The following is a 72,089-nucleotide window of genomic DNA, read 5'->3' as shown; positions in this document are numbered from 1 at the left end:
CCACAATCTTAAATCTAATGTTCCCCGTCAAATATTTAAATATCCTTTTTACTGCTATATAATATGCTTCTCTAGGATTAGCTTGGAATCTTGCCACAATTCTAATTGTATTTGCTATATATGCCCTTGTGTGAGTCAGATATTACAAACCTCCAATCATAGATCTATATTTTTTCTACTTAATAGTAGGTGTCTCATCCTTTGTAGATAGCTTGTGTCTAGTTACCATAGGTGTTCCAATAGGTTTACATGTCTCTAAACCAAACCTTTTCAATAAATCCTTCAAGTACTTAGTCTAAGAAATTAAGATTCCTTCTTTATTTTGTACAATCTGTAATCCTAAAAAATATTTGATTTCTATTATCATACTTATTTCAAATTCTTTCTTCATCTCTTCTGCAAAATTCTCACTTTCTTCATCATTTCCTCCAAATATGACATCATCAACAAATATTACCAAAATCATCAAACCACCATCAATTTATTTCCAATAAAGATTACCATCTATCGTACCTTTTCTATATTTGAGCTTTGTCAAATTCTTGTCCAACCTTGCATACCAGGTTCTTGGTGCTTGCTTCAAGCCATACAATGCTTTCTTTGATTGTATACTTTGTCCTTGTCATCTATCAAAGGACATCCTTTAGGCTGTTCAATGTATACCTCTTCTTCAAGCTCTACATTCAAAAATGTTGACTTTGTTAGAGTTTTTTCAACTATTAAGTAACAAGATACTCAATACCCAAATAATGAAAGAACAAAAACTCTAAGGATCATCTACTTGCTATGAAAAATTGAATATCTTTCATATATAGACCCAACTGCAATAAGATCAAGATAGTTTTCCTACTCTTTAGGCTCTATAGGGCCAAGGTAGCTATACCTGAGGGATGATTCAAATGAATGCTACCAAATAAGAATCTTTAAGTTTCATTCTAATTATCATCTCCTATCTCTAACATATACATAGTTTGTTCATTCTATGACACCTTAAGATAATGCACATCCCTTATAAGAAGATTTGGTCACAATTCTTCTTAGATTTGAAAATATTTCTATCGATAGTAGCTGACTAAGGCTTAGAGATGAAATGCAAACAATTGCTAACCAGCATTGAGATCTTTCAAGCAATGAAGTAAAAATTGATTTTGAGTTTGAGTTTGATGCTTGTCTATGATTTCTTCGCATATAGATTGAAATTAATAGATCAGTGCCTTATCCATTGGTATTCAGAATCCAATCAATTGCTAGATCTGACTGATTTCTTTACAATCAACATTATCAAGAATTCTTATTGAAAATCTTACTTGTAGACATCCTTCCTATTACCATGGAGACCCTATAAATACCACTAAATCATTTATTTATTTCATTGAACTAATAGAAATGGTGAATTGATATATAATTTGATTCCATTGCATTCAACTAGACAAGCTTTGCTTATACAACTTCAAAATAACTAGTTAAAGGAAATGGAGAGAAGATTTGGCCAGAAAAGATGTGATGATAGTTTATATTTGTATTAATTTCATTATGAAAATAATTGTATACAATTGAACTAGGCTCATAATGACTCAAGATAAAAAAATCTAAATCCTATCAAATTGATGTATTCTCATAAATCTGCAGAGCAAATATATCACAAAGTATTCATCAAAAGACTAGATTAGACAAACTTAAAAATAGACTTAATAGAAACTAAAGGTGATACAACTATGTGAACCCCTTCTCTAGCCCTAGAATGTCACTTATATAGTGTGAGATGCAACAAAATTTAGGCATAGAGAACTAACAATTGTCCTTTTGACAATAGATATTTACATTTTGAAGTTGCCACAAAAAGAAAAAATTGTGTGTAACAAGAATAAAAAACTATACACAATAATAGTCTTTAGGTACATCACTTTTCTATTACACCTAAAAGACTATGAATTTCACAATTTATTTCTTTGGTTATTCTAACTCCTTGGAATATGTGGCTATCAAGCTTTCTAATGATGTGTCTTGTTCTAGTACCTATAAGTTAACCTTAACTTGAAGGTTTTCAATGTCTTCATCATGTACTATCGAGGTGATAGTTATTTTTGGTTTTATTTCTACCACATCATCCATTAATCCCACAACACTTTGTACATGAGATGGTTGCCCTTCTTTGTCCTTTTTTCTCCTCTAATCTTTTGAAGGTGCATCAATGATCGATATTTCATTTTGATCCATCTCATCATCATCATTCTCAAGTTCTTCCCATTGCTGATCAAAAGTAATATTTGCCATCCACTTGTCAAAATGTGAATCATTTGGCTAGTTAAGTTTTAGAATATCATTTTTCTTCTTGATAGAATATTCAGCCTCTTTATCAATATTAACAAAATCTTGTTTTAAACAATCAAAGAATAATTGTAGCTTCACCATTTCTTCTATTGTGGTTGGCCACCATGCTTGCTCTCTTTCATTGATAACTTTATTCATTATTATACAAAATAAATCATCGAACTCTTTGGCCCATTCATCTTTATTTTTTAGTTTATTCTTCTTATCCAAATCAAATGGGAATAAATCAAATTTCTTACTTTTGTACTTATCCATATAGCTAATAATTTTTCTTTGTAGCTACATTCTATTATCATCAAATTCTATGAGATCATGAGCAAGATCATAAGTTATTTCAATGTGATCATGTGAAGCTCTTATGACAAAGTAACATAGCAATGTAACCTTTTTTCTTCTCTTGCTCCACTTATTGATAGTGGCTTCAAAGTCTCATCATTTTCTTTTATCTCCTTCCATATGTTTATTAGCCTTGCTAGGTGATCATAGAACAATGGGCATTCAATTTTGTCAACCAAATGCATGAGTGACTTTCTCAGTTTATCTTCATATTGCACATTCAACTCTATATGTAATGCTCATAGTTTACTTTTATGTTCCTCAAAATCTTTAGCAACATAGTACTGTGGCCTTTGTGGTGTATCAAGAATTTCAATAAGGGGAGTGGATTTAAAAGGCTTCACTGGTGGGTGATGGTATGTGAACCTTGGCATAGTAGACTGTCACAATACCTTATTTTCAAGTTTAATTCTTTTTTGAACTTCTTTATTGTAAGCCTCCAAAACCTTCTCATATTTAGCCTATAATTCTAGCCTTTCCTTCTCATCTCGTTCTATAGAAGCCAAAGCTAAGTGAGATGCTCCAACATTCAAATGTTCATCCTCCACACCAGTAGTCTATACTACTCTCTTTACAATGATATTGCCCATTAGCCTAGTCATCTAGCTATGATGAGATAGCCTTGGATCCTTTCCTTAATGACCAAATAACTAAGGCAACCTAGTCTTCATTAAAGGAGGAACCTTTTATTTCTTTCTTATTTTGGTCCTGTATGTTTAATTTATTTGAAACATAATTAAAAACTAGAGCATCTGCTATATCCCAATTGGGTAGCAATAGAATATTAGATGCTTTTACCATCTATCTCCGCTCCTCAGGGGTTAAATTTTGGAATTCTTGCACCATTTCTTCTTTTACTTGATTCTGCATTACTGCCTCCTCCAGTTCTTTATGCTTTGTTCTTAACTCATTACATTTTTCTGTATATTTTCCCCTTTTTTCTCTCCATGCAAATTGGTAGAAGGCTCTTGTTCTAACAAAACTATCATCGGACAAAAATTCATGACCAGCTTGTTCAATTACATGATCTAATTCCTTTCCTTGGTAATTTTCCACTATCAAATCAAGGCATGGCATTGGAGGCTCTTGAAGGTTTCCCTATCTAACTCTACCTAGGTGATAAAAACTCCTCATTGGGAACCCATCTATTCAACTTTCTCTCCAATGATTAGCTCCTCTCCAATCTACAAAGGGGGTTGGGTAGGTGAATATTCCTCAATATGAGGACCGTTTTCATTCATTATTCTTTGCCTCTTAGGAGAGGGCTCATCAAGTCTTTCCTCTAAGACAACAATAGTGGATTCTATTATTTGTTTACCTTTATCCATAGTGGTCTTCTTATTTTGGATTATACTATAGCTAGACCTTTTCTAGACAATAAATTGTTCGACTCCAACATTGGAAGTGAATGCCAATCTGCTCATAACCTCCTTGGCTTTATCGGAAAAGGCATTAATGAAGAATTATTTCTTCTCATTCATTGTTTCCATTATCTTAGGAAAATTTCTCATGAGTTTATTTAGTTTATCTGCCTACATTATTACATTACCAAGAGGCTCATAATCTTTGTTGAAACAATGAATGAATTTAAAAACTATTGAAAAAATCCTCAACTTTTCTTTCTTAGTCTCTTGCTCCTACAAAGAGAACTCATTCCTTATTATGTCCTCAACGTAATAAGGCTCATGCTTTATAGAACCAAACTTAACCCTAATTCTAAAAACCAAATCATAGAAATCCTCAGTGTCACAAAAATGGGCATGACACATAGCCATCTTATACTGGTCTAGAAACTTGTATAAAAACAACAAACCACCTTTGGTAATTATAAAATGGTGGGCTATAGTACGAGTTGGGAAAATTGAGCCTCTACCTCTTTTATCTAAATAAGTTTCCTCCAATCCTCCCAGTTGCCACAACATCTCAGCTATCCCTATCTTTAGAGGCACTTGGTAACGTAATACATGAGGAGTCCCTTTTAAACCATAAAACCTAAACATAGTTGAAACAAATTATGGTATAATATCTCCCTAGTTATGTGATACTTACAAAATAGAAGGATTATCCATGGGCCTGATAAAATTTACTAGCACCTTAGGAACTCTAGGATTGTCACTTAATGAGAGGCACCTTAACCTAACAAAGCTAGAATCCCTACATCCCAGGTCATATCCGCACTCCATAATTGAACTAGCAGAACTTCTCCCTCCTATTCTCTATTCAAATCCATTTCTTTCCCAAAATATGTCACACCTTTGAACAAGAACATATGCATTAGTAATGAGTAGTAACCAAAAGCTTTTTCTACCTTTCCCTTGGCAATTCTAACAAGGCCTATATGGATTTGTTCTGCTAAATATGAGGTGCAATAAAAAATGATATCAATACCAAAATAAGAAACTTGAGCTAGAATATACATAATACTTATAGGCATGACATTCTACTCATCCTCACCGAGAACCCTATCCATTTTCCTATATATCTCCATAGCCCAAGAAGTGAAATGCTCCTTTTTAAAAGGTTCCCTAGTAGATGTTGTGATTACTAGTAAGTTCCCAATTGAGCCTATGTGTGTCCTTAAAGAACTCTATCTGACCTTATCCTTCTTGGATAAATATTCCTTTTGCAAACCTTGTAAATCAATAGGTATATGATAATCTCAAAATGGTTCTAGAATAGAAAATTCTCTAATTACCTTAGGGCTTACTATGATGAGACATTCACCATCCAACCTCCTTACTACTATGATTGTTGGATCATAATTTTTAACAATAGCCTCTAATAGGTCATAATCCATTAAAACACTAGGGACCACTAGTTTTCCCAAGTCAAAGTTCCAGATGTTCCCATAAGGGGAAAATAATTTCCTTTCTAAGAACCATTTTTTGTAAAGAATAAGCCCTATTTTAGAAGTTTTAGCATCCCTAACCTAGTTTCCCTTATCATACAATCCATCAACAATTTTGAGTCTAGGGTTTAGGGAAACTAATTTTTTTATTTAACAGTCTCATTTGTGGACAAAGGTAATAATTCAAGATCATCATGAATATTTCTAGCTAAATAGTTTTCTTCACTAAAGAAAACCTTCTTTAGAGGCATGGTGAATAGAATTGAAAAAAACTAGAATACTTTGATATATAGGGTGAAAACAGGAACTTACTTGTTTCTCTACTACCTTTTCTCTGCAATTCTACAATATTCTATGAACAAATGGAGATTCTTACACATTCTGATCACACCCAGTGCAAGTTCTTAATAGCTTAGAATTCTTTGGAAGTGTAAAAAAGTTTTCACGTATGAAGGAAATGGCAAGACTTATGCAATACAATATGTTCCTAGTTTGCACGAGGATCCTTCAATCTTCATAAATGAAGTGTAAGGACAATAGGGCGGTGCCACCTTCTGATTTTGAAAATATGCCATTGATCTCAAAAAAATTCATGACTCAGGAATAAAAATAGGAATGACTCATTTTCCAATCACCAAGCTAGAAGTTAGTCCAAAAAGCTTTCTTTGTGTAAGCCTTTCTTTTATTATTGGCAACTTGGACTAGACCTGCTAGCACTTGTGGACATGTATCACCTTCTTGCTATGTCAACATGTGTAAGTAGTAAACAATTTCCATATGTGACATAATGACCACCATCGATCAATTATAATCTAACAATGTGCATTTGATCACTATTTTAATGTGACTATGAAGGGCCCCTCCTTCTCTTCCTTTGCTCACTATGTCGCTATCATTAAAAAACTTGCAACTCTTCATAACGACTTAGCACATACCATTCATGCAAATTTGATCTGATGGTATGGAATCTTACTTCAACTATGGTGGGCCCATGCATTCCTTCCCTTGGTTGCCATGTCACATAGAGTAAACATAGCGCAACTGTTGATGGCAACTTGTGTGATAGTCATTGATGAAACTTTGATATGATGATCCGAAATCGTCATCTACCCTTTATTGAGTGTTTTTCCATGTCATATATGATTTTCCATTACTTTGACATGCTAGGAAGTCATAGAAAATATTTTTATTCCTTTCATAACATAAAGAAATTGAGTCCTACTATGTATTGACTTTTTCAGCAAGGCACTATGTTGCTACTAGCATAAAAGATTGGTTTTTTGGTTATGACATAGTGACCACTACATTCTTTAAAAAATCCAAAACATAAAACAAAAATGTTCTAAATTGTTTCCAATGTGTCACCATGATTGTGTAGCTTATTGCTAACTAGGGAACTTTTGGGAACTATGTTTCAATATAAATTGTTGTTGTGTTCCACTTTTCCCAACAACAAGCTATGTCATTATTGATAAGATTCCTCCATTTTCTGATCACAATATAGCAACATCCTTAAGGCTTCAAGAAACTCCAATGCTAAGAAATATCCAATATCTCCATTGTTATGACTACAATCAATGCTTCTGACAAAGCATTATAAGCATACAACCTCATTAAAGAACAAAAAAACTTTCTGGCACCCATGCACTTGTTAACCTCACACTTTTATTTTTAGGCAAGGTCTTATGTTGCTACTAGTAGAATTCCTTGATTTATTGGTTGTGACATGGTGACATCTCAGATTCTTTTTCAAAATTGGTGACAGAAAACAACTAGCCCCTTTCTTTGATACTGACATTTTTTACGTTAGTTTGTCCATTAAGAACTTTAAAAAATGAAAAATTAGCGCTCATTTTTCTATTTCCATTATTGTCTTTAGATTTTGTGATGGTCGCCATGTCACTTATGGTAAAAAACTTACAACTTTACTATGCGACATGACAACCACAATAGATCTTGTTGGTCTAGTTTTTCACATAAAAATTTTCCTTTGTCTAGGTTTAAATTTTTCAGTTTGTATCTATTAATGGTGAATAGGGTTTATGGGCTTTGGTCATCCAGATTTTTTAGCATTGAAAATATTTGTTAAAACCCTATGTCTCATTCCTTTTAAAAAATTTCAGGCGTGAACTCTTTTAAAAAAAGAACTTGGGCAAATATTCTGGTTTCATTTTTATTTTATTTTATTTTTTTGTGCCCTCGGGTAGCCTTTTCTCTCATGTTCCTCACCGTCCGATTTGGAAAGATCTACAGTTATCGCTATCTTTCTATAAATAGATGTGTACTTTTTATGCATAGCGAAGTAGCAGGCATTAAAAAGTTTAAAAGAATAGGACCATAAAATAAAGGTATGATGATCGGGGATTTGTGTTACAATGAAATTTTTAGTCACATACACCTTGTTAGTACCGTCAAGTAGGAAAAGGGACCCAGTAAAAAGTAATCAGAAAGTGGCACCAAAATAAAGTTTTTTTCGATGCCTCGCTACCTCGCTATCAAAAAAACTAAGCATCTCACCATTAGCGAAGTAGAGAGTAGTCGGTAAATCAAAGACACGGTGGCCTTCAAGTTTCTTGGTGACCCTAATTTTTCTAACTGCCATGGTGAGTAATAACTACCATTGTCAGAAGTAGTTAATAAGGGTGATGGTGATTTGATTGGTTTTTATTCTTTTGACGTCAAGTTTTGTTAAAGTCACCAGAGCTCGCTACCTTGCTATCAAAATATTTTGGCATCTCACTGTTAGCAACATAGCAAGGTGCCATGAAATGAACACATGGTGGGACCTCAAGCAACATGGAAAGGTGACTAGGATGAAAGAAATGTTTTGTTTGTTGCCAACAGTGCAAAATTCCTTCCATCATTAGTGTCCCAGACCCATGCCCCATTCATAAAGCATATAAGGGATTCCAATCGTCAGATCAAGCTCGAATTAACAATCCTCATTATCTCACTATGGGAAGTTGCGAGTTTTTTACTCTATGCGACATAGCAAGTATGGGAACCACCACTCTTTAGGGTACTTTGTGTAGTTACTTTACCTTTGATTTGATTTCAAATCGTTGACCATCACTATTTTGCCATGAAGAGTTGCTTGAAGGATATGTATAGCAAGGTAGTGACCTATTGTCATGTGTCCTCAATCACTGATGGATCTAGATGGAAATTGCATCAAGGAAGGAGCCATGTATGTGGTCATTTCTCATTGGATTTACAAGCCAACTTGTCAAGTGGAATGCCAAGTTGTCTTTTTCTACATCCCTTGATCGTAGGATTTTTAAACATCGACGACACAAATTTGAACACAGAAGGTGGTGCCACTCTGTGTATTAATTACACATGAAAGCTTTCTATGTGAGGAAAAATAGAGTATAATATAGAAGATTTTCTCATTTCCATCTTACATGAACAAAGATTTCAAACCTTTTCTAAGTAGAAGAAATTACTAAGAAGATCATGTTAAAATTATTAAGATTGTGAAACAATTTTTTCACGAAATTTTTTCAAAAATAGAGAGAGAACTAGAGCAAAATTCAAGTATTTTTACTGCAATCCTTGTAAGTGTTTTTAGTTCTAGAACTTATAATTGAAGATGCCTCCAAAGAAGGAATTTTCAGGTCAGGAAAATTATTTGGATAGAAACGTACATGATGATTTTCTTGAGTTGCTTCCTGAGTCTACTATTGAGATAGTACAAGTTAAGAAGTTGACCTCATTAAACCCTAGGTTGAGGATAGTAGATGGATTGTTTGATAAGGGCAATTTGGTCTAGGATACTCATACCTCATTGACTAGTTTAAATTTTTTCAAGAAATGGTTTGTCGAAAGGAAACTGTTTTCCCTAGATGCCAATATATGGAATTTTGACCTAGGAAAGCTAGCGGTCCCCAGTGTTTTATGGATTATGATCTCCTTGAGGCCATAGCAAAGAACTATGATAGCCACTAGGATGGTGAGAAGAATAGATGGTGAAATTCTAAACACCATTAGTCCATAAGAGATTAGAGAATTTTATTGTTTGGGACTTCTCACTAGGTATCATGTGCCCATTAATTTGAAAGATTTAGAAAAAGAATATATGTCTAAGGAGGATATAGTTAGACAAGGTGCACTAAAGGCCCACATTGGTAGAATTGGAACCCTACCAGCAATAACATCATCCTCTAAAGAACCTTTCAAGAAAACATGTTTCAATTCTAGGGCAATAGAGATATACAAGACCCTATGTGAAGTTTTTGGAGAGGGTGAAGAAGATTTTATCCTTGTGAGTTTCATGTCTATGATTACTCAAATATCCTCTTTTGGTGTGGAAATAATTTTTTATTTTGCTTCTTATTTGGCTAGTGAGATTCATAGTGGATTGGTTGGGATCACTAAGGGAAAAGTGGAGAAGGCTTGGGGCCATTACTCTTTGTTGATGCATATGTTTCTATTTAAGGGGGTTACATACTTTGGTAAAGAAATGGTTTTAAATAGAGAACAAGAAGGGGAAGCATTGCCAGTTCAATTATGGAGTGCAGATATGATTGGGGAAGTAGAAAATGCTAGTTTTGTTAGATTTGGTATGTACTTCACCTCCAAATTGAGGTGCCTCATATTAAGGGATAATCCCAGGATCCCTAAGGCACTAATGCACCTTATTAGGCCTATAGATAAACCCTACAATTTGAAAGTTTCACATAATTGGGGAGACATCATGCCATATTCAGTTTCAACTGTTATCAAAATTTATGGATTAAAAGGAACACCCCATGTACTACCTTACCAGGTGCCCCTCAAGGTAGGAGCAGTTGAATTCTTATGGAAGTTGGGAGGAGTAGAAGAAGCTCTTTTGCACAAAAGGGGGACAAGATCAATTTTTCCCACTTGCACAGTAGCCCACCAATTTGTGATAACCAAGGAAGGGTGGGTTTCCCTTTACAAATTTTTGGGTCAATATAAGATGGTTGTATACCAGCATCATTTTTGTGATGCATAGGGTTTCTTTAATTTAGCTATTAGGCATAGGATCAAGCTTCATCCTGTTGAACATGAATTTTATTTCCCTAAAGATGTAATAAGGAATGAGTACTCTCAACAGGAGCAAGAGACAAAGAAAGAAAAATGGAGAGTCTATTCAAAAGTTTTAAATTTTATTAATTGTTTTGATGAAGATTACGGCCCTCTAAGTAATTGTGTAACTACTATAGATAAAATTAATAAGATTATGAATACGTTCCTTGAAATAATGGAGGTAATGAATGAAAAGAAGAAATATTTCATTAATTCTTTTCTAGATAAGGCCAAGGAAATAATGAGGAGATTGGGCTATACTCCCAATATAGGGGCAAGTCCATTAATGGTTCAAAGGAAGCTAGGATATACTATCATTCAGGATCAAAGGCACATTGTGGATAAAGGAAAATAGATAGTTGAGTGTACTAGTGCTATTTTTGAAGAGAGGCCTCCTGAACCTTCTCCTAAGAGGAGAAAGATAATAAGGGAAGAGGAACCTCATGATGAGAGTTACTCACCTTCCCAAACCCCTATGAGACTTGAGGAGGAGCAACTCACTGATGAGAAAATTGAATAAATTGGATCACAAGGGGGACTTTTTGTTACCCAAGTAGAGATTGATGAAGGGAACCCTTAGGAGACCCCTGTGCCAAGTTTTGAGTTGACTATAGGAGATTTTAGGGGAAGGGAATTGGATCCTATTTTGGAACAAGCTAGTCAACAATTTTTGTCTGATGATAGTTTTGTAAAATCTATGGCTTTCCACCAATTTTCTTGGAGGGCAAACATGAACAATTTTGAGGAAAGATGTAAGAATGTGAAAATAGAGCATCCAGAAATGGATGAAGCCTCCATTCAGAATCAAATAAAGGAACAAATGATTCAAGAGTTCCAAAATATAACCCCTGAAGAAGTGAGAGAGATGGTAAAGGCTGAAAATATTTTATTATTTCCCAATTGGGACATTTTTGATGCCTTGATTTTCAATTTTGTGTCAAATAATTTGGGACTGCAAGATCCAAATAAAAAAGAGTTCTTGGAAACTGATTTTATTAATGACCAAGCTGCTCTTGTCATGTGGTCATTGAGAAGATGATCTAGGGTTGTTCCATCATAGCCTAATGATTCAGGACTAAAAGGGAATATCATCGTGAGGAGAGTTGTTGATACCTCACATGTGCAGGTATTCCACATGAATGTAGATTACTCTCAATTTTCCTTGGCTACTACAAAGAGGGAGGAAAAAGAAATGATTGAGTTGTAGAGCAAGTATGAGGTTGTGATGGATGCATACAATAAGGAGGTAAAAAAGAGAATTGAGATTGAGAATAAACTAATGGAGAGGTCCACTAGGCCAAGAATAACATACCCTTACCCCCTAATTGAACCTTTTAAATCTACCCCCCTCATAGAAGTACCAAATACACCCTAAAGCCTAGAGTATTACACTGCTAAGGACTTTGAAGAAGAAAAGAACAAACTATGGGCCTTACATATGGAGTTGAATATAAAATATGAAGATAAATTAAGAAAGGCTCTCACATATTTGGGGGACAGAATCGAATGGCCACTAGTTTATAATTAGTTGGCTAGGGTGATTAGTATCTGGGATGAAATGAAAGCAAGTGATGAGGTTTTGAAGCCTATTGTGAAAAAGTGGATAAGAAGGAGGAAGAAGATGAAATTTTTATGTTATTCTATTATAAAAACCTCCTGTGATCAAATTGAGAAAAATTTTGATATTATTTCTAATCTTACTGACTTCGACAATATGAGATTTCATTTGCAAAGAATAATAGTTTCCTACTTAGATAAGTACAAGAGCCAAAATTTTAGTTTGTTTCCTTGTGCCCTAGATAAGAAGGATAATTTGAAAAGTAAAGATGAATGGGCTAAGGAGTTGGATGATTTATTTTTTTTAAGAATGAATGAAGTTATCAATCAAACAAGGCATGCATGGTGAGCCACAATAACTGAAGAAATAGTGAAAGCCTAAATATTCTTTGATTCTTTGAAACAAAATTTTTTTACTATTAATAATGAGGCTAAGTACGTGCTCAAGAGGCAGAGTGATATTTTCCAATTTAATTGGCCAGATGATACACTATTTGAGAAGTGGATGGTAGAAATAGCTCCTAAGGAATAGTTTGATGAAATAGAAACTAATAGTGATGAGGTATAGGGGGATGAGATCCAAATCAATGACACCATCACTACACAAGTCCAACATGAAGAAGAAGACAAGAATGATCAATCACTTTCAGTTGCAGGCCTGGGCCCATAGGACACTGACGCAACCAAAAAAGAGGGAAAAGTAGAAGTTACTCCCAACATACAAGATAAATATGGTGAAAACCCACAGGTGGAGACTAACTTGCAATCATCAAAACAAAGTTCATCATTAGCTAGCTTGGCAGTTGCATACATGGAGGAATCAAAATAGTAGTCAAATCAACAACAATATAAGATGTGAAAGAAGTGGACCTACCAAAAGGAATGTTTTGAGCTAGACATCTTTTTTTACCCATATTTTTGTCATTTTGTTATAGGTGTATGTAATTATCTCTTGTAAAGAAAACCTATCAATTTTTGTTAGCCTGAAGCTTGTTGCATCTCACATTATATAAGTGAGATTCCAGGGCTAGAGGATGGTCCGATTTCTAATGTTGTTAGTGTTATTTAGTTTTTTTTTGGTCCAAGTAATTTGAACAAGCTTTATGATATATTTTCTCTATTAGTTTATGGGAAGAAATTAATATAGAAAGATCTTTGTGTTTCTTCCTATGGTCATTCTGAGTTTGCTACAAAATGTATACAATTTTCAAAGAAAATGAATACAAATTATGAGCTATCCCCATATTAGTTCTTTTTTAATTTTGTCTCCTTCGGGTTATTTAGTTATCTTGATGTTGTATGGGTAAAAAATGTCTGCAATTGAATGCAGTCCTTCAAGTTGTATATCTATTCACCACTGTTATTAGTTCAATGAATTGAGTAAATGCTTTGATGAATTGGATAAGGTTGTTGTAGTAATGAGAAGGATATTTTGAATGATGGATTCTAGTAAGAAAAATTGATAATATTTTTTGTAATGCAACAAATTAGATCTATACATTTGTAGTAGACTCTAAACCATATTGGATTAGGCACTGGTCAAATTGATTTAGCTGAAAGAGAAATAGATTATAAATGGGTATAAAAATGCAAAATTTCAATCAATTTTACTTTTATTTCTTGAAGATTTTCAAATTTGGTCAATACTTGTTTGCATGAAATATTCTAGCCATAGGTAGCCACTATTGCAAAGAATACTTGTAGATCTATAGAAGATTTTATGACCAAATCTATTATAGGGGATGTATTCTATTTAAAAAGTCACAATTAGCTGAGGATGAAAAATAGAATGAAACTAAGATAGTTTGCATAAAACAACAGTCAGATTGAGTCATCCCTTAGGTATACCCACGTTATTTTTGCAGAGCCTAAAGAGAAGAAAACCATTCCTAGTTTTGTTAATGTTGGATCCAAATGGTGTGCATGTGTAACTGAAAATAGGAAATGGCTAATCCTTAGGTTGCATAAGTATTATCATTTTGTCATTGAGGTTCTCTATTGCTTAGTAGTTTTAAAATTCCAATAGATCTAGAAGAAATCTGACATTAGGAAAAAAAGTTTAGGAAGAGAAGACAGAAAGGAAAGAATTTTAAAACAATCTCCCAAAAGAATATTCTACTTTGAAATTGATTCACCTACCAAGCTCCTTTTTTAAAAGGTAACATATGACTTAATAACTTTGCTTGAGGCATAATAATTTTTAACATGGTTTCACCTAGGTTTCTCTTTATAAAGCTTATACAAACCAAACCCTAACCTATAGGAAAACAAACTTATCTAATTTTTTACCTGCAAAGAATCAGACCACCAGACTTGAAATCCATCTAATATACTTTGAATTTATTTTGTGCTACATAAGCTAAAAATAATCTTACCACCTCTATTCTAGCCAATAGAGCATAGATCTCATCATAGTCTATTCCTTCTTTCTATGAGTAACCTTTACATACCAATCTTTCTTCGTTCCTTACAACTTCTCCTTGCTCATTCATCTTGTTCCTAAATATCCATTTAGTTCCTATCACAATCTTGTCTACTAGTTTAGGGACCAATTCCCATGTGTCATTCTTTAATATATAATCCAATTCCTCTTTCATAGTTTATTTTCAATAATCATCTTTATGTGCTTCATCTACATTCTTTGGTTCAACTTTAGATATCAAACATAGTTCTTCATTGATTCTACTTCTTGTCATCACACCTTTATCCTTGCTTCCGATGATATGCTCAAATGGCTAATTCAATATCATATTATTTCTTGAAGTAGGAGTTGTTATCTCAACTCTTGGTTCTATTGAAGGTTCCAAGCTTTGTTCTTGTCTTGGCTCTCCTTTGGCCTACAAATTATTATTAGTCTCAAGAAATACTTCATCATTCCTTGGCTTAGTAATAACATCATCATCAAATTGTAATCAACTATTCTCTCTTGTATTCTAAATTTCTCATTAGTTCTCACATTTGCACTCTCCATAATGGTCCTAATTCTTGGATTATAGCATCTATAAGCCTTACTTTTCAATAAATAACCAAGAAACATACCTTCATCACTCCTAGTATCAAACTTCCAAATATCATCATCTCTTTTGATATAACATTTACTACCAAAATTTTTTAAATATTTAATTATAAGTTAGTGACCAAACCATAGTTCATAAGGGGTCTTATTTGTTCTAACTTACACTCTATTCATAGTGTAGACTGTTATAGACATTTTTAGCTAATATAGCTCTTACAACTTTTTCTACTGATATGTTTTTTCTCTCTGTAATGCTATTTTTTCAAGGGTTCTCGATAACTATCTTTTGATTCCATTTTGTTTATAAACCATGTTAAACTCATTTGAAGTAAATTTTCCTTCTCTATTTGATCTTAAACATTCAATCTTCATACTAGATTCATTCTCAACTCTATTCTTGAATATATTAAACTTATTAAATGCCCCAGATTTCTCTTTAACAAATGCAACCCACATCATTCTAGAAAATTGTCAACTAGAATTATAAAATACCTATAACCATAGAATCATTTTGTCTTTGTAGGACTATTGAGGTTTGTGTGTAAAATCTCCAATTTTTCTATAGTAGTAAATTTGTTGTAGGGAAAAGATGTTTTTTTATGCTTTTCCAACACACACTTCTTGCAAATTGTGTTAGTAGGTTTTAAAATCTTAGGCAAATCTCTAACTACAAACATACTACTAGTCTTTACAATGCTATCAAAGTTTATATGGAAAAATATCTTATGCCATAACCAACTATCATCTACCTTTTCAACCAAACACATCATTTTAGTGGGATTCAATTAAAATACATTACCTCTAGATCTAGTTGATGTTCCAATTACCTTTCCATCTTTGTCTCTGATTATGGATGTCTTATATGTGGACTACAACTGATAACTATTGTCTACTAGTTGTCCAACACTCAAAAGATTTTTCTTTAAACCATCAACATAATATACATCCTTGGTGTTAGTTTTACCATCAAGAGTTATAGATCCAATACTTTTGACATGGCATGTTGCATTGTTTCCAACTCTGAAAATGCCTCCATCTTGGCTTTTGAATTCAGAAAAGTTGTTCATATTACCAATCATTTGATTTGAAGAACCACTATCAATTATCCAATTAGATTTCTTTTCAACTTGTGACACCAAATTCGATTTCTCTAGACTTTCTTCTTTAATTTCCACAAATCCTATCTAAATATTACTATAACTTACTGCTTGTTCATCAAAATCATTTTCTTCATTTGTATACAAATATTCTCTATCTCTTCTAGGTTTCTAATTTTCTTTATACTTCTCTCTTTTAGGACGCAAATGCATAATGACCATATTCATTGTAAGTCCAATATTTAAATATTTTCTTACCATATTTTTCTCTTCTTACTAGAAAGCCTACTCCTTCAATCTTTCTATCCTCATCAAATCTGCTTCTACAAGCAAAATCTACTCTAGCACTCTTGCACCTTTATAAACTAGGTCAAATATTCAAGGCACTAAAAGCCATTTCAATTCTAGTCAATTCTTTAGACTATCTAAGTTCATTCTCAACTGCTTCAAGTCTTCCAAGCAATGTCTCCTTTGTGAAATCTTTAGTATAGAATATCAACAACTGTATCATTTGAACTACTAACTTAAATGTTGGTTTTAAAGTCTTCAATATCTTTCATATAACCTCATCTTCTTCTTTTCGTTGAGATCTAATACCTATGGTAATTTATAATAGTTTTCCTACATATGTTCTTATAGATTCATCTTCCATCATCTTAGCATCTTGAAATGCACAAATCCAACTTTGTAACATCAACTTCTTAGAATGTGCATCACCTTATAAACTAGTTTCCAAAGCTTTCAAAATAAAAAGTGAAGTAGCAAGTGATTTTACATAATTGTATTCAATTTTAGGAAGTGTAGTCAATAGTACTTCTCTAGCTCTCATTTTGAAAATAAAAAGATCTCTTTCATCCTCGGTACAATTCTCCAAATCTTTTTCAATAGTGATTTTCTTCACTAATTTTGTCAATATCCAATACCCCATACCCATAAACAATAGATGTGTCCTCATTTTTTCTTTCCAGTTGTCATAATCTGTTCCATCAAAACTTAGACTATCTTTCTTGAACATGCTTGCCATGGATCTCCCAAAGTTGTTAAACTTTGTCTTCAAGGACCTAATGCTCTGATACCAATTGAAACAATATTCCAGCAAAATAACTACTGTAGTGTGGGGGGGTAAATTAGTTATCAACCAATTAAAACATATATATTCTTTAACCAATGTAAACAAAAATCATAATAAGATGCATATAGATAATTACACTAGATATGTTGACTAGGAAAACTCTTGATCAAAGGGAAAACCTCATAGGGAATAATGCCCACAAGATAATGTACTAATATAAATATTCCTTTTTACAGGATGTACCCTATTATGAGTTTGTTACAATATTTAGTACAATGAGTCCCTATTAGGAGATTTTAAGTCCCTGTTAGGGGATCCCAACCCTATTAGGAGTTGTGGTACAATGTATGAAAGAAGAGCCCACTACCCAAACATGCAATTTCAACTAGATGAAGAGCTCACTACTCAAACATGAAATTTATTGTTATGTTTTCCTTTCTTTAGTTCTATAAACCAAACCAATTACTATCAGACCTTGTAGACAAGGTCACAAATATCAGCAATGAAGTTTCCTTCATTTTCGCGCAACTCTGCTCAACTTTGCATTCTACTCTCTCTCTCTGCTACTTACAAGTACTTCTCTTTGATCCTTATTCTTTCATAATAAAGGAAAATTTACTTCCTTCATATCGAGTCCATAAAAAATTCCTTGAGTCGGTTGTTAGATCTTCTCAATTAATTATTATAGGACCACTTTAAGAACATGTTACACTTAGTGATAACATTAATCTTCTACCTTGCAACTTGAATAAATTTTCATAAACACAATATCATTACTAGCAATCTTGACCTTTTCATTGCCAACATGTCTTCTACATATCGTCAACATTGATTCTAAGAATAACAACTCTACTAATAGATATAACAAGTTTACTAGAACATGCCTCTATAAACTCTATCTTAGGATAGACATCACCAAAACTTACATAACTTCTTCCTGACTTAACATTTCTTCTTTTGACATTAACTACCATACTCAACTAGATCTTTTCATACCAACTTAGTGTCAATACTCAACTAGCCATTCATACCAACTTGATCTTTTCGTTGTTCTTTTGTTAGATACCATAGAAAACTAATATGTTGACATCAATGACAAACTTAGTCATGAATATAACATATCATCATAATAATATCTCTGCAATACTCCCTTATAGGAATATCATCATCATTTATTCTTCCAACCAATATTCCAACAATCTCCTCAATCTTCCAAAAATTTTCTTTCTTTTTTATGCATTTTTTGTAGTTGTATTGTAGCACATATTAAGGGGGGGTGTTAGAGTGAAGTGTTAATTTAATTTAATATATTAAATGACTTTTACTCCCTTCTTATGATTTCCCTTTATGCACTTAAATTTATATTTAATAATAAAATAGTAATTATTTAATGTTATTTACCTCTTAGGGTTTCTCTTTTAGATTTTATGATCTCTGTCTATAAGGATTGATCAATTGTTAAAAAAATTCATTCTTTTGGTTGATAATACACATTCACATTGTCAGAGAAAAACCCTGGTTAATTTATTTTCTATATTTATTCCTTGAGATAGGATTTTTTGGTATGAATGATGATGATACTACATTGGGGGAGTATTTTGAGCATTAGAGAGTACTAATATGTTAGATTCATGAATGTATTTGTCATTAATGTCAACATAGTATGGTTTCTATAAAGACTGGCTAAGTAGCAGACATAGATCTTGATGGTATAGATAATGGTTTGATTATCTAGTGGTGTGCAGTTATGGAAATATTTGATATAGTTCCCTAATGATGTGGTTAAGTGTGAATTGTCTAATTCAAAGATGTGTGAAAGATGTACCTAATATATATAGAGTAGTTTAGAGAGAGAGTATTGGGAAAGTAGTTCTTGATGTTTGTTTGCTAGATTAGATTTGAGATGTAGTAAGAAGATGCATAGTTAGGCCATGATCGAAGACACTTAGTTGATGACATCAACAAGCTTGCAAGCCCTAGTATTGCATGTGTGAATTTTTGTACGAAATTTAAGTTGACAGTGCTATTATAATTATAATTAGCTAATTATCTCATTATAATTAATTGAGAAAGCTTCAAGGATGACTCAATAAATTATTATGAAGATATGGTATAAAGAAAAGATGTTTTCCTTGTTTGTATATGTGGTGATCATTGTAAGAAGTGCAAAGTGACAAAGGAAGCAAAATGCTTATTGAATATGTGTAAGAGATCTAAGGGATTATTAGAACTAAAATCTATGATCTGGTTACAAGATCATAAGGAGCAGAAGTCTAGTTGATAGGATAGATAAAGAGGAAGGAATAGTATAGTATAATTCTATTATTCTAAAAGGAATAATATAGAGATCATTTGGATAGTGGGTTCATTGGTCTTACCCTTGAAGTGATTTGGGCAGTGGGTCTACGTGTCTTCCACAATTCATAATAGGGTTGGAATCTCCTAACATAGATTCAAAGTCTCCTAATAGGGATTCATATGTATTGAATCTATTCATAGACTTCTAATAGGGTAAATTTTCTAACAAGGAATATTTATATTGGGTAAGTGCACCAAGTTGTGGTGCCAAAAGGGGAGTATAAGTGGATACCTTTTTTCTAAAATCAACAATTTCTAAACTTCAACAAGAATTTGAAGATAGTTATGCTCAAAATTTTAAGATATGATGAAAACAAAAGTAGTAGTCCTTTTAATCTATTTTCTAATATACTATTCTTTTTTTCAAAATGGTTTAGTTTTAGGTCCTCAAGAATGGGGGCCAGAGAAAGTGGTACTATTTATTCCAAAAAAATATAACACAGTACAAAGTGTGGCCCCCCTAAAATTTCTTTTTTTTAAAAATTCTTTAATCACTCTGGTCAAAATTTACTTAACACTATGTAGTTTATCCCAGATTTTTTGGGTAATTTTATATTGTATTTTTTTTTAATGAATTTTTTAACTAGACACATCCCAAACATGTTAAATATCTATGTGCTCCCCCTAGAAATGATTGAAAACTAATCTAAAATCTAAAATTCTTCTTTTCAAAGTGTGTATAATGGAATATAATTTCTAAAAATCTAAGTTGTTGCAAAATTTGATGAATGAGCCAAAATCTATAGCCCAATTAGTACATGTTAGCTTTTGACAAAAAATGGACATACATTCAAAAGAAATTACAGATGGAAGGCTTGAAATAGTTCAAATAAAAAATAAATTATATGGTTATATAGCTAACACATAGACCTACAATTTCATGTAACCTAATCTTATAGATGCTCAACCATGAGGAATCTTGAAGGAGAGAAAACAAGAAAAATCAATCATTTTTTGTATGTTTTTAGCAAAACTTATCTGAGACTAGTTTATAGACTCCAAAACTTTGGGTTGGATCCCCAAGGAAAAACCAAGCTTTAGGCTTGGTAGAATGCAAAGTTTTGAATAACACATATGCCCTATAGCGTGCACGCACTATTTAAAGTGTTTTAAATTTGGGTTTTAATATTGTGTGAACACACACTATTGAGACCTAAATAGTGCATAGAGAGGGAAGGTGAGATGCAAAGCAAGAGTGAGAGGGAGGGGGGATGGTTGTGTGTGTGAGAGAGAGAGAGGGGAGAGGAGAGAGATAGAGTAGGGGATGGGAGATAGAGGAAGTGAGAGAGAGAGAGTAGGGGTGGTAGAGAGAGTATGGGATGGGAGAGAGAGGAAGTGTGAGAGAGTAGGGGTGGCAAAGAGGGAGTACAATATGGGAGAGATATTGACAGTAGGGGATGAGAGAGAGAGAGAGAGAGAGGAAGTGTGAGAGAGAGAGAGTAGGGGTGGTAGAGAGAGTATGGGATGGGAGAAATAGATTGAGATTTAGGGATGACATATATATATATATATATATATATATAGAGAGAGAGAGAGAGAGAGAGGGAGAGAGAGAGAGAGAGAGAGAGAGAGAGAGAGAGAGAGATTAGGTAGTGGGAGAGGGAGTGAGAGAGGGAGAGAGAGTAGGGCATGGGAGAGAGTGTGAGAGAGTAGGGGTGGCAGAGAGAGAAAGTAGGGGATGGGAGAGGGGAGAGAGACTAGGGGATAGAGGAGAGAGACTAGAGAGGGAGAGAGAGAGAGAGACAATAGGTGGTGGGAGAGGCAGTGGGAGAGGGAGAGTGAGTGAGAGATAGAGTAGGGGATGATAGAGGACAGAGAGGTGGGGTGGGTGTGTGTGAAAGAGATAGTAGGGGATGGGATAGGGGAGAGAGAGATAGAGAGAGAGTAGGGGATGCAAGAGAGTAGGTAGTGGGAGGGGGAGAGGGAGAGGGAGAGAGGGAGATGGGAGTGTGTGTAAGAGAGAGAGCAGGAGATGGGAGAGAGAGTGAGAGTTTGAGAGAGAGTAGGGGTGGCAGAGAGAGAGTAGGGGATGTGAGAGAGAGTGAATGGAGCGAATGGGAGAGAGAGAGATAGAGAGAGAGAGAGAGAGAGGGAGGATGGGAGTGTGTGTGAGAGATCTAGAAAGTAGCGGATGGGAGAGGAGAGAGAGAGGTGGAAGGGAGTGTGTGGGTGTGTGAAAGAGAGAGAGTAGGGGATGGGAGAGGGGAGAGAGAGATAGAGAGAGTAAGGGATGGGAGAGAGTGAGAGTACGTGGTGGGAGAGGGAGAGAGAGGGGAGAATGGGAATGAGTGTGAGAGAGAGAGTAGGGGATGGGAGAGAGTGTGAGAGTGTGAGAGAGAGTAGGGGGTGGTAGAGAGATAGGAGATGGGAGAGGAGAGAGGGGGGATGAGAGTGTGTGTCTATGAAAGAGAGAGAGTAGGGGATGGGAGAGGAGAGAGAGAGGGGGGATGAGACTGTGTGTTTGTGAAAGAGAGAGAGTAAGCGATGGGAGAGGGGAGAGAGAGAGTAGCGAATGGGAGAAAGAGAGAGTAGGTGGTGGGAGAGGGAGAGAGAGGGGGGATAGTAGTGTGTGTAAGAGAGAGAGTAGGGGATGGGAGAGAGAGTGTGAGAGAGTGAGAGAGAGTAGGGGGTGGCAGAGAGAGAATAGGATGGGAGAGAGAGAGAGAGAGAGAGTAGGGGATGGGAGAGAGAGAGTAGAGAGGGAGAGAGTGAGAGATAATAGGTGGTGGGAGAGGGAGAGGGAGGGGTGATGGGAGTGTGTGTGAGAGATCTAGAGAGTAGGGGATGAGAAAGGAGAGAGAGAGAGGGGGGGAATGGGAGTGTATGCCAGTGAAAGAGAGAGATTAGGGGATGGGAGAAGGTAGAGAGAGTAGAGAATATGGGGGAGAGAGTAGGAAATGGGAGAGGGACTGGAAGAGGGAGAGAGAAGTGGAATGAGAATGTGTGTAAGATAGAGAGAGTAGGGGATGGGAGAGAGTGTGAGAGCATGAGAGAGTAGGGGGTAATAGAAAGAGAGTACAAGATAGGGGGGAGAGAGAGTAGAGGATGGGAGACAGTGTGATAGAGAGTAGGGGATGGGAGAGAGAGAGTAGAGAGGGGGAGAGAGTGAGTGAGAGAGATAGTAGGTGGTGAGAGAGGGACTGGGAGAGGGAGAGAGGGGGATGGGAGTATGTGTGAAACATGTAGAGAGTAGGGGATGGGAAAGGAGATAGAGAGTGAGCAAGAGTAGGGGACATGACAAAGAGTGAGAGAGAGTAGGAGGTGGGAGAGAGAGTGTGTGAGAGTAGGGGATGGGAGAGAGAGAGCAGGTGGTGGGAGAGGGAGAGAGAGGGGGGATGGGAGTAAGAGAGAGATTAGGGGATGTGAGAGGAGAGAGGGTGAGAGAGAGTGGGGGATGAGAGAGAGTAGATGGTGGGAGAGTGATATTGAGAGAGAGAGTAGGGGATGGGAGAGGGTAGAGAGAGTAGGGAGAGAGAGAGTTGGGAATGGGAGAGGGGAGAGAGAGAGAAGCCCAAGAGAGATAAGGAGGAATAGGAGTGTGTAAGACAGAGAGAGTAGGGGATGGGAGAGGATAGAGGGTGAGAGAGAGTAAGAAGTGGGAGAGAGAGAGAGAGAGAGAGAGAGAGAGAGTAGGGGATGCAAGAGGAGAGAGAGTGAGAGAGAGAGCAAGAGAGGAGAAGGGGGTGGGAGAGGATAGAGAGTGAGAGAGTAAGGGATGGGAGAGAGAGAGAGAGAGAGAGAGAGTAGGTGATGGGAGAGGGAGTAGGAGAGGGAGAGTGAGAGAGAGCATAGGGGATGGTAGAGGAGAGAGAGACTGAGAGAGTAGGGGATGGGAGAGGAGAGAGAGAAAAAGAGAGAGTAAGGGATGGGAGAGGAGAGAAAGAGTAGGGAGAGAGAGAGTAGGGTATGGGGGATGGTGGGATAAGGAAAGATGTATTTTCACATAGTCCACATGCACTATAGTGTGTACATGCTTTATACGTGCGCACTACATGAAATCACCAAAAAATGGTCACAAAGAAAGTTCAGGTCCCTTTTGATCCATGTTCAGCTTTTTGTCTATTGTGCATTCTATTGTTCTGACATAAAAGATGGGTTTCAAGGTGTCAAAAGTTAGCAAACACTATTTGAAGAATTTTTGAATCTAGAAAACACCAAATTCAATCATTGGATATGCTATTTGAAGACTTTTTGAATATTCTTTCTATAGAAAAGGTTAGTACAGTCCTTTTTAAATATTGTTTGTTGATATATAGAGACAAATTTGATTATAATTTGACATGATGTTTAATATATAGTGGATTAATTTAAATTTGTATGTTTGAATGAATTGTTATTTGGAAATGGTTAGAAAGTTGGCAAGTTGTTTGATATATATTTTGTATTAATTTAAATAATTATAAAATTATATATTTGAATGATTTGTAATTTACAAGTTGTAAGTAATTTAGATTGTTGAATAATTTGACATGTAGAAATCATCATCATGTCAAAGACAAAACCAAAAACTCGAACAAATGAAGAGAGGGAGATAGATTTGGCAATTAAATGAGGTAAAATGAAACTACTATGTGAACAAAGAAAATTGCAATGCAATAATGAAGAATTGACTTTCGAAGAGGAACAAGAACCATCGATAGAAAGAAACAAAGAGAAAGAATTGGAAAGACAAAGAGAATGAACGAGATTGTTATACTCAAGACAATAATTGAATTGTGAAGCTACACCATCTTCCAATGTTGGAGTCATATCATCCTTTCATGTTGAAGAGACACTAATTTGTAGATCCAATAATGTACACACTCCATCATGTCATGTTGAAGGCACAACATCAACATATCAAGTAGGTGATATTCCATCTTTTGCATCTTATTGCCAAGGCACATCATCTTTGATTCAAGGTACAAAAAAAACTCAACCTTATGTTGATGTTCAAAATGTTGATGGAATGGAAGAGATTATAACACTTTCTAGAATTCATTTTAGAAGACCAAAATATTTGATTGATAGTGATACTAACATTTTGAAATAAATGTCTAATAAGATTAACAAGCATACTTGTCAAAGAAAAGTTAATCGTATGTGGAGATTATTCTTTGAAGAATTAAATATTACAAGTCAATCCCAATGATTTGTTGAAATGATGAAGAATTTGAAATTTAGGCCTATCATGAATATTCTTGGGCTAATAACAATGCATGATTCAAATGAAAAAAGCATTGTAAAGAATCTAACGAGTGCTTATGACAAAGTGGGTTCTAAATCACACACCAAAGATAGTAATATCACAAGATGAGTACTTATATCAACAATAGTAAGCATCCAAATGAAGAAATCTTGACTCATGAGAAAGACAAGCAAAACATTGAAAATTGGTAGAGTTACTCTAAGGAAAGCCATGCTAATGTGTGAGAGATTGGAAGATCCAACAAAAAATAAGTTATGGACATTTAGCAGTAGACTACCACGAAAGGATAAAGAAATTGGTGAAGCTTTCAAATTACTAATGGAAGATTTTTGGAAAAATAACACGTGTTTCTCTTAATCAAAGAGATATTGTAAGGAGATTTGGTAGCCAAAATTTCATAGAGGCTGGTCATGGAAAGGGATAACATGATGGTGCAGGTGCATGCATCAAAAGAGCCTTAGCTCATGAAGAACTAAAGTACAAAAATTGGAACAATATTGACAGATGCAAAATCCATCATCCAGTGGTGTAACACTACAATGGGTCCATGTTAGGAAGGTGAGTCTAGGGTTCATAGATTTTTTTTGGTTGATAGACAATACTAACACTGCACCATATGAGGATATTTGCACACTAACAAGATCCAGTGAGTTGGACTCTTTTAGAAGCTTTGATGTAGGCTCATTGAGTATCTGCACATGAAAAATGGCATGCTATTGTCCATCATATGTAGAGGAAAATTGGGATGACTGTGAGTCAACTAAATGGGTAGACAAATGGGATAAATGGGTTTTGGACCCAGTTGACACATATTGTCCCCCACAAGCACTCGAAATGGTAGAGATGGATTCATGTATTGACTTTCAGCACTTGTTTGATCTGGTGCAACTTGGTTGTATATATATATATATATATATATATATATATATCTTTGTAATTTCAATATGTAACTTTATAACTTTTGCCTAAGTATTTTCTAAATTAATGATCACATTTTGTACATTTATCACTATAGGCCACATTTTTGTTGTTATTGCACCTAAAGACAATGAAAAAGAGAGATTATTTTTTGCATTGTTGTGTCCAAGCCTAACAAAATTAGATCACTCAGTTATAGATGGTCAAGGTTTAGAGTTCCATATTTTTGTGGTGGTTTTAACTAACACATGGCTTAGACAATATTCTATGAAGAACCCTAACTTGTGGTTATTCAAGGATTGGAAAATAGAGAGGAAGATTCTTCATTATTCAAACCTTGTTGTTGCATCAAATGTCCACCTGATAAAATATGGTTGAAAACCACACAATAAGATTCTTTGGAAAGTTCATGAGTTTGACCAAGAGGCAATACTTGAGACATTAAAATGTAGAGTAGATCCAGTTGGTTCATTAGATTGAATAGGGAGAGAGGGACAGAGAGAAAGAGTGATCAATTGGATCTAAATACAATGTTGCAACCTCTCCCCCAAGACTATCCACATGAAAAGGTGGATATTCTTATTATGTGTAAGTGATGAGATAAATTTAAATCATAGATTTTATGTTTTGATATGTTTAGAATCTATATACATTATTTGAATTTATATTAGATTCTTTAATAGGACCCATTTTTAGATTAATAATTTGAATAAGTGAAAGGTTAGAATTTTTTGTTTAGGTAAAAATGTAATTAAAGAACACAAAAATGGTTAGAATGTGAATGCTTTGTGATGTAAAGTCATGATTGTGTGCATGTAACCAGAAAATTGAAACTGGCGAAAGCAAGGATATAATGGGAGAAGTTTACAAGACTCATCAACCCATTCAATAAGCCACTTGATCATTGCTAGAAGCTCAAACAAATAATTCTTTACATTTGGAACATTGTTACCAATAATGATATTATGACTAACATGTTTTTATCTTTTATTTGTTTTGTCATCTGTAATTATTTTGGATAAACTCCAAAACAAATTTATTTTTGAATCATAAACTTATAAAACCCATCATATAAATTTTTTAGATGTTGTCTATTTGGAAGCATTAAGACCAAAGTGTATGATCTTTGGTTCACTCATAGTCACAAGATTCAAATTTTTAGCATATATATGGGTTCAGGGTCAAATCCTTTAAGGATGACCATAGGTTGTTATGTTTGTTTGCTTTTAGTCTCAAGATTGTAAGGTTGTGATTGTGTAGAAGAACCCACATGCTTAAGGATAATCATAGGTGGTTCATCAATGTTTGATTTGTAGACTTCCTTTTTCCCTTTAGAACTAATCATGTTTATGTTCTCACAAGTTGGGTCAATCATATGTAGTTTATCTTTGCATCCTATTTTTCTTCCTAGAACTTTCTTCGTGTTCATGCTTGGGTAGTGGTTCATTGAAAACCTTATGATTAGTATTAGTCATGAGTCCATCCACCCTAACTTTCTTATCATCAATGAGATCTTGAATTAGGTATTTAAGTTTCATATAATTTTTATTCTTATGACCCTTATTCCTATCATAGATGCAATAGTTATTGTCATTCCAAAATTTAGGCTTAGGCTTAGGTTCATAAGGTTTATAGTTATATGGTAGTGTAATGATCTTATTCGATATCAAAGTATTCAACACCAATTCAAGTGAGTCTCCTAGAGGTGTACAGGTATGCTTACTTTTGGAAACCCATGATAGTTTACCTCTAATAGAGTCATTAGATTTGTTTGAGTCAGTATTCTTGGAGAAGCATATTGTTTTGTAGTTCGAATGTCATTTGTCAAGTTGATCAGATTAGGCTCCTTAGGTTTGGGTGTGTCCACTATACCATCATTTACCACATTCTTTTTCTTGTTCCATGAGTTTGACCTGAAAGACGTAGCTTGACTCACTATTTTGATAAATTAAGTAATGTTTAACAATATGACAATGTTTGAGTTCAATAACAAAAAGAACTTTTTCAAAAAATTCTTATTCAAGAAAAATTGTGACATGAGAAGTAGTCTTCAAACAATCTCACAAGGGACAAAGAAACCTTGAAAGATACAAATATATGTAAAGTCTCAAAGGTGTAATCCCTATATAATATATTTTTACAAGTCTAGCATAATTTGAAGACACATCAAGAAATATCTACCTAAAGATACTTATTTCCATAAGTTTCCTGAATCAAGTAAATGACTTATCCAAAGACTTCTTAGTAATATAACTTCTTAGTAATATATGTAAAGTCTCAAAGGTGTAATCCCTATATAATATATTTTTACAAGTCTAGCATAATTTGAAGACACATCACGAAATATCTACCTAAAGATACCTATTTCCATAAGTTTCCTGAATCAAGTAAATGACTTATCCAAAGAATTCTTAGTAATATAATGGTTTTGACTACCCTAATATACCCCAAATAAATAGTTTACCAAATACCAGGAACCTATCTCTAAGGTAAACCAATCATCCCAACCTACTAGGCCTACAAGCCCTAGTTAGCCCTCAAATGTTGTCCTCTTGCATTTTTTTCCCCATATTTTAGCATAACATCAAGAAAAAAAATTGAAGATTAGGATACCCATTTGGCTTCTCTATAACATATCAAAAGATGGGATCTGGTTGTTTGGACCAAGTCTTTGCTATTACACTATGGGCCACTTTTTAGGTATAAAATCCCCTCCATTTATAAAGGAACTATATGGAATAATTATCCCCCAACCATACAACTTAATAAAGTATCATAATATGATCCAATAGTGAGGATTCTTCAATTTTATTGAACCCATCAACTCTCTATATGTGCCTTTTATGAAACCCTCACCAAACAAGGCCAAAAACTAGGGCCTCTTCAAATCTGACCATGAAATCACTTCCAGGACCTGTTAGTTGATCCTAAACCATATTTATGATGATTCATTTGAATTTTTTCACATAAAATCATGGCCTCCTTTAGGCAGATCTCCCGCTGCCATAGCTATGTCATCAAATTTAATGCATTTTCATGCACCCAAGCACTCACAACTTGTCCAGTTCAATGATCATTAGTGAAGGGTACCAAGGAAAATAGATAAGTTTCATCCTAGTTTTAAATTAGGAACAGCATTGCAAAATGATGTAACAAGACTCAAGATGTAAGATCAATTGGACTCTAGGTGCCATTATAAGCTAGAGTGCCAAATTGAACCGAGGGGTCAAAAATGAGCAATTACAATTGATTTTTCAAGGAAAAAATGACTTTTATGTTTCTTAGAAGGTTATAAGGGTCCTTAGGGTTAATGTGTTAAATTTTAGGTGTCTAGGAGTTAAGATGTCAAAAATTGTTAAAAATTGCAAAAGTTGTCAAAGCAAAATTGCAAAAATGCAAAAAACTTTGCAATTTTGTTGAAAAACCAAGTGTACGTTACAAAAACCATTTGAAATGTAGGTATAGCCATTGGAGTGGAATTATTTATGTATGGGTGATGGTTGTATGGATTTGATGTCTTTTGAAGCAATAAAAACTTGATTTTCTGCCATTTTTCATGTGTTTTACTATTGTATGGATCTGTACAGATTGAAAAATGTGAAAATTTGATATGGTTGGATATTTATTTGAAGCATCTTTCATTTTCATTGGGTTTGAGGTTTTTATCTATTCATTTGTGTAAGATATTGTCATTTTACTGAGGGTTGTCTAGGTAAGCCTATAAATTGACTAGATTGCACTTATGGCCCTCTAGCTTGCATTCCAATAGTGGAATCTTGATGCCATTTGGTGGGAAGAAATTTAGACGTGTATTCTTACATATGGAAAAAATTTAGGGGCAGCAAAGTTGGTTTACTATTTCTTCTTCCAGGCCCTAAGCTAAACATCATCATGTGTTCAACCTAGTTTTGAAAGAAAATTGGTGTAAAACTCTCAAACTTGTTGTAATGACCTAGGTGAAAGGTGGAATGGATTTTTGGCATAGTGAGGAAGAGTCCCAAGTGGTTATGTTGATTCTATGACCCCATGTCTTAACAGTTTCCTTAGAAAGCCAACCTAATTAGGCCTATTAGGATTGTAAACCTAGTTGGTGTTTGGGTATGCTGGAGTAGGATCAGCCCATGAGTCTTTGGAATCTTTAGGAGTCTATAAAAAGGTATGCAAAAAGTTTTTTTTTCCACATTGTTTGGGGAGTTTGGGAGTTAACCTTGGAAAACTAAAAATAGACCTACTAGGATTTCTAGACCTAGATTTGGGAAATAGGTCTATTTGTGGTGTGGGAACCCTAATAGTGGATGAATTCTAGTGGGATAGGACTAAGTATGATTAAAAAAAGTCTTCTTTTGAACCCCTAAAAGCATTAATCCTCATTTTCCCTATTTGGCCTAGTTGAGGGCTAGTGTCCCTAAAGCATTATTTTGGCCCAAGTTTGCTAAGAACCCTAGGGAGAGGGTAAGACCTTGGAGAAGTGGAGTCCACTTGAAGAGATAGAGGTTAGCATTGGGTAAAGGTTGGAAACCTTGTTTGGCATCTTGTAGTGGGTTGGGTGCCACTAGGCACTTAAGAAGGTTTTGGTGGATTAAGGTTGCAGCCTCTACACCAGTCATTTTCATCCACCAATTGTTCCCTCCATTAGTATGCATAATTACATAAGATACATATTAGTAATCCATCCCCAAGTCACAATTAGAATAGAAAGGGGATGGTTACATCATTTTTCTTGAAGGAAACTAGTGGAGAGCACCTAGGCAAATGGATCATCAAGTCTAAAATACACAATAGTCTAAAGATATATATGCTAATATACATCATCGTAAAGATAAATAGGATTAGTAGATGCAATGTTCTCTCCATGATCTTAGATATTATCCCAATCGAGTGGTTTTTACAAAGTTCATAGAGACATACAAAGGTATCAAAGGGCCTCTTCAAATACATCATGAGATTTCCTATAATTTAATGAAATGATAGACAACCATGGTAGAGTTTTCATTAGACTAATAGGAAAAATCATCAACCTCCAATTTAAGTGTTATACCAAATTTGGAATTAATAAACTGATACATGCTTGCAACTTGGTTTATATTTATTTTTTCATTTTTTTTACCTACTTACGCTAGAATAAACAACCTTGGATGAGAAGTCCATGGTTGTCAAGGAAAGACACCATTTTGTATGCTTAAGGCACTTTATGCAATTTATTTGAAAAAGTTCTTCATTAGGAAAATTCAAGATTTTTAATATTTTCGGTCAAGAAATCATAGGACTGAGTTGTTTTTAGTTGGTTTTAGGTATGTTGGAACCTTTTCCAAGTTGTAGAAGTGGAATGAAGAGGAAAATATAAAAATTGCACTTTTTTGCAAAGTTACATTATTGAAATTTGTAAAAGTTGCTCAAATTCGCAACTTAGTGGGAAAAGGGTTATAACTATTAAAATATTGGTTCTAAACTTTAGAGTATACATAGGAGATATATACCTCATTTTTGAGGTTTGGGGAGCATTAATATATGGATTGGAAGAAGTTGCAAAGAAAGAAATTCATTTTTTGAGTCATGTTTATTGTTGTTTGCATGCTGCACAAAATTTAAGAACATTTAGACCAAATGAGATAGATTTTTGAGATATATCTTTTAATAAGCTTTCTTTTTCTTCTAGTCTCATCATTCTACACCTTTTCTAACTCAAGTTATTGCATTTTTAGTGAAACTAGGTTTTTAGGATAGCATTTTGGTGCACACAGCAAAAATGGGCCTAAAACTGTAATTTCCTTGGTTGAAATTTCATGCCCACTCTGAAAATGGTATTTCATAGGATCCTTTTTAAGATTCTAGGGTTTCAAGACTAGAGGATGTGTTTTGTGATTTTTCCAATCAAGCCTTAGGTCAAGTACCATGAAGGATTTGACCTCTTGTAGCGTGTTGATTTGTGAATGATAGGAGTTTTGGAATTGGTGAAGGGTTGAGCATTTGGAAATAAATTATTTTGGTGTTATTGAACCTTTTCCAAGTCATAGAAGTGGAATCAAGTGAAAAATGTTGAAAGTTGTAAAAGTTGCTCAAATTTGTTAATTAGTGGGGAAAGGGTCATGGGATCAAACTATCTATTCTGTTAGCTCTAGGTGGCCAGGTAAACCCTAGCCCCAAGCTTGTCTCATTCCATTGAGAACTCAAATTTTCTTAGGCATACCGAACTGAAAACTCCCTAAGAGTCACTAAATGCCATAGGGCAGGGATCTTTGATAGGGTATATCTTGGAGCTCATGCAATGTATGGATGTGATTCTAGGTCTTATAGGACTATGATATAGAGACCTATAATAGCCTCTCTAACTTTTTGAAAATCTTACTCCATTTTGATTTTTTGATGCAATCTTGGGTGATGCTAAAACTTGTAGTGTTGGCCAGTACCAAGTTACCAACTGCCAAATCTCCCTCACCATTCATCATGGGATCAAACTTTCTATTCTGTTAGCTCTAAGTGGCTAGGTAAACCCTAGTCCCAACTTCATCCCATCCCATTGAGAAATCAAAAGTTCTCAAGCATATCAAACTGAAACATCCCTAAGGGTCACTAAATGCCATAGGGTAGTGATATTCGATAGGGCGTATCTCGGAGCTCGTGTGAGATATGGATGCAATTCTAGGTCCTATGTGACCATGTTGTGGGGACCTACAATAACTTCTCACTTTTTTGAGATCTTAATCTATTTTGATTTTGTGATGTCATCTTAGGTGATGCTGAAACTCATAGTATTGGCTAACACAAAGTTTCCAACTATCAAATCTCCCTCACCATTCATCATGGGATCGAACTATCTGTTATGTTAGCTCTGGGCGGCTAGGTAAACTCTAGCCCCAAGCTTGTCCCATCCTGTTGAGCACCTGAACATTGTCATGCACACTGAACTAAAATGTCCCTAAGGGTCACTAAATGCCATAGGCCAACAATCTTTGAGTAGGCATATCTCAGAGCTTGTGCAAGGTATGGATGCAATTCTAGGTCCTATAGGACCAAGTTGCAAAGACCTACAGTAAAATATCTCATTTTTTAGAGATCTTACTCCATTTTGATTTTGCAATGCCATCTTGGGTGATGTTGAAACTCGTATTGTTTGCTAGTAAAAATTTTCCAACTACCAAATCTTCCTCACCATTCATTGTGGGATCAAACTATCTATTTTGTTAGCTCTAAGTGGCTGGGTAAACCCTAGCCCCAAGCTCATCCCATCCCATTGAGCACTTGAACATTCTTGGGCATGCCGAACTGAAATGTCCCTAAGGGTCACTCTAAATTTCATAGGGAAAAGATATTTGATACATCATATCTTAGAGCTCATACGAGATATGGATGTGATTCTAGGTCCTATAGGACTATTTTTCGGAGACCTACAATAACCTCTCTCACTTTTTGGAGATCTTACTCTATTTTGATTTTCCAATGCCATCTTGAGTGATGTTGAAACTCGTAGTATTGGCCAACACAAAGTTTCCAACTAGCAAATCTTCCTCATCATTTGTCATGGGATCAAACTATATGTTTTGTTAGCTTTAGGTAGCTAGTTAAACCCTATCCCAAAGCTCATCCCATCTCATCGAGTTCTCAGACATTCTTGAGTATGCTGAACTGAAACATCCCTAAGGATCACTAAATGCCATAGGGTAGTGATCTTTGATGGAGCATATCTCAAAGCTTGTGTAAGGTATAGATGTGGTTCTAGGTCCTATAGGATCATGTTGTAGAGACCTACAATAATCTCTATTTCTTTTTGGAGATCTTACTCCATTTTGATTTTGTGATGCCATCTTGGGTGATGCTAAAACTTATAGTGTTGGCTAGTACAAAGTTTCCAACTACCAAATCTCCCTCACCATTCATTGTGGGATCAAACTAATTATTTACTCAGCTCCAAGTGGCCAATTAAACCCTAGCCCCAAGCTTTTCCTATCCCATTGAGTGCTCAGATGTTCTCAAGCATGCCAAACTAAAACATCCCTAAGGGTCACTAAATGCCATAGGGTAGCAATTTTTGATGGGGCATATCTCAAAGATCGGGTGAGGTATGAATGAAATTTTAGGTCTTATAGGACCATGTTGTAAAGAACTATAATAAAATCTCTTTCTTTTTGGAGATCTTACTTCATTTTGAGTTTGCGACACAATCTTAGGTGATGCTAAAACTCATAATATTGGCTAGTACAAATTTTCCAACTGCCAAATCTCCCTCACCATTTGTCGTGGGATCAAATTGTCTATTTTGTTAGCTCTAGGTGGCTAGATAAAACCTATCCTCAACCTTTACCTATCCTATTTAGTGCTTGAAAATTCTTGGGCATGCCAAACTAAAATGGCCCTAAGGGTCACTAAATGCCATAGGGCAGTGATTTTTGATGGGGCATATCTTGGAGCTCATGCGGGGTATGGATGCAATTCTAGGTCTTATAGGACTATGTTGTAGAGACCTACAATAACCTCTCTCACTTTTTGAAGATCTTACTCCATTTTTTATTTTATGATGCAATCTTGGTTGGTGTTGAAACTCATAGTGTTGGCTAGTACAAAGGTTCCAATTGTGAAATCTCCCTCACTGTTCATCGCAGAATCAAACTACCAATTATGTTAGCTCTATGTGGCTAGGTAAACCTTAGCCCCAAGCTCATCCCATCCCATTGAGTGCTCATTTACATTCTTAGGTACACCTAACTAAAATGTCCCTAAGGGTCACTAAATGCCATAGGGAAGCGATCTTTGACTTGGCATATCTCAAAGCTCATGTGAGGTATGGATGTGATTCTAGGTCTTATAGGACTATGTTGTAGAGACCTACAATAACCTCTCCCACTTTTTTGTGATCTTACTCCATTTTGATTTTGTGATGCCATCTTAGGTGATATTGAAACTCATAGTGTTGGTCAGTACAAAGTTGCCAACTACCAAAACTTCCTCACCATTCATCGTGGGATCAAATTGTCTATTCTATTAGCTCCAAGTGCTGAGTAAATCCTAGCCCCAAGCTCATCCTATCCTGTTGAGCACTCGAACATTCTCGGGCATGCCTAACCAAAATGTCCTTAAGGGTCACTAAATGCCATAGGGAAGCAATCTTTGATGGGGCATATCGCAGAGATCGTGTGAGGTATGGATGTGATTCTAGGTCCTATAGGACCATGTTGTGGAGACCTACAATAACCTCTCTTTCTTTTTGGAGATCTTACTCCATTTTTATTTTGCAACACAATCTTAGGTGATGCTGAAATCTCTCTCACCTTTCATCGATGGATCGAATAGTTTGTTATGTTAGCTCTGGGTGGCTAGGTAAACACTAGCCCCAAGCTTGTCCCATCTCATTAAGTGCTTGAATATTCTTGGTAATGTTGAACTAAAACATCCCTAATGATCACTAAATGCCATAGGGTAGCGATCTTTGACTATGACAACTAGATATGTCATCTCATCAAATGATGGAGACTCATGATATAAGGTAAAGGGGTGATCATACACATCATTTGGAACATATTATTTTCTTATGGTAATGAGGTAATCCTCAAATATTTCTAGTTCATCCGATGCCCTATTTTGATACTTCTTCAACCTTGGGTTTTTCACATTGAATATTCCCCTAAAAACAAGGCTTGACAATTCCTATCCACAAGGCTTCATACTCCATTTTTGTATTTGTGTTGGTTTATTTTAGTTTAAAAGAATAAGGGAATTGATTACCTTGTTGTGATATCAACACTATAGCAACTCCTATACTATTGGATGAATAGATACCATTGAACTCAATATCCTATAGGAAATCCTTTTTATTAAATTTAGATTCAACAACCTCTTCCCCTCCTAAAATAATGTAGTTAGAAATTTAACACCTAATGCATAGAATTTGGGCTCATGGATCTTCTGATGAAAGGAATGTGCATAGGCTTTCCATTTGGTTGCAGTGTCACAATTTCCTTACCCAATAGTATAGTATCTTGGGACCGATCCAATTTAACTTTTCCTCCTAGGTCCCTACAAAAAATCTTTCTCAACATATCATCACTAACTAAGATATTAGGAACCAAAATAGTTATCTTTAGTGTCTTGCCTAGATGAGTGGCTAAAGAAAATTGAGAATTTTTCATTTTTTCTACTAGGGGGGCTTCTTATAATCCATAAAAAGACCATTTACCAAAGATTTTAGTGAGGGGGGAGGGGGGTGGATCTAAGGATTTCAGAACATATAAGGCATTGTGTTGTTAGAGGTCCTAGAGTCAATTATACAATTATTCATCTTATGGTTTTGTATGAACATATAAATATAGAATAGTTTGATCTTCATATTTAATGAGACATATTTGTCATATGAACCAAATTTAGCCTCAAATTTAACAATGGAGGAATGAACTACATAATTTTGATCGATTTCTAAAGATAAAACATTAATTAATTATTTATCAGCAACTTTAGGCACAAATTGATGACCTATGACATATTCAATCAACTTATCCAATTTGTTACAGTTCAATTTAAGATACTCATAGTGTGGATTTTTTAACTTTTGGAAGACTTATAAAAGTATGGATTTTTTTAGAAAATGAGTTTTTGGAGTCATTGAACTTTGAAATTTTGAACCAAAGGTTTGACAAAAATGATGTTTACCTTTGTTTAGCTACTTTGGGCACAATGTATTGCCCTAAATCTTAAGGATCTATTGGCTTGTTTTTGGAGTAGTCCATGAAGGATATTCTAAGATTACTAGGATATTGCCCTATTTTTTTAACATCAAATTTATATTCAAGATGACAATTTATAGGGTTGATAGACATTTAAGGATTTCCTACATTTTCAACCATCTCTTAATAGGAATTACCATTGAACTTGGGCAAGATTTTCTTAGCTCCTTTGGGTAGGTGTTTTAGATTAGCACTTAAGAGGTGGAATCCCCCCATAGTTGAGCTATTGTAGCAAGTAGAGTTGAGATAGTGACTTTAGGGGGAAGATTTGTCCCATGTAAAGTCTAAGTTTTCCAAATAGTAGGGTGGGAGTTGACTAGGTTACCTTTAAAGGAGATGAAGGTCTACTTTTTGTTTTTCTCCTAGACCCTATAAGGTTTCGTGAGAAGTTAAGGTCTTGTAATTATTGAAATATAGAATTAGGGATACATTCCCTTTTTTGAGATCTATTGTATTGTCTAGAGAATACAAACTCCAATTTTCCCAACAACGGTTCACAGACTAAGATATTTGGGATTCTTGGTTTCTTGAGGTTATTTAGTTTTGTCTTTGTCTTTTTTGTTGTAGTTGTCTATGAAAATCATCTATATATTCTTCCTCCCTAAGAACTCTACTAGATCTATGCTAATCTTCTCGAGTTCTCCTAGACTGCCAAGTAAGAATATTTAACTTACTAAGAGTATCTTTCTTCTTGTCATGAAAATCAATATTGGGCTCCAACATAGGTATAATATTTTTACTTACTTTGTAAAGAAGCTTTGAAAAATCCCTAAAACCTATCTCTAACCTGAGGAGCAACCTATTTATGCTTGGAGGAACCCTAATCAAGGGTTGGCAACTCATTTCTTGTGCTTATATGTACTATTGAAAGGTATGCAATAGACTGTGACTATTTGAGCACAGATTTTACTAGTTTTTAATCTTGTTTGGAGGAAAATCATGTGGCTATTATCAATTTTTTTTCCTATTGTAGTTGTCTTATTGGTTTTTTCCATTTTCCATGTATTAGTTATAGTTTGTGACCAAGTTTTGAAAGGTTTTGTAAATTTCTTCAAAGATACCTATATGCTACTAGTTTTGGAATTGTATATCATGAAAGGGTTGTAATTCTTGTCTCTGCCATGGAAATTAAATGTTCTTCTAGATTTCAAGGATATAGACCCTAATGTATTATACTATCCAAGGAAGGGACCTGAAAGTGAGTGCAAATAATTCTTTGACCAAGCCCTAGGAAAGCTAGCCAATGCTGCTAGGGACTGTTAGCAAAGAAAGAGCTCTTGAGAGCAAAGCTTGAAGAATGAATATTTTCCCTTATGAGGGGTTAAAGAGGGGTATGAGGAGGTTCCAACTTCTGGAGGAGGAGTCTTGATGAAGTGTAGAAGGTGTCTTAAAATTAGGGACAACAAGCAACCAAGAAAATCCTACCTAACCCTTATTTTTTCTATTTTTGTTGTACAGCCTATACACACCCTGAGACCTGAAAAATCCTTGAGCATGGATCCTATGTATAATTTTTTTTAAAGGCTAGAGGTGTTGAATTTCTAATACAAAGGAGCTATTGGCCCTATAAATTTGGGTGAAGGCCTAATTAGGGGCTCTCCTTAAAGCCATTTTGTGAAGAAATCTTGAAATTAAGTACAAACCCATTGTTGTTATCTATTCAAGCATAGTACAAGTGTTCCAATAACACCATAGGACATCATGGAAACCTTGGTTGAACTGGGGAGTGCTATGGTACCCTAGTAGACCTATAAAACCTTTGGAGAGATACTATTCCTAGAAGAGTAAGGGAGTGATGGTGCATGTTTGGATCAGTTAACCTCGTGAGGAGGTTGGGCAAGGTCAGGGGATGATATAAGTAGGAAGAGATCCTATAGGCCACATAGGTGTAGAGAAAACACCAAGATCCACATATAATATACAAGGTTGCACAAGGATGGGGGTACTTGGGGTACTTAGGGTACAGGTATGGGTACAACTATTTTTTATAATAGGGGATGGGGATACTTGGGTATGTCAAAATTTATTTTTAATTATACTTTTATATTTATATAAAACATAAATTTATGAGTAATGAGAATGATTTTTCAAATCAAGAACAGTGATAAAATTTGCAAATGTAATTTATTGTTTTTAGTTTCATATTTGTTATATGTTTGTAATAATAATTTATGATAAATGTTTAAATGCATAAGATAGAATGAAGTCTTTAAACATGAATAAGAAGATCATAAATCATATGACAATGACATATTGCAAATGATAAATTTATGTCTTTAACACTCATAAAGTTTATCGTTGATCAATATTTTATCAAAGTTTCTAACTGATTAGGTATTGAATTAAGCTTGATAAATAAACAATAGAGAATGAAAAGTTTAAACATGAACAATATCATAAATCATATGATGATGACATTTTGGAAATGATAAACTTATTCTTGAACAATGATAAAGTTTATTGTTAATCAATATTCTATCATAATTTCAAACTGATTAAGTATTAAATTAAGCTTGATAAACAATGAGTTGATACACAAACAAAAAATTGAAAAAAAAATCTGAAACCTCAATCAAGGTCCTTAGCTATGATGAGTACCTGGTACTTGGGATGCATGTACCCAATACTTAGGTACATGGGTATGAGTACTAGAGGTGTGGATACAAGTACCCATTCAACCTAATAACATATTATATTAACCAATAATGTCATACATGACATAACATATAATATATTATGATAACCAATTATGTCATACATGAATGAACATATAATATATTATGTTAACCAATAATATCATACATGAAGGAACATATAATATATTATGATAATCAATAATGTCATACATGAACAAGCATATAATATAAAATGATAACCAATAATTTCATACATTAACAAACACATAATATATTATGATAACCAATAATGTCCTACATGAACAAACATATCATATATTAACCAATAATGGCATCAGTCTAATAATGTCATGCATCAAATAAATTTCATGAAACAAATATAAAATATCATATATAAATCAAATGTATATCGAATATGTCCACTGATGCCTATATATGTGTCTATCAACTATATCTTCTCTTTCCCATGAGGGGAAGGAAAAAAATCTCTAGAGTTCTTTGATTTTCATGTGGAGGGAGATGATGGGGATGATGGGGTCTTCCTCACTCACTCACTCATCCTCTTGTTGAGGTTCTTCTATAACTCGAGATGACATCAAATAGTTTCTCTACAAGTCCACCTCAAAGGCTCGTGGATGATCGAGTGTAACAAGACCCTAAAATAATTCAATCAATATAATCACTTATAAATGACATTAGAAATTTTGATACTAACTATTATAAACAACAACTAAAACCAAGAAAATTATTTCATACCTTAGTCAATGGCTGTGAACTAGCCATAGCTATAGCCACTCCATAATTGATGGACTATCAAAGATGAGGAGTCTCAAATGTCAAGAGTCGTATATGATACAATAAAAATTACATGTAACATGAAACATGAAACGAATGTACCTCTATGAAGCTCATATCACGTCTAGGCTCAGAGTCCCTAGTAAATGTTAATAGTCCTATAGAGAATTTATGCACATGCAAAAAAATTTTTATCAATCCTTCATATGATTACTTAATAAATATATGTATTAATTTTAATGACTAAATTGATACATAACTCTAGACTCATTGACGGGATGAAAAATTAAGCCAGAGATCACTACAAGGGCCACCAACACTCTGACCCAAAATTTTGAACAATGTCAATACATGCTAATTAATTAGTCATTCACTATACATATGAAATGCGATCAAATTATTTTATTATAATTGTAATTTACATGTGTGTCAATGCCAAATGTCTCATTTAGGAATTGATCAATGACTAGCCCATCATCTACACTATCTCTACCATGATGGCCAAATGTGCATAAGGATCTGCATGATGTACACATGTGACTATGACACATAGAAGGCTCCTCCTCAACTAATGGACTCATGCAATGAATGAGGGTCTACGTCAAAGCATCAATAGTCCCTAGAGTGCTAGCCTCTACATGTTGCTTCACAATTGAAGGAATAGTCACATGCTCACCTTGTGACTTGACCACAGGTGTCCTAACTACATTATGGTCATGATGTGCCCTCGGCCTATCAAATGATGACCCCCCACCTCTACCTTGAGATTATAATATATCCAAAATAATTGGGGATCTCCCCAAGGACAAACTCACAATACAATTTTCAAGAAATTCATTGGGACCTTGTGATTATTGCAAGGAGGGGTATTAAAAACCATCCACCATCTATCCCAAAAATTATTTCTAATACCATCATTTATACACCAATGGATGGGGAACCGTTTAGTTGTCTCTCTAATATTTTGTTCACCAAGCTTTCTAAAAAATACACAAATGTTACCTTTTGGTATATCTTTTTTTTTTTACATCTTGATATGATAATTTGTTTGCATAATATTTTTTTTGTTCATCCCTGTTAACTTGCCAAATATCCAACTAACCACTAACAGAAGCTACGTGGGTCATAATGGACATGAGGGAGGATGCCAATTGAGCTCTCATTGGATTGGTTTGTCCACAAGCTTTTAATCTACCAATGAGCATTTATAATTCATTTATTATGTTGTCTTGTGTGCCAAGAGGAGGCCTTCCAATTAGTGTAGGTTGTGGAATTTCTTGTTCTTGTTGTGGAGGGTTTTGGTTTGGATTTTGTTGAAGATTTTGGTTTTAATCTTGTTGGGGATTTTCTAGTTTATTATTCACATTTCTTGATAAGAAACCAATTACAATCTAAATTAATAAACAAATTTAAAGAAAATTTTTTAAAAACTGACAAAACAATGCAAAAAGAAGGCTAGACAACATACGGCATGATTGTGATCTCAAACTTTGATGACAAGGAGGCAGATGGTGAAAATCTTCAATTTGCTGAATTTTTAGAAGTGCTTTGAGGAGAGGAAGATGTAAAATGATGAAAAAATGAATGGGCTATGGGTTTGCAACCCATTTATAATATTTTTGGGTTTTTAAAAAGTGCGTACGCACTATGGCTTGGGATACCCAAGCCATAGTGCACGTGTGCTATAGTGTTAGGAATAAGGTGTCTCGACCTTGGATAATTCCTATTCTTATTATTTGTTTTGTAAAATGTATTTCTTGCAAATAATGTTGATGTGTCAGCATCTTGAATTGTGTATAAGGAGATCATCGCTATAATGGTTATGATGGATTCCTATGACACATAAGAGCTATGTCAGGAAGATTTAATGATAGGTGAAGAGATGTGGCAACTGATAAATTTGAGTATTGTACACTCTACCCCAATAGTGGGGTTTGAGCATCGCCTTGAACAAAATTTTGGGGTTCCTATTTTCTCAGAGAATGGTAAAACCCTAATATGGGTATCTTTGGGAGTAGCCCTAAAGTGAAGTGCATGTTATTAGTGTTTTTAAGGTTACGAAGAGGTGGGATGCAAGAAAGTGTATTGTTGGTATTGTGAGTTGCTATTGGAGTCTTTTGTTATTGCTATTGAACTTGCATTGCAAGTGTATTGTAACCTTGTGTTGAAGATAATACATTGTGCAGGTTCTAGAGTGGTGGGGTTGTTTTACCGAAAGGTTTTTCCCCACTAAAAAATCTTTGTGTTATGTGTTTCTTTCTCTATCTATTTTCTTTATGCTTGGTTGGCTGAAATATTATTATTTGCATGATATTGAATTTGTAAGTGTAAATGTAATGCCCCGCCCGAAGATCCTTGGAAACAAGGATTCAAATCAAGCCAAGATATTTTTTTTTTTACAAGAATGAATGCTCATGACAACATCATATAGGGATCACAATGATCACAACGGAAGACTTCAACACAATCCTGGCAACCAACGAATCTTCGAATGCCACTACCTAATTGACACACCCAACAAAAGCCAACAACCACCACAACAAGATGAGGGCACAAGAAATGACCACTCATCAAAAAAACAACAAGCTAGGGTAAAATGCAGAATCCCAAAATTTGGCTAAGCCTAAAAACCTGAAGCCCTGAAAATTGGCTAAGTCTAGATTTATGAAGTCCTAAAATTTCCTAGAATCCATAACTTATCTCTGAGAGGTCTGAAACCTATCTCAAAACAAACCTCTTGAATTCAAAATGCAACAACATAGGCTCGAAGAACGCCGAAAAGGGTATCCAAAACCACTCTCAAAAAGATTAGATCACAAAGAAAAGTGTCCGCTGATGGCACGCGTAGGTTTTTCACAAAAACCATGCGACACTTTTTACTATGGGAGAGCGACACTTCTCCCTTACTAAGTGCGACACTTCTCCCATACTAAGTGCGACACTTCTCAAGAAGGCATGCGATACTAGAAAAGAATCGTGCAACATTTTTCATAAAGCCATGCGACACTCTTCCAGTGTCGTACGACACTTCTCCAGTAATGCGTGCGACACTTTATAGTATCGTACGACATTCTTTCTATGGGCGTGCGATACTTTATCAGTGTCGCACAATGCTGATCAAATGTCGCCCATAGAAAGTAAAAACACTTCCAGAACTCAAAAATGGGGAAAAACTGACAAAAGAACCTCCACACTGGGGAGTACCGGATCCACGAAGGCTCGAGGAATGAACACTCAAGCGCAAGAACAACACAGCAATGAGAACATCTATCCATCTAAACTACAGCAGCAAAGAACACACTGAAATAAACATCGCAGAGAACAAAAGCAACATCGCAATGAACATAAATACATCTCAGGAACAAAACAACCAAACTAAGTACGTGGTTCCTCCCAACCATCAATAGCATCATAAGACCATCGTGGGTCCTAGCCATCCCCCGCGCGTAACATCGCAAGCCACCGACCAGATCATCGGTACTATCGTAATAGGGACGTCACTACCAAAAACATGCAACAATAATAGCATAAGAAAATCTAACATGCTAGTGATAATGCATAAGATAATCCTACAATAGATAACATCACCTATCACATGCTAAATAGCAATAAGAAATAGATATACTACTAAAGCAAATAACATCATCTAATCATATGCTAACCATCATGATAAGGGAATGCATCAAATAAACTAACACCATCTAAACATGATATACAAGCATCCCAACGAAAGCGTAAATCACAAGGAAGCATACTCCGAAACTCGAAGTACCAAGTGAAGACATCCAGCAATGGTCACACTAGGACAAAAGATCATCTCTGTACACCAATCCCTAGCAGTGGTGAAGGTAGCTACGCCTCCCAACCATGTGGCACCCGTAGATCCACACCCGCCGTGCTGATGGAGATAATGATCCAACCACAAACACACATAAAGCACAACATCCAAGGCTAACACTCATGCCAGACAGTATGATGGCTGCAACCAAGAACCTAAGACAATGCAAGGAGTACAGGTCCTGGTCAAACACTCAAAAGGCTGCTAAGTAGAGGTTGACATCATGGAGATTCACTTGGCATTGACATGCCCAAGCTAGTATAGGAAGCTACTCTTCTCAACAGAAGGCGCACAACCTAGGGCAACTACTCTTCACGACGGAAGGCGCACAACCCACACATTTTAATTATCTTGTATTTATTACCACCCAAAGTTTTAATTTAATTATCACTTATATAAAACTTCCTCTGCCAACCAAGAATTAGTCACCAGGTTATAGGATAGAAGCCCCCTCCATATGCTACCCTACCCTACCCATGCTCATCCTACGACAAGTGCCCATGGGCATGCATACTCCCATCCTAACCCTAATGATCATAACTTCCAACAAATCCACGAAAGATCGATCCTCGCAAGTCACCCAACAAATGTACGCGTACATACTCGTGTGTGGCGTACCACCATCACGAAGATCATAACACAAGGATAGGAATGAGAACACAATGCAAAGAAAACACCCAACTAAAAGCAACACGGGAAGGATGGATTCTATAGGAATCCCAAAGCCAATAAAATCATACATCATGAAATCACTCAACCGGCCTCAATCTGAGAGTATGGATTCTACACAAATCCCAATGATGAACAAGACCAAAAGACATGAACTTACTCAACTAGCCTCAATCTGAGAGTATGGATTCTACATGAATCCCAATGTCCATGAAACAAGGCAAAGGTCCAAAAGAAAACCATAACGAGTATAAAATCACTCAACCGAACACAATGTCAGGAGTACAGATGCAACACGCATCTCAATGCAACATAAAAGTGCAAAAGTGGTTTGACTGATATCCAAACAGATCATCCAAGTCCATGACCCACATTGTGCCAAGAAAACTCAAGAAAATAGGGTGGCACGCAAAATGAGGTAAACATCCCATATTTTGAAAAAACTTCAAAATTAAAACCCATTTGGCCTTTTGGTTCAAAAACCCCAAAAATCCAAAAATAAATGAAATCGGACACCGTATGCAAAAACGGCCAGCATAACAGTGTAAAACTCCAAACCCTCATCCCAAAAAATAAGGAAATGTTCATACCCACCCAACCGGGTAAAACTAACATATAGAAACGGAGGGGAACACTAGTTCTTAGCCTCCAAACAAACGTCTACCAAAAATAGAAGCAGAAACAGAGCAGAAACAATAAAACGGGAAAGCCCTAGCTCACAACCAAAAGGGCAAAATGGGAATCTGAACCATAAAATAAATATCTCGCAAAAGTAGCTAAAAATCATGGCAATCCAAGGTTTCCCTGAGCAGGATCCAACGAGCCCAACCTCGCGATGATCCCACGCCTGTAGCTCCCACAACGAACAAAACAGTAAATCCTCATGAAGAGGATTTTGGGTTTTACTCTCCAACTTTTAAATTTGAAAGTGAGAAGTGAGGAATTAAATTCTTTTTTGGATACTTATTCACTTTTAGGGTGAATAATCGATTAGGGCATTTAACCAGCCAATCCAGTTAAACCTCGAATCAACCCAAATGAAAATAGGATATTCTTATAAATAGGAATTCATCTATGGAAAAGTTGCCAGAAATTAAAATAAAACAATTAAAAAGCCCAAAAACCCAAAAACACATAAATCTCCTAAACAAATTTTGTGAAAGCAAAACTCTAAATGCACAGACACGCTTACTAGTCTAATCACAAAATAAAAATGAGTTCGGATTTAATAATCACTGAAAGGTTTAAATTAAACATTTAATAAAGGATACATTGGCCATATAAGGATGACATTGGTAAAATATGAATGGCTGAATCACTAACTGCATGTGCCATTGCCAGGGATATAAATCCTGCACACTAAACAACACGATCAAGTGCAATTGCATATAATAACATAGTCGAAGCAATAAATGCAAATCACCTAATTTAACCATTTATGTAATTATATTAAAATAATCTATTTACATCACTCACGTTCGCATAAAGCATATCAATGCAGGAATGAAGTAAATAACCATAGCATTAAATCCATCACATAACATAATCAGAGGTATGTCCAAATACCAGATAACCAGATATCATCATAAAACACACTGTCATCTCAAAATGGCATCACCATGCAATATGATTAACTAAATAGCATAGTAGTCTAATATTTATAATACTGGAATCAAAGAGTAACATTTGACCCTCAGGTCATCTCAAATGTAAACATAACATGAGTAACAAATATCTCTCTAATCAGAAATATAATAAGGTAATTGTCCGCAGCACATAACCAAAATAATCCCACATGAACAATCCATTTAATTACTTACGCATTAAATAAGGCACTTAAAACACATAAGTGAACACAGTCAAAAACATGACTAACCATTGCTATAGGAGCCTAGTCCAGTGTAGCATGGTAAAAGTACACAATGCAATCTCTGCACACATCTCAGGGTAATCATAGAACAACCTCACAATACCACATCGATCCTTGTAACCACTGGCACAAACCTCGATGAAACAAAAATCACATCATAATCTCATAGATCAATCAAAAGCATAAATAAAGCAACTGATACAAAAATATAAATCAGGGTCACAATCATGATCCATCACAAAAAAAGATCAGCAAGGTTGCATCCATCAGGACAACTTACAAAAGTCAAATGGGAGAGGCACTACAGTAAAAGATTTTAATAGGATTTGCACCATACTTCTCTTAAGAGATTAGTTTAGGAAGTTGTTTCTGCACTTGAGTTTTGTAACATATAGCATATATGTGCTATTCAAAGTTAGAAAAAATAAAATGAGTCTCATATTTTTGGCACCACAACTTGGTGCACTTACCCTATTAGTACATCATCTTTTGGGTACCATACCCACTGAGGTTTTCCCTCTGATCAAGGATTTCCTTAGTTAACATACATGGTTTTATTGTGTATATATGTATCATGTTATTGTTTAAGTTTGCTAAAGATTGATAATTGTGATAATAGTTAGATAACTAATTCACCCACCCAGCCTTGCCCTCTTAGTTATATCATTGAACTAGATATTCTAACAATTGGTATCAGAGCATTAGGTTGTTGAAGGTTAAGCTTAACAACTTCGGGAGATTGATGGAAAAAAATTTCAAAAAGGATAGTCCTAGATTTGATGGGGCCAACTATGACATTTGGAAGGAGAATATGATGACTCGTCTATTGTGCATGGGTTTAGGATATTAGTTCTTGACAAAAAGTAAGAAGAAAATCATTGAAGAAGAAAAGCTAGAAGGTTGCAATAAAGATGAAAGGAATCTATTCATGTGTAACATGAGAGAAAGAGAAGCTTTACTAATAGCTCTTCTAGAGAATGAATGTAGTCAAACAAAGTCACTTGAAACTTCTTATCAAATTTAGAAAGAATTAGAATCTATGTTTCAAGGTGATGATCATGCAAAGATAATGAGATTAAAAAATTGGATATATGTACATTTAAAGATGCTAAAATGATGGATGATAAATCTTTAAGAAGTTTTATTGGTAGAGTATCATAAATTGTTGCACGAATTTAGTCTCGTGGTGGAAACAAGGAAGACGATGAAGTTATATGGAAGATCTTAAAAAGTTTGACACCACCATTCAAGAAAATAGCTTAGATGATTCAGCTAGTAATTCCTTACACTAAGGATTTCACCAAGAAAACATTTCCTAGAAGATCAGAATCAACAGAAGTAGATTTGAAACAATTTGGAGATCTATCAAGAGTTGAAACAACTTTTAGTGCCCTAAACATTCAGCCTAATCTAACAAGGAGTGAAAGCACACATGGAGATTTTATTGGTAGTAGCAGATTTGATGAAGACAAGACAATTGAGGAAGGAATATCCCTTCTTGTAAGAAAATAAAAAGATGGAAAGAAAGCCTTTAAATTTTGTACTTGTGATGAATTTGGTCATTATGCATCTAAATTTTCTAAAGAGAGAAAACATATAAAGGAAATTTTAAGCCTAGAAGAGATAGAGATCAAAATTGTTTGTATGCAAATGAAGATGAATAATCTAATGAAAAGGGTCAAAGTGAGAGCGATGATAAATTGGAATTTTTGGCTATCAAGGAAGATGATCTTGATAGAGAGATTAGAGAAGAAAGAGCTCGAATTTCCCAAGTGGAAAAAAAATCTGATTGGATAATTGATAGTGGTTGTTCACATCACATGACTAGTGATATGAATAAGTTTGTTAAGTTCAAGAATGATAATGGAGGTATTGTTAGAGTTGGTAAAAATACATCCCATCATATAATAGGAATTGGATCCATTAGTCTTGATGGTAAAACTAACATTGATGATGTTTATTTTGTTGATGGATTGAAACATAACTTGTTGAGTGTTAGACAGTTGGTGGACAAAGGTTATCAGTTGTAGTTCACTAAGAAGACTTGTATTATCAAAGATAGAGATGGTAAGCTTAGTGGAACTGATACTAGATCTAAAAGTAATGTATTTCAGTTGAATCCTACTAAAATGACATGTTTTGTTACTAAAGTGGATAATAGTTGTTTGTCACATAGAAGATTTTACCACATAAACTTTAATAATATTGTGAAGATTACTAGCACTTTTGTAGTAAGAGACTTTCCTAAGATTACAAAGCCTACTAATGTTGTGTCTAAAGAATGTATTTTTCCTAAGTAGAAGAAAGTATCATTTCCTAGCAAGAAGTTCATTGCCATGGAGAATTTGGAGATCATTCACATAGATCTGAGTGGTCCCTCTACAACAAGATGATTCTATGGTGAAAGGTATTTTATTATTATTTTTTATGATTTCACTAGAATGATATTGGTAGCATTTATGAAAGAGAAATTTGAAGCTTTTGAGAAGTTTAAGATATTTAAGAATAGAGTTGAGAATGAATTTCGTGTGAAGATAAAGTGTTTAAGATCAAATATAGGAGGAGAATTCACCTCTAGAGAGCTTAACATATTTTGTGAAGAGAATGGATCAAAAGAAAACTATCTTCACCTTGAACACCTGATAAAAATGGGATTGTTGAAAGAAGGAATTAGTACTCTATAGTAGAATAAACTAGAGCGATGTTGTTTGAGAATGATGTTTCTAAAACATTTTGGAGAGAAGTAGTCAATACAACAATATACACTCTAAATAGAGTATAGATTAGAAAAGGTATGAATAAGACAACTTATGTACTATGGTTTGGTCATTCACCATTAGTGAAGTATTTTAGAATATTTAGGAGAAAATATTATATTAAGAGAGATGGTGACATTGGTAAGTTTGATCTAAGAAGTGATGAAGGTATATTTCTTGGCAATTCATTTAAAAGAAAATATTTTAGATGCTTTAACTATAGGGCTAAGAAAATAGTTGAATATGCAAATGTAAGGACTGATGAAAATTTTGGAATTAAGGAAAAGATGGTAGATTATAATTTACATATAGAAGAAGATAATTCTAGAATTATTAGGTAGATTAATGAAATTGTCTTTGAGACTAATAACAATTTCTAGAATGATGTGCTAACTATTGAGCAAAGATCTAAACCTAGAGAATAGATAAGAGTTGAGATGTCAACTCCTACCTATAATAGGAATCTCACAAACAATCACCCTCCTAAGTAGATAATTGGAAGCAAAGATAAATGTATGCTAACAAGGAAAAAAGTAAATAAGGAGATATGTTTGACATCTCAAGTTGAGCCTAATAGTGCAGATGAAGCATGTAAAGATGATCATTAGATTCAAGTAATGAAGGAATAATTAGATTAGGTTGTGAAGAATGATACAAGGGAGTTAGCTCCTAGACCTAAAGATAAGAATGTGATAGGAAACAAATTGGTATTTAGAAAAAAAAAGATGAATGAGAAAGGAAAATTTGTGTGGAACAAGGCTAGATTTGTATGCAAGGGATATTGACAAAAAGAAGGCATTTATTACAAGGAGACATATGCACCTGTAGCCAAACTGGCAGTAGAAAGGGTGTTCTTGAATTATGTAGCAAACAAGTTTCGGGTTTATCAGATGGATGTTAAATCAAAATTTCTAAATGGAGAACTTGAAAAGGAATACATTGAGTGGCCTGAAGGTTCTCCTTTATTAGAAGAAAAAGACATGCTTTGTAGACTAAAGAAAGATTTATATTGTCTAAAGAAAGCACCTAGAACCTTGTGTGCAAGGTTGGATAGTTATTTAGCAAAGCTTCAATATGCTAAAGGTTTGAAAGATAGTAACTTGTATTTAAAAGAAGTTTAAAATGGTTTGCTGATTATTGTAATATTTTTTTATGACATCATTTTTGGGGGTAATGATTAAGCAAGTGATAAGTTTGCTAAAGAAGTGAAAAATCAATTTGAAATGAGCATGATAGGATAAATGATGTTTTTCCTAGGATTGCAAATTGTGTAGAACAATGATGGTATTTTCATTTCAGAAGCTAAGTACTTGAGTGAATTGTTGAAAAGGTTTGGTTTGGAAAGTTGTAAACCTATTATACACCTATGATAATTGGTCACAAGTTATCCAGTAAAGATGAGACATCTGCAATAGAATAGAAGAAGTACAAATCCATGATTGGAGGTTTGCAATATCTGACTCACACTAGACTAGATATAGAAAATGTAGTTTGGATTATAGCTAGATTTCAAGGTGATAATAAGGAGTATCATTTTGTAGAAGTAATGAGAATATTCATATATTTGAAAGGGATATTTGACTATGGAATTTAATGATAGACTGAGTGATTTAATTCTATGCACATATACTGATGTAGATTGGGTAGGTAGTATGGATGAAAAAAAGAGCACCAATGGTGGAGCATTCTTTCTAGGAATATTGGTTTATTGGTTAAGTAAGAAGCAATATTGTATTTTATAGAGTACTACTGAGGCAAAGTATGTTGTAGTAGCAAATAAATATAACCAAATTGTGTGGATGAAGCAGATGTTGAAGGATATCAAAATTGAGTTTGTACAACCTATTATCATTTATTGTAATAACATGAGTACAATGAGTATGTCTAAGAATATTGTAGTGCATTCTAAGACTAAGCATATATCTATTAAGTATCATGTGTTGAGAGAATAAGTAGAAGAAAAGGAGATCAAATTAGATAATGTGAGAACTAAAGATCATATTGTAGATATCTTTATGAAGCTTTCACCTAAAGTTGTATTTGAGTACTTGAGAGGTGTGCTTGGGGATATGCTCTTGCCTACTTTTGAGTAAATGATGTAGAGAGTGCATCAGTCTAGTGGATTAGAGCACTATTGTTTGACTAGACTAAAAGTTGGTCCTTCTTGTATGGGGCAGGAATCTATAATGAATTGAGTTGTTGAGGACCCTTGGTATTTGGTATTGAATAGTGTCTTTGGATACTCAAGCTAGTTGAAGACTTGGTGCAACATATTAGAAATCGGTATTTAACAATTGGTATGTTGTAATATTGACATTGAGATCTTTGGTATTGATGCCAATGGGGGAGAATATGAATGAAAAAAATCTCCTAAGGTATGGGGGAGAGTATGCATGAAAGCAAGAACTCCTAATTACAGGGGAGAGATATCTCTTTAGAGAGATTTAGAAAGATTCATGAAAGGAAGCATGAATATACACCTAACATATTTATATTATTTAGTGTGATGTAAAAAATTGATTTCTAAGAAGAAAGAGTATGCACCTATTGTCCACCTATTATTTTGAGATTCTTTTTAGCATGTGAACAACTGATGCTAGTCAGTAGCAATAGTAGAACATTGTTTGGTATTCTTGGAACTTAGATGCTTTTCATCTATTTTTCCATCAATGCCAAAGAGGGAGATTGTTAGTATCAATTTTGATGATACTACATTGAGGGAGTACCCTGAGCATTGGAGAGTACTAACATGTTATATTCGTTATTGTCTTTTTGATTGATATCAAAATAACACATTTTCTATAAAGACTAGCAGAGCATAAGACACAGATCTTGATGGTATAGACAATAATTTGATTATCTTATGATGCATAGTTGTGGACATGTTCAATATAGTGTTCTGATGACATGGTTAAGTGTGTAGAATATGATTCGAAGATGTATGGAAGATGTACTTGATATACAAAGAATAGTTCAGAGAAAGAGTATTGGGAAAGTAGTTCTTGATGTTTGTTTGCTAGATTGAATTAGAGATGTAGTAAGAAGATACACAATAAAGTAGTGACATAATATTGCTAGCTCATGATTCCAGTGAGTTTGGAAGCCCTACTATCATATGTGTAAACTTTTATATAAACTATGACCTGATAGTATTATTGTGATTGTAATTAATTAATTATCTAATTATAATTAATTAGAAAAGCTTCAAGGCCAACTCAAGGAATTATTATGAAGATATGGTATAAAGGAAAGATTTTTTGTAATGTTTGGTGATCATTGTAATAAGTGAAAAGTGTGAAAAGAAAAAATGTGCATATTGAATATGTGTAAGCGATCCAAGAGATTATTGCATCTGATATTTGTGATCTAGTTACAAGATCAAGAGTAGAAGTCTAGGGTTAGAATATCCTAACACAGATTGAAACTCTCCTAATAGGGACTCATATGTATTGAATGTATTCATAGACTCCTAATAGGGTCCATCGTCTAACAAGGGATATTTATATTAGTACATCATCTTGTGGTTACCATCCCCACCTAGGATTTCCCTCTAATTAAGGGTTTCCCTAGTTAACACATCTAGTGTTATTGTGTATATGAGTATCTTTTTTTGGTTTCAATTTATATAACTCATATGGTTAAGTTTTCTAGAGGTTGATAATTGTGATAATAATTGGATAATTAATTCACTACACCCCTCTCTTAGATATATCAATGGATTATATATTCTAATAGGTTTCTTGGCTTAGTAGATGTGTTTCTCATAAAATTTGACATGGTATCAAAGCTTCACAACATCTCATTAGTATAGTCACTAACATTTGCATAGGTACTAATGTCAATATTTTTCATGCTGAAATTTGACGATCATTCACCCATTAGTGTTTGATTGGTTTTTTCCTAAGGACATATTGATGGTTTTTTGCCTATATCTTGGGCATATAGATATAGTTTTTTCCAAACATTATATCATCAAAAATATCTTTTTGTGCTTGTCATAATCGTGTAGGTTATTTGGACTTTAATGTTGTTTGGTTTCCTAATTATGAAGTCAAAGTCAAGCATTCTATTTTGCACTCTGGGAGATATATCTTAGGCATCCAATATCTAATTTCATAATTTTTTATATCATTTGAAAGGTCTTACAAATATATTTCTAGTGATTTTCAATTTTTTTCATATTCTTCTATAGGAACATTTTATTCATCATTTTTCTATTTTGCATTCTAGTGGATATCTTGGTTGTTTTAGGTCCAAGGATTAATTTTGTTGCTTTAGAGGATTCATCATATATTTGACTAACTATTGTACCAACCTTATGTCTCTTTTGGTTTATTTAGACATCACCTGTATGCATTTTTTTGCAAACACACTAAGATAAAGTTTCACTCTACTACATTTCATGATCTTGCATATCTTTTTGTTTTATTATACTTGTAATACATTATAAAATTCCTTGGGGGGTTTCATGTTATCCATTTTATCCATATTTCTTTGTCAAGTGAGTGTTCCTTCCATGACATTGGCCTCATGATGTTTCAATGACACGTGTTGTTATAGTTGTTTGTACTTCATTTTCACTCTCGATGTTCTTAGTTCTTCTTTTTGTGGGAGATATTGCATTCATTTTTAGAGTTCATGTCTTACCTGTCAACATTATAGGAAGGCTATGTTGGTTGTATGTTTGAGTGAGCTATGTATTCAATTTTTTATGCTATGTACTAGGTAATTGCAATGGCTAGATACCTATGCATTTTAGTGACATGGATCATTTACCATATAGACACTCTTTCATTCCTACTTTTGAAGGCTATGGAGATATCTTCCATCTTCAATTGATTATCTCTTCAGACTTAGTCATGTCTGCCTATTCATGCTATATTTAGTTTGGGTTCTTCAGATGAAGAATTTGGTTAGCAACTTCATGCTTCAATGGTGTTCTTCATGATCATATTTTTTGTTCCTATATTCTCAAACATTATTTTCATCTCTTTTTGGACTAGGGTCTTTCCCATGTGGTTTTCTCTATTTCTCCTCTTTACATAGATTTGGTTGTGATTGGGTACCTCATCAGGCCTTGTTTCTAGGACCCAAGTCTCTGCCACTAGTAGTCTCTAGGTTTTTAGCTACTCCCTAAATTTATCTTGCAGTGGGGGGCTGTTAGAGTAGTAAAGTATTTCATGATTAATTAAATTATTAAGTCACTTATTAACTCTATTTTACTTAAGATAAACTTTTTCCATATAATAATTAATTCTTTTATTAATTATTATCATGCAACCTAGGATAGTTACCTTTTATGGTTTTGATCTCCTTTATAAAGATTGATCTCTTTGTAACAATTCATTCACTTTTGATAATATCAATTTGTGTTTTTTCTCATCAAGAATGTCTCATCTGTAGATCTCAGAACTCCAACCTTCATAACTTTTGCTTCACTTTTTTTGTGGTAGGTGTTTGCATGCAGGATATTCTTGAGAGTTGTGGGGTTAATATTTCATCAACTTCAACACTTATGTATTTTAATGGACATAAACATTACATTTAATTATTACGATCATTTTGATGTGGTATTTATAAATTAATTTTAGATAACTATTAAATAAAAAAATATCTAGTACAATCATTGCCAATATTTTTTACTCCATATTTACAGACATCCAAGGAAGAAATTGATTGTTAATAACAAAAATAAGATAGACCAAGTAAACAGATCCCATCTCTCCAAATGGATTGACATTGTTCATTGTCAATGAAAGTTTGAGATTATGAGGTTCTTCTATAAATAGTGGCCAAGTATCTTATATGTACTTAAATGAAGAAGCATCCATAGGCCTTTGCATAATGTCATCTTGACATATATTGCATGCATGGTAATCCATAAATTATGCCAAGCTAGTGAATCTAAATATGTTTTGCAGACATGAATTAATTGGAATGTATTGAAGAACCTTGTGAGGCACCTCTTTTGTTGTTTGATCTAATCAATATCTACTAATGTGAAAATTTGGGAATATTGTTGTAAATTTATGTTGTTTATGATATATAATATGATCATTGGGAAATTCATGTATTTTTTGATACTCCATTCCAATATCTTTTATAATAACACATAATTCTTGGTATGAGCAAGGTAGAATGATTGATGGTGGTACCAAAAACTCACCTATCAACTTATGGAAAGAAATAAAAGTTATTAATATAAATAACATTAATGGTATGCTAACATAGAGGATGACAAAAATAACATAACTTAGCATATATGAGATTGCTATATTGGATATACATTTCATAACCTTGAAGGTCACCAACAACAATATAGTGAAGAGGAGATTTCTTTTGGAGCCTTCTTATATGTGCTTGTACTCCTTTTCATGTATAGATACAAGTCAAGGTCATCTTCATCATCATCATCAAATGCACTAATATCAACATCTTGATCAGTTACACTAGTACCATCTTCTTCAATCATGTTCTTTGGCACATGATCAGCTTTCCTATTACCAACATCTTCAATTGTGTTGGTTGTGTTAGAGTGGGGTTATCATTGCACTAAAAGACCAATCTATTAATGCTCGGTACAAAAAATCAACTCATAGTACATAGGAGATGGTTAAGCCCTTGTCACAAATCCTAAGGAGAGTTCTGAACAAATTCCTAACAATCTCTCCCTTAGCATTACTTGAGGGTCTAAGGATTTGAACCTGTGACCAAGCTCTAATACCACCTTTTACATGATAGATTTTTCATTGCACCAAAAGATCAATATGTCAATTCATAATACAAACACCCAATGTATAGTAAAAAAGAGATAGTTATGCCCTTGTCAGAAATTTGGAGGGGAGCACTGAACAAATTTCTAACAATTTTCATCTAGGCCATCTTATTCCATGGGGACCATTTCTTTTTTCTTTGGTATTCACACCTTCATATTCCCCTAGTTGGAAATCCACATTCACCAATGGATAAAAATAATTTCCCCATTCAATGTGACCATGTTGCATACAATGTCTCTCAACTATTGTGATTAGAAATCTTTGATTCTTTAAGCCCTTACAATCTTTGTAGGGACAATAGCATTTTGTATCACCTTTTCTTTTGAACAGACACCACAAACTAGCAATTGTCTCCTTCTTTTGTCATGGGCGCATATTTTGAGGTATGGTCTTTCTTGGAATTAGAAGAGTAAGAGTAAAGAGTCAAAACCATCTTGACACTAGAAGTGTTAGCACTGAAACAAGAAAAGGTTCTCAACATGCCCTTAAAAATTCATTGAGAATTTAAATTTTTGAAATTTGAAATTAAAAAATTTTCATCAAAATGCTTCTTGAATATTGGCTATAATATTCAACCAATCTTTCATGGTATAGAGCTTTCTATAACCAACTCTAACATGGCACTAGAGATTGTGGCATTGTATTTTTTAAGTTTTATCTGAGAGATATAGATTGCAAATCTTGGTACATGTATACAAGTTCTAACTTACATAGATAGAAAACCAATTTATAGGTGGAAGATAAAAAATCATCAATTATTGGTCTAAGATGTATGTCTAGTTCTATTGGAATACTTTAGAATAATTGAGAGGCGGGTCAATTGTTTATATAAGGTATATATGTACAATTAAAGCTTTTCTCAACTTAGTGAACCCATAAAACATTTATCATCATGCATGCGTCCATAAGATTATGCAATGACTTAAAACCTGTAGGTTACTATCAAATCAATTTTCAGAAATGTAAATATGAAACACAATAGATTCAATAACACATTAGACAAAATGATTTACATGGAAACCCAATTTGGGAAAAACCACCAGTAACATGCTACTCTTTTTCACTCTTTTGAAGTAATGCTCTATGTGTTGAAATTACAGTGAAGTTTGTTTATTAGTGATACACAATTATTCATACAACCAACAACAACTAAGCTTATTGCATAGTTAACAATATTAACCAAGTAATTCAGTATTTACTGAGTCTATATTTGCTACTGAGAACAAGGAATAGTATTCAATTTGCACCAAGCAGTTTCTACTAGGTTCGTGATTATTTGTGTAAATTGAGTTTCATAGTGTTTACGAGTCTCTTAATGCAAATTGAGTTCTACAATGGCTACTAAGTTTTTAGATTCAGTAATGTGAATCCATTGTTCAATAAACCACTTAGTGTCAACTAAGTGATTCTATTTATATCAATCTTGTAGTGATAGCATTGACTGAACTATGCAGTGTGAATCAAGTGATTTAGTTTATATGTCAAGTTTCAAAGTGTTCACTGAGTCACCAGTGCAAAACAAGTTTAGACTCCTTAGTAGTGATCAGTATGGATTGAGCTTCTACATCTACTGAGTGCATAACAATTCTAAGCATTGATAATAGCTACTGAGTATTAGAACCTCACCAAGTGTGTTTGTAAAACTTGAGTTCTTGCAGTTGGGTTGACTTTGTGTATTTTGGTGAAACTTGTATTGTGGCTAACTTTAATGAAATGTAAATTGGATTGATATATGCATTCAAAAGAATATATGGTATAAGTATGATGCAAATTTGAAGAGTAGAAGTGTGAAGTAAAAGGGCTACAACAGTATAAGGAGCAGTAAAGATTTGTCTATCACAAGAAGGTGATCATTACACTCAAAGGAATCTCATTCAACAAATCAAGTTATAGATCAAAGATTAGCCATTGGTTCATTCTAATAGGTGGAATAGATAAATCCTTTCACAAGGTAGACTTAACAATCTTTTGTAGATCTCTTTACTAAGTGCATACTTCATTGTATGTTTGTAAATCCTTTTGCAAGATGGACCTAGAAGTCCTTATAGCTCCTAATAGGGTATATCATCAAAAGTGATCATTATAAGCCTTAATAGGCCAACTTTATACTACATTACTAAATCTTTTTGGTATCATCCCCACCCTAGTTTTACTTTCTATTTGGAAGGTTTCTGGCTCACCATATTGTGTGCCAAAGTGTTATGAATATTTTAATTCTTTTAGTTATTCATGCATGCAATTAGATCATAATATTAATGAAGGACTAATTGGTGAATAAATATTAAGTTTTATTGGTTAGATCAGAGGAAATTGAGGTATTTAGACTTTATAAGGCTATTAATAATGAAAAGCTAGATTTAGAATTGGCTATTGGACAACTCGATAAAGAAAAAGAGAAACTCTATCAATCCTTGAAAATAAGAAAAGATCTTGAAGTTCAGATGAATGAAAAACTCTACATTGAAGAAAGAATTGAAGACATACATTCATAAAGTAATTCAAGTGAAGCTAATGAAGCAATCAAAAAACTATTAGAAAAGAATGGTACACCTCAAGAAGAAGTAAGAAAACTGAAAAGAGAACAAGAAATTCAGTTAGTAAGATTGTGTGAAGTCATGAAAGAGAAAAAATAGATAAAAGAAGAGTTAAAAAGAAAGAATAATTAAATTCAACATCTATCCCTTCAATAGATAGACTTCATTAATCAACATACTAATACAAATGAAGAGATCATGAATCTAAGATTAGAGAATGAAAGATTGCAAAATGATCTAAACTCTTAAAGGCAAACCAATGAGAGACTAATGAAATCTCAAATAGACATGGATCAATTAAATGAGAAAAGCCAATACAGATAGAAAGGCAATGTAGGAATTGGATATACAGAAGAAGGTGAATCATCCAAGAAAGGAGTTCAAAAAAATCAAAGACCTACTTGTAGTCACTATGGTAAACTAGGTTAAACATCAAACAAATGTTGGAGAAATGGGGAAGCTAAATTCAATGGAAAATGCTACAATTGAAATTAGCATGGTCATAGAGATAATGAATGCAAAAAAAAACCTAAAGTCAAATGTCACAAATGCAAGAAGCATGTGCACAAATTTTTTGAATGCAAAACTAAGATATTGAATCCAATAGAAAAAATTGTAAAAGCTATATTTGGTTGGAACTATAACACTTGGTGCAGATGTCATTACTATGGAGAATTTGGACACATTGGAATAAATTGTGTAAAACATAACATGAGGACAAGAGACACCACTAGAAGATGTTTCATTTGTACAGAACTTGGTCATCTTGCCAAGAATGGTATGAATACTAGAAAAATTGAAGATGAAAGAAAAGCTAAGGCTAATAATGTTAGGAAGTAGATGAGATAGTAGTAGATTCCAAAATCTTCTGAGAATACAAGTCTAAGCAATGAAGAACATGTAACTCAAGAATTGGGTAACTCAAGCATTTCTAATTCATCTCCCACAAGGAGAAATTCAAATTTGACTCCAAAGAAATTATCTTACATTAGTTCCATTGAGTAGAATGTAAAAATCCATATCAGCATTCAAGATACAAAATACATTTTATTTCACATAATAGATACAACTCTAGTCATCTAAATAGTGTATCATGTAAAGCTATGGATCTTGCATTCAAAGTGGTCATGAACAATATGTCCTTTGACATTGTCAAGTTGATGTTGAATCAGTTCAACACAGACATGGAGAGAATAAGAACTTCAAAGAATAATCCTTATAAGTTTAGTCCACTGTTAACTTGTCTATTTTTCTTTGTACAAAAGTTTTTCTCATGAATAGTTATAGTTGTATGGAGAAAAGATATACTTATTCTCTATCAAATCAATGAGTATATAGCTGAAATGGGAGAAAATTATTTTTTTATCATGGATAACTATTTTGATGCATTTAAGGATAAGATGAACAATAGATTCAAGATATCTAAGAAACTTCTAGAAGATTACAAAGATGATATTTGTTTTATGGTTGATTGTGATAAACTATATATTCAAGCAGTCAAACCTCTAGGTTATGAGGTTAACATTGATAAAACCAAGGATATTATTAAAGAATTGTTAAATGAACCTATTGATCCAAAGGCTACTTATTTTGGCACTTATGATAAAGCTAAAGAAACAATAGAACTAGAGATAAAACTCCCTTAGGTGGTCAACAAAGGGAAGAAAAGAATAGAAAAATTGAAACAAACTAGTTCTACTCTCATGTTGATAGAAGGAAAAGGAGATGACTTAGAAGAAGATGAAGTAGAAGATGAAGAAATGTTTGAAGAAGAAGAAGAAAAGCCAGTAAATAAGAAAGGTAAGGTTATTATAACGAAACCTGCAAAGGCATCTACTACAATGTTCACAAGGAAGACATCCAAAAAGAAACTAAAATTGGGTGAAGAAGTAGAGGATGTAACTTTCAAATGACCTCCACCCACATTCCAAGAGAAATTGAAGGCAATTAACTCTAGCGCTAGTATGGAAAACTTTAAATCACTAAGATATGAGACTAGAAGTGAAGAGGAAAATAAATAAATTGAATACATGGTTATTTCTAAGATGGGCAAATGCAAATACTCTCCTGAGCACTTTGTATAATAGATTCCTAATGAGCTAATGGAGAAAATAAAGCCAAGATGGGAACACGCTATGAAATCTACTAAGGTTATATATGAGAAAATTTTAAGGCAACTCATGTCAAGATTGAGTGATAAAGAAGTTAATAAGTCCTTCAAGAGGAATGAAGAGAAACTTACAGTAAAATTTAATGCTTGTCTGGTATTGATCAATGACATTGAACATGTAGTGAAGAATGTACCAACACATGGAAGAATATATATAATCCTCATAAGAAGAGTGATTTTTTTGTTAATGTCAGTGACAAGGATGATGATGGTGATGGTGAAGATGATAAGGAAGAAGAGGATAAATTTGATGAAGAAGAAATGAATGATGATAACAAAGATAATGAGAAAAAAGAACAGGAAGTTAATGAGGAGAATCTACCTAAGAAGATTGTAGTAGCAGTCATAGCCTCACTTCCTCATTCTCTAAGAAAAGCATTGAAGACATCAAGCTCTAAGAAAGATACTATAGAATTGGTTGGGTCAAACATTGCAAGTTCAAGCACTCAACCAATATTTGCACCAATTCAGCTTAGTACTTCACTGACAGAAGTGTCCAATACTTCATCTACCAAGCTATCAGTACTTCCTCTATCAATTTTAGTCACACAAGGTATTTCTTTAATGAGTGTAGTATCTACTTTTTCTTTGAGTCCTACTATTTCTACGATTTTTTCTATTCCTAGTATGCAAATAATAAGTACAACAATAGTTGAGACCAAGCCTCAATGGAGTACAAAAGTCTTGAGAAAAGACAAAGATAAGGAAGAAGAAATTGATATTGATAAGGAGATAGTTATCCCAAATTGGGATATTTCCAATCTTAATCCCCATCAAATTCATATAATTGGAGAGCTTCTATAGAAGAAACCTAAGTAGAAAAGGCTTAGAGAAGAAAGGAACAGAGAATTCCAAGTGGTTGAAGATGCAAAGAATATTCTTGCAAAGGTACTCAACACTAAGGTTGACACTTCTCAACCTATTTTGGCATAGCTAGTAGAAGTGGTCCAAAAATTCAATGAATATTTGAATGGACAAGAGAGATTTTTGAAGAGAGCAAAGATGAAATTTGAGAATAAAGTTTTGGATCTAGTAGCATGAAAGATTGCAATACATCAAGTTGACTTATCTACTATTCTAGGCTCACTAGAAACCTCTTGCAACAATGTGACTTCTCTATTTGGTAAACTTTATGAAACATCAATTTTCACCAAGGAAATCAAAGATAAACTTTCCAAGATTGATCAAGATTCGAAGGCAAGTGCACAATAGTTGTAACTTGATTTGAGTTATAGTTCTACTCACTATAAAAAAATCAGATTTCTAACTAACATGTAGGCAAAATTGCTAAGGAAATAAGCTAGGATAAGGGTTATGCTTTTAGATATATAGCGAATGATTCTCCCAAACATGGATGCATTGTAGAAACATATTGCATATGCTATAAACCTCATGCATGATAACAACTTCTCCACTGCCAATCACATGATAGAATTATCAGCAAAAGTGCATATTGCATTGCACACAAGCAAGGTGTTGAAAGAAAATTGGAACAAGACAATGATCCTGATTCAAAAGGAACATTCTAATTTCTTGTTGCATTTTGGTATTATTGTATAGAATACACCTTTTGCATTTATGTCAAAAGGGCGGGAGAAGATGTAAATGTATATAACATATAAAGCATATTGTAAGAGGGGAAAATATGTGATGTATAAAGGGGAGAAGATGAGAACATGTATATAATATTTAATATACATGTATGGGGGAGCATCATCATACATGTATAGATATTTAGAGAAACGTCTACAAATTTTTTTTGAAAAATCCAAAAAATAAAGTATGCTATTGAGTTGAAGACACAAAATGTAGAATAAAGATTTTTTTGAACTTTTTGAGAATTCAGTTGTGATTGATAATTATTTTTGTCACTAATGCCAAAGGGGGGTATTTTTGACATTACAATCAAGTTTTTTCATTAGTGACATACACTTATTCATACAACTAATAGCTACCAATCTTATTATATAGCTAACAACATTAACCAAGTAATTTAAGTTTTACCGAGTTCTACAGTTGCTACCCAGTACTAGGAATAGTATTCAATTTGCACTAAGTAGTTTCTATCAAGTTGGTGATTATCAATGTAAGCCGAGCTTCGTAGTTCTTATTGAGTCTGTCAATGCAAACTGAGTTCTATAGTGGATACCGAGTTTGTAGATTCAGCAATGTGAATCCAGTGTTGACTAAACCACTTAGTGTCAACCAAGTGATTAAGTTTATACTAAGCTCATAGTAATAGAGTTGACCAAACTATTTAGTGTGAATCAGCTGATTCAATTTATATATTGAGTTTTTTTGTGTTCACCAAGTTACTAGTGTAGACTGAGTTTAGACTACATAGAAGTGATCAGTATGACCAAGCTTCTATGTCTACTTGTAGCTCCTAACAAGTTAGTGCAAGATTAAGTTTTATTCATTACTAATTCACCTCTCCCATCTTAGTAACTTAGCCTAACATATGTTTCTAACACTATCAAAGGCCAACCCTATGAAAGGTTACAATGTACACTATTAAATGTGACCTTGTTAAAGGATTCACCCTATTAGGAGTGATCCTTGTTAGAGGACTTTAGACCATTCACTTGGAATGTCACCCAATTCAAGGATTTAAAAAATGACTATTAGGTCAACCTTAATCCAAAGGATTTACCCCAAAAAATATATAATTATTAGAGAGAAATAATAAGGCTTGATCTCAAAACAACTTACATCTCCATTTGTAGATTACAAATCTTTGTTTCAGTCTTCCATTCTGCTTGGCTTTCACACACTTCAAATCTGATAGCTTGTTTACCCTTCAAGCCTCTATATCCTTAAGCCTTCTTGCTTAACATGCAATGTAGATTCTTTACTTAGGTCACTAGATTAAACAATACCCTAGACTCTCTTTTTTCCTTAGGTTCTCACACATGACAACCTTTGCTTCTGACTAGCCATTCCTATAAGTAGGAAATTTACATATTTTTTCATTCATTCTCTATTGTCCAATTTAGGGTTAGAAAATATTATGTAGGATTCATTAAATCTACCCCTTATTTTATTTCATCCCTTTCTAGAAATTTCTCCTTCAATTCTCTTTGAATTTTCCTCAAAATAGTTTACCATGGATTCTATGCCACCAACTCATCAATCTTATCTTCCACATGGTTCATACAATCCAAGAAAACAAACTTTTTGGCTAAGATCTATCTAATTCATGATCTTTCAAATAATGTTGACACTCAGCATCAACTTGCTTCTAATGCTCCACACATACTACATTGCTCAACATCCATTGAAAAATCACTCAACATGAACTAAAGTTTTCTAATTCTTGGCATCAACTAAAGTTTACTCGGCATTAAATGTGTTACTTGAAATACAGTAAGATAAACTTTTACTCAGCTCCAACTGATTTTCTACTCATCTTGCACTGACTTTTCTTGCCACCAAATGTCCACTCAATCAAGTTTTATAGGTCCAAAATTTTCTATACTTGTCCTTCTAAACTTGCTTAGTGTAACCAATCTTTTTCAACCTTAAGTAGATTATACATGCACTATGTTATCATTTTCTTGGCTAATTCTTGTACTTCTTTTCATATCATAACTCAACAGCTCCTCTAGGTGTTGTTATTACATCTTTTGATCAAATTCTCTTCATCAATCAAATAAGTAATAGTGCTTAAATAATGTAAGTAGTTGTCTTACCAAAAAATAACAAGTTTGACATTAGTGACAAAATAATATTTGAAACACATTTATCATACTTGTATCAATATGGTTTCAACAATCTTCCTCTTTGGCATTGATGGCAAACAAAACTGATCAACCAAACTAACTAGGTTAAAATAGTAAGACCAACAAAATAAAAAAAATAATAATTACTTGTATTGAAATCTCTCTCTATTACCAACTTCCATCTTCTGTATAGGTTACAAAACTCTATTCTATCATCCTTATGACTCCCTTTGAATTACTTCTTATATATCCCTTTACATTATCTTCCTCTTACTAGGTAGATGCAATTAGTAAATATAGTATATTTTTTAGTAGTCAAAATCTCTCCCTCATACTATGTTAAGATTTCTTTCCTTTTCTTGTATTTATCTCCCTCTTAGTTGTATACCTCTCATTCTTTGTATATCTCCCTCTTTGACAACAATTCCAAAGACTTGTCATCTTGGTACGCAAATATGAACTTCTTCAGTTTCTCCCTCTATCACCTTGCTTGTGACTCATTTGTAGTTCAAACTCATTGATTGCTTTAGGTAGCTCCTAAAGTAAGATCCATTGCATCAATTTGTAACATATTACAATCAACTTGTTTGATGCAAGACACTCCTCTTGTTTCTTAAATAGCTTTTGATAGTGGTATCACCCCTCATTTACCTCTTAGATACTCTTGAGCATCCTTAGGTAATGTCTTTGTGAAGATATCATCAATTTGTTCTTTTGTGTTAACATATTCCATCTTCACCTCTTTGTCTTGAACTAATTCTCTCAAGTAATGGTATTTGATTGCAATGTACTTAGTCTTTGTGTGCATCATATGATTCTTCGATATATTTATACAACTTGTATTATCACAATAAAGTATCACTAGTTTAGTAGTTTCTTCCTTCATACTTTTATGTACTTGTTTGATCCATATAATGTTTGTACAATTTACAACAGCAACAACATATTTAGTTTTAGCAATAGATTGTGAGGTGTAGTTTCGTTTCTTGCTAGTCCATGTAACTAGTCTCTTGCCTAAAAAAATGCTCCTCCACTAGTGCTCTTTCTATCATCAATTTTTCCATCCCAATCAACATTAGTATAGGCTCTTAACTCAAATTTCTCATTTTTATTGTAGTATAGACAACACTTCTCTATTCCTTTAAGATATCTCATTATTCTCTTTACAGTTATCAAATGATTCTCCCTGAGATTAGTAGATAATATTGCAATTATCCCTAGAGATAAAGAAATATTAGGTTTTCTATGTACTACATATTGTGATTTTTCAATCATAGACCTATATAATGTTTGATTCACCTCAGCTAAATCATCATTATTTGACAACTTATGTCATGTCACAATAGGTGTACTCACTAGTTTGGAATCCTCCAAAGAAAAAGTTTTTAGTATCTCCTTGACATACTTTGACTAAGTGATGTATATACCATATTTTATCTAATATACTTGCAAACTCGCAAAGAACTTAATCTCTCCAAACATGGACATCTCAAATTCTTACTTCATTTCATTTGTAAAAGCCTTAGATAAAGTATCTTGACCTCCAAATATATATCATCAACAAAAAATTAAGATAACAAAATAACCTTTCCTTTCTCTATCCTCAAGTATAGAATGCTATTATCATCATTCCTTTCAAATCCAATTTTCATAGGATAGTTATGAAGTCTCTCATTCCATGCTCTTGGTGCTTGTTTCAAACCATATAGAGATTTGTGTAATCTACATACCATGTTCTTATTATTAACATCAACAAATCATTTTGGTTGTTCAATATAGACTTCTTTCTCTAGCATACCCTTCATAGATACATATTTAACATGCATTTCATAAACTTTGAAACCCCTATATGAAAAATAAGCAAGTAGGGTTCTTACTCCTTCCAATCTTGCAACAAGAGAAAATGTTTCTCCATAGTCAATTCCTTCTTCTTGTGTAAATCCTTTACAAACTAGTCTTGACTTGTTCTTTTTGACTTCACTATTTTCATATAACTTGTTTCTGTATACACACTTGGTACCATTCACATTTTTGTCTTCTGGTCTAGGAACCAAAGTCCATGTTTTATTTTTCTCAATTTTTTCAATCTCGTCTTCCATGGCTTTACTCAAGTCCACATCTTCTAAGGCATCTTTCACTATTTTGGGTTCCTTCATGCTGAGCAAAAATGTTGTTAGAGTAGGGTTTTTGTTGCACCAAAATATCGATATGTCAATGCCTGATACAACCACTCAACTTATAGTACACAAGAGGTAGTTAAGCCCTTGTTATGAATCCCGAGAAAAGCACTAGAAAAATTTCCAACAATATACCCCTTAGCACTACCCGATGGTCTAAGGATTTGAACTTGTGATCAAACTTTGATACCACTTGTTAGAGTGGAGTTGTCGTTGCACCAAAAGACTGATCTATCAATGCCTAATACAACCACTAAACTTATAGTACAAAAGAGGTGGTTAAGCACATTTTAAGAATCCCAAAGGGAGCATTGAAAAAATTTCCAACACATGTATCCCTTCTCAACTTTTTCCTTGTCATTGGTCTAGAATCTTTATCTACAATGATTTGTGTTGTAGGTTTATGTCTCTTAACATATTTAGATAATCTTGGTTTAGCTCTAGTTTCTTCATTTGGTCTCTCAACTTCTAAGTCACTATGTACATCTCTATCAAGTAATTCAACATTTCTTTCATGTACACTAATCTCAGAATCAAAATGCATCTTAACTTCATTCTATAACTTGGCACCTTAATATACGTTGGTTCTTGAATGCAACTTGACATCTATAGTATGTGACTTGGCAGTCACTGAAACTTGTTGTTGGTTTGTAGCTTGATTTACAACATCTTCTTCAGTAGGCATACCTTCAAAAAAGTATACACATGATTTGTATTCTTCTGGTTCCTTCATAGGTTCAACCTCATATACTTTTGTATGTTCATCAAATTTTATATTTTCACTTTCCACAACTTTTTTAGTGTTAGTATTTAAACACCTATAAGCTATACTTCTTGTAGAATAACCTAAGAATATACCTTCTTCACTTTTTCAATCTACTTTACCATTCTTTAAACCTTTGATAATGTAACATGTGCTTCTGAATACCTTAAAATGTTTTATATTGGGTGAGTATCCACACCATAGTTCAAAAGGTGTTGAATGAGTACCTTTCTTGCCTTGTACACAATTGAAGGTATAGAAAGCTATAGTTACAAATTCTCTCTAGTATTTTAAAGAAATATTTTTCTCTATCATGAGTGTCCTAGCATAGTCCATTATAGACTTATTCCTCCTTGCAACAATTCCATTTTATGGATGGGTTCTAGGAGCAAATATTTGTATTTTGATTCCTCTATCATTAGAGAACATCTCAAACTCATTTGACGTAAATTCTCCTCCTCTATCAGATCTCAAACATTTCAAACTTTTACTTATTTCTTTTTTAACTCTTTATAAGTACCACTTAAACATTTCAAAAGCATTAGATTTATATTTTAGAAACATAATTGGCATCATTCTAGAATAATCACAAACAAGAAAAATAATGTACTTATCTCTTTTGTAGCTTTGTACATCAATTAGTCCACAGAAGTCAAGAACAATCTCTAGTATTTATATAGAGGTATGAGTTTTACTATTAAAACTAGATTTTTTTCATCTTGCCTAACTGACATTTTTTGTAAATTATATTGTCATCTTCTTCAACTTACAAAAACCTCTAACTCTTCTCATGTTAATGATACTAACTAAGTTATCAAAATTAACATGACATAACCTCTTGTACCATAGCCACACATCATAAAATTCTACAACTAAACAAATAACATCCTCTATATCAAGGTAGAATAAATTACTCCTAGTTTGATCACCCTTTTCCAATTAGTTTTCCATCAGTATCATATATCTTAGCAATCTTGTTTTCAAACTCAACCTTACATCCTGAATTATTCAGTTGTGATACACTCAATAGATTATAGTTAAGTTCTTCAACATAGTAAGCATTATCACGTAAAATATTTTCTGCAGGTTTGATAGAATCTTTTTCTTTTATCAAACATGGAGCATCATTACCAAATCTTACACTATTTCCATCATAAAAATTCATGGTAATGAACTTACTTTATCTCCACTCATGCAATGTGAACACCCATTGTAAATGATGCATTTGTCATTCTTGTTCACACAAGACACAAGTGCAATTGCCTCATATGCATCATATTTGTCCTTCATTGCAACATATACCACTTCATCATCATGTTCATTAGATTCATATTTTATTTCCTCTTTAGCAATATAGTAAGACTTACTACCTTTGTGTAGTGCCTACCCTAGTATACATCTTCCTGGTTACATTTCTATTATCATTGCCAAACTCTTTTAGGCCAGTTTTATGCTCGATGTTTAGTAGCATTATCTTGAGATTATTAAATATTGTTTTATATTCAATTGATTAAATGATGTGATTACTTGGTACTCTATATTTCATGTATGCATGATGATTATTCAGTGTTTTCAATTATTGATGATGTTTAAATTAGACAAATTATCATATGTGTTTCTTATGGATACTTACCCATACTACATGTGTATGGTGTGGGTGTTTGTTTACTTTATGTATGGTGTTTTTGATGTGGTTAATGAAGGGAGTCATAGTCACCTGCTAGTCAGGATCTACATGATGCACCACTTCCTGCCAATGCCTATTTAGCTTAGTATATATTGTGTTTGTACATGCGTGGATTTTATGCAGGTTATAGATATTGGGTATCGATTTTTCTGAATTGCTAGGATGAGTGTACCCTATTGCATTATTCCAATGGTAAGAGAGGAGAGATAAATTCTTGAGTCCAAACTCGAAACTCTTAAGCCATTTGTCCTAATTGATAATTAGGACAAGTATCTAAGTTGAGTACCCTCCAAATGTGTCGAATGGCGTTAGTTTATGATTATAAACCTTTAGTTTGATTTTGTATGTGTTCTTCAATGATGGGTTTTTGTATGTTGTTTTATGAGTCTTTGGTGAACTTTCTATTAATTAAGTCTAATTAAAAGATTAAATTAATGATTTAATTTAATAGAAAATTACTATTATATTTTAATATTTAACTTAATTAATTGAGAAATTAATTAAATAAAAAAAATTAAATTTGTGATAAAAGTTATAAGTTTAAATTTAGAACATGATAATATTTATTTAATTTCATAATAAATGCTAAATATTATAGTTATTTAAGTTAATAAATATTTTATCAAATTAAACATTCAAAAATAAATTAAAGAATGAAAAGATATTAAATTATGAAAAGTTTTAAGTTCGCATGATATATGCATGTGATTAAAATAAAATAAATTAATTAAAAAAATTAAACATGTGAATTTAATAATGTTATTTTAATTGCATAAAGTGCGCATGGGATTAAAGTTAATAAATTAACTAAAATAGAAGTCAAGTGAAAATTAAATAAAGTTATTTGATTATTCATTTAACATGCATGAAAAGGTAAAAGGAAAGATTAATAAAAGTTAATTTGGAGTTCAAATTTTGTGAGCAAGGAGTCATCTCAGGTGAAAGCACAATTAGTGCCCCAATTTGAGGAGAGAACTCCTTATCACCACTTGAGGCTTCATTTTTGGAGAGAGGGGAAATTGAGATGAATTTGGATGCGAGTTTGGAGAGCAAATTCTGGAATGGAAATTCTGAGAAAATTTTAGAGAGAAGATCTTGGATAGGGGCGAATTCTCTCACAAATCTTTTGGGTGGTTGCAATCTTAGAATTAGAACCAGGTAGGTTCTTAAATTTTATGCACCTAGTTTAAATTTTGTTATTTAGATAATTATGTCTTCTTCGTGATTGTTGAAATCGATTCTCTAGATTTTGCTACATGAAACTATTGCTCTCTTTTTTTGAATCTATAATATTTATCTCATCTGTATACTAAGTTTGAAAAAGAAAAAAAATCAATTGAAAACCTCACTCGTAGATAAAAAGGAAATTGTAATTAAATTGGGGAGGGTTTGAGATATAAAAGAAAATTTAATTTAGAAATTTGAATGTTAAATGAACCTTTCTATTAGATGGTTTGGGAAAGATTTGAAAATTGAAATTGGACATTCTAAATTAAATATATATATATATATATATATATATATATATATATATATATATATATATATATATATATATATATATAGTTGATAGAAATTCTTCTATCAGACCATATTTGTAAAATATATTTAAAAATAAATTGGGGGGGAGGGCGGGTGGTTTTGTTTTTATTAAAAACATTAATATATATATATATATATATATATATATATTACTAAGTGGGGCGGGGCCACCACTTCCTATGCTCCACCACCACTTTGTCGCGCCAGATGGTACTGCTATGCAGCAACAATATGTAGGACTATTGAATGCAACAACAGTAACACCTACGGCCATAGAGTAGCGTAGGCTGGTGGGCCTTTAAACACACTTTTCTATATATGTGGTTTTGATTTAAAATTTTATTTTATTTAAATTTTTTAATTTTATTTAAATTTTGTAATATGTGACGTTTGAAATAAAATAAAATTTATTTATTAATAGTTTTGAAATATAGTTTGTAAAGATTAATAATTTTTTAAAATTATTAATAATTAATTTTAAAATAGTTATTTTTATATAAAAATAATTATATCTAATAATTTAATTAAGTGATTTATACTTTTAATAATAATTAATTAAGTTTTAATTATATTGTTATTCAAATGATTTGGGATCGTAGACTATGAGTTATATATTTTATTGATTAATTTAATTAAACATGAATTAATTAAGATTAATTAATAAGTGAAGGGTTGATAGTTTAGGTTTTAAAATTATTATAATATTATAATATTGATTTGATAAATTCATAGATTAATTTCTTTGAAAATCAACAAGCATTATTTTAATAATTTAAATAAATATAATTTACCTATGGTATATTTTTGTGGAAAATTGGTCTAACATATAACGCGGGTAGCTCTATTTTTGGGTTCAAATAAATGAATGGGTTGACTTGTAGGATAAACTAAGAACCGTATACACCTAAAATGAACATTGAAATGCAAATTAGATTAAACTTTATTGCTCAATTCAACTCTATATTTTCAAATCAAACCAACTGAGAGACTTTGATGTTTTCTATGTTGTTTATGTGTTGGGGTTTTAGGGTTGACCTAACTTTGACCAGTCCTACGATGTTTACGAGAGGCTCAGGGGTTATGTGTTTGTGATATCATGTTGATGTTTTGATCTCGATCTTTTATACCCAACCATGTAATGTGATGATATGCTCTATGATATGGTTGTATTTACTGCTTGTTACTGTTGTCCATTCTTCTTGTGTGAAGCTATGGTGTATGTATATGAGATACCTAAATTAACCATTTTTGAGCCATCGATCAGTTATTTTTGATTTTCCTTCCAGTCGCTTTGAGAGGACTGAGATGTTTTGAATGATTTGTTCTTGATGATGTCATGTTGTGACATGTTTGACTTGACCATTCTGGAGTCTTTGATCAGTATTATTTTGGGATGCTTTTCGATTGCTCATTGAGAACTGATGGATATTATGATTTATTTTGGGATACTTTATGGTTGCTCGTTGAGAACCAATGTATATTGTGATTTATCATTTGATGCTTTTTAGTTGCTTGTGGAGAACTAATGTGAATATTTTGGATTATCTTTTGATACTTTTCAGCCAGTTGTATAGGGCCGAGGTGGTTTTTATGAGATTATTGATTTGTGTTTTTATTGAGCCTAGAGTAGGTTATCTATATGTAGTGTTGGGAAGTGGCTTGGAATGGG

This window comes from Cupressus sempervirens, chromosome 1, assembly GCF_028749045.1.
Source record: "Cupressus sempervirens isolate cs-2001-9-10 chromosome 1, ASM2874904v1, whole genome shotgun sequence".
In the NCBI taxonomy this organism is placed as follows: domain Eukaryota; kingdom Viridiplantae; phylum Streptophyta; class Pinopsida; order Cupressales; family Cupressaceae; genus Cupressus; species Cupressus sempervirens.
The sequence above is the reverse complement of the archived record's forward strand: the minus strand, read 5'-3'. Positions refer to the sequence as shown.